At 49.8% G+C, this 68741-nt stretch overlaps 4 protein-coding genes across 6 annotated transcripts; 2 read left to right on the forward strand and 2 right to left on the reverse strand.

Moving 5' to 3' along the window:
* Positions 1-2690: 2690 nt before the first annotated feature.
* On the reverse strand, positions 2691-9677 carry GSTZ1 (glutathione S-transferase zeta 1). The gene is made up of 9 exons (XM_084287516.1): positions 9650-9677; positions 8594-8645; positions 7616-7683; positions 6964-7044; positions 6359-6484; positions 5790-5865; positions 4851-4903; positions 3585-3634; positions 2691-3069 (listed from the first exon to the last, which is right to left on the reverse strand). The coding sequence occupies exons 1-9, from the start codon at positions 9668-9670 to the stop codon at positions 2943-2945; spliced, it is 654 nt and encodes a 217-aa protein (XP_084143642.1). The 5' UTR covers positions 9671-9677; the 3' UTR covers positions 2691-2942.
* A 100-nt stretch (positions 9678-9777) lies between these two features.
* POMT2 (protein O-mannosyltransferase 2) lies at positions 9778-35207 on the forward strand (the record flags this gene model as incomplete). 3 transcript variants are annotated; one of them, XR_014618473.1, is made up of 22 exons in its annotated part: positions 9778-10004; positions 10167-10251; positions 11144-11248; positions 12381-12489; positions 12678-12786; positions 14482-14641; positions 17328-17434; positions 18400-18482; positions 19345-19454; positions 21157-21223; positions 22107-22176; positions 23679-23757; positions 24483-24634; positions 26178-26269; positions 27596-27672; positions 29265-29336; positions 29523-29582; positions 29798-29903; positions 31405-31545; positions 32144-32258; positions 32824-33318; positions 34747-35207. XR_014618473.1 is itself a non-coding variant. In XM_084287606.1 (21 exons), 21 exons carry the CDS (start codon positions 9778-9780, stop codon positions 32927-32929), a joined length of 2232 nt encoding a protein of 743 aa, XP_084143732.1. In that variant the 3' UTR covers positions 32930-35207. The 3 variants fall into 3 exon arrangements, 2 of the variants coding, with proteins under 2 accessions (XP_084143732.1, XP_084143733.1); XM_084287606.1 differs by having other exon boundaries at positions 32824-35207; XM_084287607.1 differs by having other exon boundaries at positions 9799-10004; positions 22104-22176; positions 32824-35207.
* Positions 35208-45478: 10271 nt separating this feature from the next.
* On the forward strand, positions 45479-48551 carry NGB (neuroglobin; the record flags this gene model as incomplete). The annotated part of the gene is made up of 4 exons (XM_084287251.1): positions 45479-45582; positions 46303-46414; positions 47518-47637; positions 48405-48551. The coding sequence occupies 4 exons, from the start codon at positions 45479-45481 to the stop codon at positions 48549-48551; spliced, it is 483 nt and encodes a 160-aa protein (XP_084143377.1).
* A 4502-nt stretch (positions 48552-53053) lies between these two features.
* TMEM63C (transmembrane protein 63C) lies at positions 53054-63242 on the reverse strand (the record flags this gene model as incomplete). Its single annotated transcript, XM_084288371.1, has 22 exons — positions 53054-53266; positions 53377-53448; positions 53788-53903; positions 54111-54278; positions 54398-54503; positions 54722-54884; positions 54980-55045; positions 55203-55289; positions 55975-56081; positions 56645-56798; positions 57231-57353; positions 57596-57729; positions 57834-57954; positions 58050-58130; positions 58268-58341; positions 58913-59021; positions 59272-59323; positions 59551-59693; positions 60074-60111; positions 61198-61285; positions 62585-62664; positions 63045-63242. 22 exons carry the CDS (start codon positions 63240-63242, stop codon positions 53054-53056), a joined length of 2493 nt encoding a protein of 830 aa, XP_084144497.1.
* Between the last annotated feature and the right edge of the window lie 5499 nt (positions 63243-68741).

The following is a 68741-nucleotide window of genomic DNA, read 5'->3' on the forward strand; positions in this document are numbered from 1 at the left end:
GCATTCAGCTACTCTGCTGAAGAACAAGCTGCTGATTTTTGGCGGTCAGAGGACTTCTCTCTACTTCAGTGACATGCACATCCTGGATCTGGGTAAGAAAGTCTGTTCCAGGTAGCCACATCTGGAGGGTCTGTTCTAAGGCAAGGACTGGGAAATGAGGCAAGCAGAATGGGAAGGCAGCATTAACATTGTAAAAATACTTCTTAATCAGTGGAGATAGAGAATTACAGGCTAAAGAAACCCTTTGTGGGATAAGAAGGGAGGGAATGGGGAAAACCAAGAAACTCCTTTTCTGGAAGACAGGTAACAGAAAAGGTAAGTTGCTGATGTGACAGACTTTTGAAGCTGTTGTCTAGTTGTGAGGCTGAGAAATGCTACTAAGAGTACTTATTGGACATTTTGTTTGCCTTTTCCCTGGCTTTCAGGTTTCATGGAGTACACACCAGTCCCTTTCATTGCAGGACAGCCTTCTGCACGTTGGTAAGATCCTGTTGCAGACCCAGGAGCTCTGTCCTTTCTCTGTGATGCCAGGCTTAAAAGGCATCTGTGATCAGACCCAGTTACGTATCTGTACCCCACTAGTCAAAATACAGTGGGTGGTTCCTCTGCAGTGGGACCAGAAATTCCTACTAGCTTGTAAGCCTGTGCTTGGTGCTTGTAAGGTGTTGGGGTGCAGATCATTTAGGATCCCTGGGAGTCTGCCTTTCATGCTAGGGGAAGTTTTCTTCTGTGTTCTAATGGGACTGTATTGCCTGCTGTTTGGTCTCCATGGTACCTGGAGTATAAGACATCCCGAGAGAGGAAGAAACTCTTGTAGCAGAAATGTGCTGGTCCTAAAGAGACTCTATCACCTGCTAAAATACTGACTTAAATCAGACCGTTTAGCCTGTTATTTCATTTTGTAGAGCAAAACACAGAAGTTCTGATGGATCCTTTTGTGGTAATGAGGTGTTTTTCAGGCCTGATAGATTCCTTGACTGGTGGAGGGAAACAGCTTTTTCAGGGTTACTCAGCAAGTCAGGGCAAAAGAGGACAAGAAGAAAACTTCCATTCTTTGGTTTAAGCCCCCAGCTTGCGGTTCGAGTCTACCCACCTCTGCCCGTTCCTGATTGAGGCAACCCCAGCAGGTTCTGTGATAGTCACCTTAAGGTTTTGCTCTGGTCCCAGTTTTCATGCAGCTCTGGCTGTGTCGGACTGCAAGGTTCTGATCAGCGGAGGCTGCAATGCCAGGGGAGCCCTGCAGGACGCCTTTGTTTTTTGCCTAGGTAAGTGAATCTCCCTCCCCGTTTCCACAGTTGACAGTGACTGCGGGGCTGCAGTGCCATTTCTAAACACCTAGTCCCATCTGTTTGTTTCACCCAATGCATTAGGAATATATTTTTGTTTGCTTGTTTTTCCTGTATTGATAGACCCTTTCTACTTCAGATACTCTTTCATGGAGTACAGTGAGCCACCATGACCTCTGCTCTGTGCCCCGAGCTGGCCACACGCTGCTTCATCTGACTTCCCCACACCTGATGGATGTAGGCAAGGAGAACAAAGATGAGCATAACCTGCACACAGTGTTGGTCTTTGGGGGCTCCAACTGTGCCGGGACCTTTTACAATAGCACAATCAAGATCCAGCTGGACCTAGGATAATCAGAATGAGTCTGGAACTGCAAGGACTCCTCACCAGCATAAAGACAAAGGTGGCAATAAATGAGTCCAAGCAATGTGGCAGTCCAAGTTTCTATATGCAGGTGAATGCTGCCTTGGCACAGGATTATCACTGTTTCGTAAAGTCTTTCTGAATGCTGTGGGTATTGCCCTCTTAGGGCAGCTGATACACAGCATTAGATTGGCAGAAATGCCCTCCTGTATCACTGGCTTGGCACCTGAGCTTGTTTGCTGAAATTTCGGTGGGAGCTGAGCTAAGCCTGCACAGAAACACAATCACAGGCTTCTGGTTTTCCTTCTTGACTTACAGGTTTCTGGGCTTGAATTTCTGGGGTGCTCTGAGCTCTGAAGGTCGCTCAAGTGTGTGGTTTCATTTGGGATGGGTGGAATGGGATTTACTGCTGCAGGCTGGAAATTCCTCATAGTCAGAGTACCAGCAAGTTTCTGGCTTGGTGGGAAAGAAAAGTTTGGATTCCCTTGGGAAACAGTTTGCAGATGAGGACTAGGAAAATGCCTAGAGCAGTGTCTAAGGATGGGAAAAGGAAAAGAATGCCATCATTTTCACCATCTGGGAGCGAGCTGTAGTCTTGCTGACTACAGCACACCTGCTTTGCTCTAGACAGACCTTTACTTCTTGTGGATATATGGAAGAGGTACAAATCAGTTGTGCCAGGCAGTAATTCTCTTGCAGGGAGTGACAGAGCTGCTGACTGTTGGCTGTCACACCTATAGGGACCCATCATGGGTTAGGAATAAACTCTCAGCTGTCAGGTATTAGCCCTTACTGCTCATATCCATGGCATTGAGGATTATGCCATAGCTCTAAGGCAGCTGCAAGGACAAGAGGTGTGCTGCATTAGCAGTGCACTGTGTATGCTGTTCCTTTATGTCCTTTCTAGAGACAGTGGAAAGGAGAAGCCCCTGTGTGGAATCTGGAATTGGTTTAACGCCCCTTAGATGTCTATGGCTACATACCACAGTCCAAAGCTATACAAAGAGGGCTTCTGATAATTCCATTCTGATGTTTCTGCTTTAATCTGTTTCATGGACATACAGAAGTTAGAAAAATATATTCAGAAGTAGCTGCAAGCTTTCTAGAACAGGCACAGCTTCTGTAATTCCTTGAGGCTACTTCTGCAGCAGTAAGGCTTTCCTCTGTCCTTCCCATCAAAGTGACAGTGAGACATGAGTACAGGGCTTCTGGCTGGCACCAAGTCCTACTCAAGCTGTGGCTGTTGTCCCCTTTGCCATTCCAGCTTACTTGATTTAATGGGTAGAAGGGCTTCAAGCTCGCAACTCTGCAGGAGTGTCTGGTTGCCGGGATGGGTGGCTTACTTTGAATGCCTCTAGCTCCAGGAGGGCTTTGTTTATTCTAGTTATTGTGGGATATGGACCCAGATCCACATTGAATCTGCAAAAGGAAGAGGATTTGTGAGGTACAATCAGCCAGCCAGTGCAGCGCTGAGCAGGATAGAGCAGTGTGCTGTGCCTGCCCAGTGTGGGTGAATCTCATAGGCTGGGGTGCATTTGCCTTAAGAAAAAAGATCAATTCCTGTAGGTTTAAAAATAAATGGTAGAGGAAAGTTAGGCTATTTATTTCCTCCAAGTTCAGTAGGTTTTTACATAGTGTTCAGCTTATGGGAAGAGGGCACTATGGCTTGCCAGGAAATCTCGCAGTCACTACTTGCATAGGTTTAGGCTTTTCAACAAATATAGCCAGATTACTCTCCCCCACCCCCTACCCCACATACAGAGTAAGCATAAGACAAAGAGGGAGAGAGGATGTGGGGTGCAAGCAGCCTTAGCTTTCCTAAGGACATAAATCAGGTTTCCTACAGGGACCCCTGAGAAGACAGCCCAGCTTATTATTTCCAAGATTAGGTGCCCTTAAAGAGTACCTAAGGCTAACAGTTGAGCATTAATTACCTTTCAGCATTGGCAACTTGAGGCACCAAGCACAGATCAGCCATGGAAACCTGCAAATGGAGCACAGAGAAAAGGGGTCAGTAATTACGCTATCAGCCAGTAGCATCTGATAAGATTTCATAAGTTGTTTTGTTGTGTAGAGCTCATTATTTAAATGAGCTTTAATACCACAAGGTACAAGGACAGGAAACTTACAGAAATTACTAATACAAGAAGTTATCAGCCTTTAGGGATCTTGGTATTTACCAGCTGATCATGATGACCTCAAGCACACACTGCTTCTATAGCAACCACCACTGAGCAAACAAGTCTGCTGGCAAGCTGCAGAGGGAGCAGACTAGGCTGTGTGTGTTGCATAGCTGGGAAAAGATGTGTAAATTTCACCTGTTTGCATTGCAGGAGCATCAAAAACCTCCCAACAAGAATCAAGACCAGCTGAATGATAGGGCTTTTGCACACAAGCTCAAGGATGCATTCTGAAAAGACTCAGGGATAATATATTTAGCTGCCTATCTGCACAAAAGATGCCCACACCATTCTCCAGGTCATGAAACTCTGGGCACCTTTTTGGGAACACATTTTTCAGCATAAGATCTCATTAACTAGTCTTTGCCCATCAAGAGCTCCACAATGCTCCTGCTGTACAATCCTCTGCATCACAGGATATTGCAGGAGCCTTCCTTTTCTGCCAGCCTTTTATAGGAAACATCTGATTGCCCACTAAACAGGGCAGTTAAATGGAAAAGACCTAAATGACCCTTGCTTGGAAAGGGTCAGAGCAGCTTGCATGCAATTTCTTTCTAAAATCTGCCCATGATAAAACTGAAGAGACAGAGCAGGAAAATTATACAACTTGGTTAAAGCTCACACAGGACCAAGTTACAAAATGAATCTGTTTCTTGAGCCAAGCTTTGTCCCTACAACAGGACACTTTGAACTCCAAATCTACTAAGGATGAAAGATATTTAAACTGTTCCCACATCATTTAGTGGCAGCCAGTTCCCAGATCCTAGATAGAGCTGCAAATCCGGCTATGAGTATGTTATAGGCAGGAACAAATAAACATCTTTGTAACTATTTGCAAGTCAGTAATGGCCGAAGTAGGCTCCATGCAGCTGTTTTTCCTGTGGTGTAGGCACAGTATGTGACTTCAGATACGGGATGTGGTTGTGCTGTCTCTCCACAACTAATTCCCTTTTCTAGCTTATGTAATATGCTGGGGCTTCCAGTTCTCCAGTGATACACAACACTTTCTCAGGTACTTACCTCATCGCCCACACAGTAGCGTCCAGCAGTCTGCTGCAGAACCTGTTCCAGTGCTGTCAAGAGAGGGTGCATTGGAGTAAGGCATTGAAAACTCATTTGGAAGGAACCCCACAGACCTTTTAGACTGGGATTGTGAACAAGAGCATTTCAGCTCTGAGTTGAGGATGAAAAAGGAGCAATCTGGGGCAGAATCTAGAAAGTAGAAAGAACAGAAATCCTACAACAGCATAGTTATGGGAGTCTTTAGTGTCCTTCAGCATTTTATTACCCAGGGTGATTTCAGCTGTTTTGGGCAATGCAGCTGAAATACTAAGAGCACAATGTGGAGATATGCGAGAGTGGGAAGGAGAAAAATTACAAAGATTCGGTCAGTTTGTATCTATCTAGAAGTGAAGATAGGCCTGTCATTCTAGCGTATGGGCGAAAGGGTTCTGAGGAAACAAAAAGCTCTGTGTTTCTCACTGGGAAGTACAGAAATACTTGCTGAATTCTACTTGCTGAATTCTGTGGGAGTTTGCCATCAGATGTCTTTTGTATACAGAAAAAAAATCATGCCAATATTGGTTGATAGAACTTCAAAGCGAAAGCCACTAGTTTGGGAGCAGCTGGGTGAGAAGCAGAAGTGCTGTCAGCCCTTGTGCTTCAGGGTGAATCAACTGCTGCAGTGTAGAGAACAGCCCGAGGCTTTCCCTCTTCTCTGTGTAGCACTGGAAGTACACTATGGACAGTATTTTCCCTCCAAGACCCTGGAGACCTAACAGTCTTCGACATGGGATTCTGGGTAAGAAGAGCATTTTGTCTCCCAGCAGGGTAGAACCCAGCACAAGAGCCTAAGGCAATCTGTTGTTCTGGTTGAGGACAAAATAGGGCCCCTGTGTGCTATACCACAGAGTTTTGAAGGGTACTCAAAGTGTGGATCATTTTGCAGACAGGATGTACCTTGGAAGCCAGACGCAATGCACTTCTGAGCCCATTCTGTTTTTTTCTCCCCCATTTGTTTCAGGACGCTCAAGTTCTGTGAAGGTAAGCGATCTCCAGGTTAGATTGACTGCAGTTGGCAGGGAGGAGGGATGAGGAGGTGCCAAACCTGAGTGCCCTGCCTGAGCTCAGCCTGCTGAGCCCTGACCTCACCCTCAGTGAACAATGCACCCTGCTCACTCTCTCTCCTGGGTCTGTTCTGTAATAGCAGCTGCCAGGGTATCCTTTTTGCCTGTGCCCTTAGGGTCACTCCTTCTTCCTAAAACACTGTAGACCCTGCAGTGAAACCATATGAATCACAGATATGGGTTCCTGGAAAGAACCCTGGGGTGCTGTGGGATTTTCTTTGTATGAAATCCTGTTGCCATTCACAGATTAGGCAGAGGCTAAGTACAGATTTCATTTCCTAACGCACAGACTTCAGGTCTGCCACTCTACTGGCCAGCAGCAGAGACTGAGCTTTGAACACACACAGACTCCTGGAAATCCATCCTGTTTTTCTCATTTGTATGGATATGAAAAAGCAATACCTGGAGTGGCTGAATGCCAGAGGCAATGTGATCCGAGATCATTCTGACTTGGGCTCTCTTCTTTGGATCTTGGGGCAGGAGTCTGGGGTTAGGACGCGTGTCTTCTAAATAATGAATTATAGCTAGCTGTAATGAACAAAGAGATAAGGGGAGGTTACTGGGGAGCAGAGGAAACGTATGCATCCTGAACACCTAGGAAAGGAGAATTTCTGGCTGGTCCAGCAGAACAAGACAGCTTTTGAATGGAGTTTGTTACTAATCCAAGCAACTGCATATCCCCTTGGATGTTTGGTTGGGATCTTCTGATTTGTCCCTGCTGTAATTTCACGCAAACCCTGGCACAGCCTTCTAAACCAGACTACACACTGTTCAGTACAAGGTGGGATTTTGAACCAAAGCCAAGTTGAGTTTAAATAGGAGTTTCCTAGTAGGGACTACATGCTTTTTCTACCCCCAAGTGGGATTCTTTTAGTTATCACAAATGCCGTAAGTTTTGTAATGCACAAAGGAAAGCTCTGGGGGAAGACACAAAGAAAAGCCTTCCCCTCCAGCCTGGGCAGCAGGCTAGGGGTGAATGACTAGCAAGAAAGTGGCTGTTAACTCACCGACTGAGAAAGGGTGATGCCATCAATTTTCAAGGCTGGGACTTGCTGCATTGGATTCACTGCTTTAAATTCAGCAGAAAGCTGTGGAAATGAACCTGAGATTACTGCAACCAGAAATTATTCTTCTTTTCTTCCCCTTGAACTCAGTTAGCAATTTTTTTTTCTTGTTTTAACCTGACTTTTCCCTCTACCTCAGTACTAATATTCATGGTACATTACACTATACTGTTAGCCTACAGCAAGTTCTTGCTGGGGCTCAGGGATCACTGCATCCATGGCCAGACTGCCTTACGTCTTTATAAACCATCAATACAAGCTCAGGATGGGTGGTACCACAGCAGTGTTACTATTACCATTCTAGCTCTCCAACTCCATCTCAGCCTATACTGGCACATCAAGCTTCCTCATCAAGATCCTCAGCCTTATGAAATTCAGTCACCGATGTTTAAGGCAGAGGAGAAAACCTGTGGTCTCCTGCAGTCATCTACTTCTGCCTTGCATGCCAGGGAACACTGTTTGAAAGCACCTATTACAGAGAAGCAGTGTGGAATGCAGTGACTTTCCCTGTGAACGTTCTAGTGCTGATCCCAATTCTCCTGATGATCCCCAAGTTCAGCACCCCTGGAGGGACCAACAGTAGCTGTATCCTTACCTGCTGCCCCCCATCCTTCAGGAGGTTCACTGGCACCTGGTCATAGGCAATCCCTTTCAGAGCCAGTGCTAGGGAGAACAGAGAACACAGCTTCAGACAGGCATGCTGAGGCAAGTTTCATTTCCTCAGGGAAATGTTACCATCTCCATTTGGGAAAAAAGAAGGCTTTAAAAGTAGAAAAGACCCTATCCCTTGAGAAAAGGCAGCTTGAATCCAATGAGAAGATAGTGATCTTTGAAAAATCAAGTGCAAACGAAGGACCAAAGCACAAAAGATCAGTCCTGGCAAAAACACTGACAAGCTTTGTCATTCTTTGCAACATAGCCCTTCCTGATGGGGGGCTTAGGCAGGGCAGGGGATCCAGTTTTCGCCTGCCAAATCATTTTCCAAGCTATCTCAGTCTAAGCAGGGTCCATTCTCAGCCCTGCTTAGCTCTCAGGATCAAGGCAGATCACAGTCTGATGCAGTACGGGTGTACAACAGAATGTAGGGTACCACTAAATAATGCGGCAGAAACAGCCATCTGCATCATGTTAGCTTTACAAAAGGAGTCATTCTCTCTAACTAGCTGCACAGACAAATCTCCAAAAAATACCAAGGGAAGGGAAAAATCTTCCAAAGCCCATCAAGCAGGGCTTGTCCACAGGCAAGGAACTGCTGCTGCTTCTGCCCTCTAGTTTGGAGTCTAGGTAGAAGTTTGCAGAAGCCATGTACTCCCCTCCCGCTTCCCACTGCCTCTTGAATGTCAGATGGCTACAGGAGATATTCTCAGATTCTGTGCTAAGTGGAAATCCTCCAGTCTGCTCCTACCCCTTCCCCCACCTCGAGGTACGCTGTGGTGTTCCCTCCCACTCTAGAGAAGGTGGAGAAAATGCAATGTCACTGTCCCAGGTTCATGTTTGCTGATCTCTCTCTTAATAAGTGACTGATTAATTCAGTTAGTGAAGGGGAGGATGCTGCTGTAAAACTGGAACTTACCAATTCTCACCCTCCATGAACAGGAGCTTCGGAAATAGCCATAAAGTATCGGCTGAGGAGAGAAAGATAAAGTAGTTATATGGTGGGAATAAAAGAATATTTTAAGGGGGCCAGTGCATTTCAGGAAGTTTAGGATAAAGCAGAGCAAGTTTTGCCAGAGGAGGGTGCCTTTCTGGAAGTGACTGTTCCTGTTCTGGGTGTACAGGTTGTGCCACTGCTTTTCAAGCTGGCTCTGTAATTAGTTTAATCTCTTTCTAAACACACACAAACAATCTTAAAATTATCCCCTACAACGTTTCCCTCTTTGCTCCTACCAGATGCTGCTGACTGCTGTGCTGTCACGGATTCTTGAAGCAAATTCCCCACTGATTTTGCCAAGCACCTGCACTGGGCACTTGAGTGGCATCAAATCGCTTTTCCAGCCACGGAGGGCAGGGCCAGACCTCCTTCGAAGTGAGAGGAGCTCCTGCTGCTCGGGGTGAATGCTAAGATTGCAGGCAGCTCACCTGCACCCGGACTGCAGCACCGAGGCAGCTCTCCCAGGTGCTTTCACCCACCCAAGCGCTTACCTTTTCTGACGCCATGGTCACTGCGTGCAGTGTGCTCCAGGAAATACAAATCGCCCCTCGCCTCTCCCTGTTACCTCAGCTGGGGGGGGAAGGCTTTATGCTAAAGCCAATGAGAAGAGGACCATGCCCCCACATCTGTGCCCAGGACACGCAAACGCAGCCAGGCAGGTTGAAAACTTTGAATTGTAGCCAGCTGCACGGGCTGTGGGTGTCAGAGCTCACCGACGTGCTGTGAGGTCGGGAAGACATCTGGGGACCTGGCTGCTGCCTCGAGGCGTTTGCTCTGAGTAAATAGGACAGCCGGAGCGACTGCCAGGCTCTCAGCAGCTGCCAGTGCAATAATAACACACCCCTGGGAATCAAACTGAGGAAACTGAAGCCACGTGCAGAATTTCTGCAGAAAAGAAGAGAAAAAGACGAGAAGCCCCAGCCGACCCCCTCCTCCCACAGCGCCGGGTCCGCTCCCCGCGGCCTCAGCCCCCGCTACCTTGGCTGCGGCCGAGCTCATGGCGGCGGCCCCGAGGACTACAACTCCCGGCGTGCCCCGCGCCCCTCCCCCGCCTCCATTTGCCGTGCGGCCGCCGCGTCCCGCCGGGCCCCCGCCGAGCCCCCGCCATGCCGCCGCCGGGGGGCGGCCGCGCCGGGCCGGGCCCGCTGCGCTCCCGGGGCTCCCGCCGGCAGCCGGAGCCCCCCCCGCCCCCGCGGGCCGCCTCCCCCCGTCCCGCCTCGCTCGCGGCTCGGCCGCCGGCCGGACCGGCGGGGTCGCGGTCGGTGCTGGCTCTCGTCACCCTGCTCAGCTTCGCCTCCCGCTTCCACCGCCTGCCGGAGCCGCCGCACGTCTGGTACGGGCACGGCGCGGGCTGCGGGCGCCCCGTCAGGTTGACGGGTTGTGCCGCGTGGGCTGCGTGGCAGTGGCCCCCTGTAAGATTAAAAAGTACGGGGAATAAAGGACCTCCCTGGGTGTTTTTGTCTTCAGGGTTGTGTGTTGTGTCTGTCTTTTCCAGTTGGGATGAAACCCACTTCGGGAAGATGGGGAGCTACTACATCAACCGGACCTTCTTCTTCGATGTCCACCCTCCGCTGGGGAAGGTAAACGGCCCCGCTGCGTTCAGGAGGCGGGGGGAGCCCACAGCAGCCTTCCCTTCCCTTCCCTTCCCTTCCCTTCCCTTCCCTTCCCTTCCCTTCCCTTCCCTTCCCTTCCCTTCCCTTCCCTTCCCTTCCCTTCCCTTCCCTTCCCTTCCCTCCCCCCTGGCCAAATGGCAGCGGCCCCCAAGCTGCTGGTGTCATGGTATTAGTGTTTTGTATGCAGAGTTTCAGCTTGCAGCCTTTCTTCTCTGGGAAAATGCTTTGAGGATGGGAAAGCAAAACTGTGTTGCCTGTTGGGTGTTGGAAAGGCTCAGGCAGATGGAAGTTAAAAGATGAATGTGAGACCTGTGTGGTCTGGAGGGGTGTCTAATCAGGGCGTGCAGATCAGAGGAGCCAGTTTCTGACAGCCTGTGTGCAAATCAGGTGCCTACCACAAAGGGCCTTGAGAGCCCTGAGCTGCTGTTCAGGAACAGAAGAACTTGTTCTAGCAGCAAAGGAAGTTTTGTGCAGTGTTGATGATGGTTCCTTCTACCTCAGGTCGTCTTTCTTTCAGTCTGAACCCCCTTAAACTGTGGGAATAGGGAGCTAGGGGATAATCAGTGGAGACAGAGTTCTCTCTGATAAATCCCACATGTGGTTACTTCTCCTGAGCCTGCAGTTGTACTTAGAGTCAGCCAAAGTCCTTATGAGCCCTTCTGATGTTGCTTTTAGACAAGGGCAATATGGATGCTATGGATTCTGTACAGAAACTGTTGTTTGGAGATGTGTCTGAATTCAGTTGTTATCACATGAATCAGACTTGGCTTGTATGCAAATCTTAACAACTGCTGGTTTGGATTCTCCCTCCAGTGTGATTCCCTGAACGTTTTTTTCACTTTTTTATTTGTTTCTGCAGATGCTGATTGGACTTGCTGGCTACCTTAGTGGATATGATGGCACATTTCCATTCCAAAAGCCAGGAGACAGATACGAACAGCACAACTACATGGGAATGAGAGGGGTAAGGCGTTACAGGCTAGTATCAAGCTTTTTAGCTCTCCTGTGCTTTTCAGTAAGAGTATTACGTCTTCAGAGCAGCTTTAGTGGATTAGGTCAGAGGTCTCTTTAGCCTTGTGCCTTGTCTCTAAGCTCCTTAGAAAAGTGTTGGTGGCTGTATTGTGAATAAGTCCTGGCGTCTAGCTGTGACAGGCCGGGTGAGAAAGAGAGGTGATTCTCGAGGGAATCTCTTGCTACTAATTAGAGGGACTAGACTCCTGAGTAGGAGGGATATATTGCCTCTCCTACAAGGGGATTGTTGCTGAGCTTGGGCTTCTCCTCACCCTGTTGTGCCTGGCTATTCTGCTGGAGTCCCTGCTGGCTAAGATACCAGGAAAGCCAGGATCATTTGCTGCCACCTCCAGTGACGCTGAGCTGAATGAGCTGATGGCAGGAATTACTGTTCAGTGGTATTCTACCTGAAACTATGGCTCTGCTGTTACCCAGGAAGACCTAGAGCCATAAACCTGGCAGCAGATAACACAGGTCAAAAGACGAAAGTTGCCAGTTGCTGGTGCCTAGAAAGAAGGATGAAAACAGGAAGGTCTGTTTTCTTGGTTTACTTTCCAAGTCTCCAGCAATTTGTAGCTCTGTTGCCCTGAGTCTGAAGTGGGAGAAGTGCTAAAGAGGGAGAATTTCATTGTGATGCTGCTTTCTTTTGTGTTGATCTGTTCTTCGTCCTCCAACTACTCTCGCTCTCATTTGAGAAGAGGAGGTGGTATTGGTCTGCTAAAGATGTAAGATACAATATATTCTGTTCTTAGATTTCATATGCTAATATCTTGTTAAAATGAATTGAGCCTGATGGATGTGTAATGTGTCTACTTGACATATGTTTTTATCGATACCTGGTGCAGTCTAGAAAGAGAATGACTAACTGTTGTTGCTGACACCTCTAGAGACAGAGCAGAGTAAGCAGCTGTTCTCTGCATGATATCTTTGAGCATTCAGCTTTTTCTGATGATCTGAGTCAATTCAGTAACTGCAGCACCCCCTGTAATTGGTGGGTATATAGCATGAAGGAAGGGAAAGGGGTTGCGTGTGTTTGTGTTCACCTTGGTGAAGGGTATAACTTCTCTCATAATCTTTTCCTGCAGTTCTGTGCGTTCCTTGGCTCCTGCCTGGTTCCCTTCGCCTACCTCACAGTGCTGGAACTGTCCAAGTCGCTGCCAGCAGCCTTACTCACAGCTTGCATCCTTATTTTTGGTAGGTGTTTGCTGCTACAGCAAAATCGAACAGGTTAATTGTTCAGAGGGCTTCATTTCTGGATCATCATGACTTACCTTGCAGGATACTGTGCTTAATGAGAGAGGCTTCCAGAAGCCAAGTTACTCTGTTTTATATGACGATTTTTAATTGGCAGTCCCATTTCTGACATCTGTGTCTCTCTGCAGATACGGGCTGTATTACTTTGTCCCAGTATATTCTGCTGGACCCCATTCTGATGTTCTTCCTGATGGGAGCTGTTCTGAGTATGGTGAAATGTAACGCCTGTGCAGATAGGTAAGATAAAGTGATTTTTTTGTTTGTTTTTTTTAAGCTATTGGTACTCAACTTTTACATGAATAAAGTCCTAGAACGTGTCTGACACTTGATAGTCTGGGTGAATGGCTGAGATCAGATTGTTTCAGGAAACTTGGAGGTGAAAATGGCTTGTGGTAGGGGAGATAAAACTGTGAAACAAGGGAGGAAAGTATCATGGCTACGGTAGGCAAGGACGGAAACTTAAATAGATCGTTTTTGCGGGGAAAGAAAACTTCAGCAGAAATAGTTCATGGAACTGCAAATCTTGAAAATGAACGCTAAAGCTCTTAAAAATCCTTGGCAGGAAAGAATGTGGTATAGGGCGTTGTAGGTTAGAAACATAGGAATGAAAGATGTTTATAGCCTGTTTAAAGCTTTGCTCCTTAATGGCAAAAATATTAATATGCCATTTTGACACAGTCGCTTTGTCTCCAGAACACAGAAACACAGCTTAACAGTGACTGTAATCCTGTGAGCATTTAGAAAATCCTGCTAGTCAAGGCAAAGACTGACGTTTGTTGTGTTTAAGGAAATTGGTACCAAAAATTTAAGGGAAATAGAGCCAGGATGTTTCTGAATAAAGCAGTTAAATTGCTCGAGATGTTTGCTGTAGACTTGCTGAGAGGGGAGTGATGATTTATAGGAGTCTGGGTATGTCAGAAAGCTTCTTTGTGCCTGTGTTGTAGAGAGAACTTACTGCATAATACATCCAGAATTCGAAGGCATAAAAGCTTAGAATATAGTGTTAGATATGAGCATTTTTTGTTTCATGCAATATTTAAGTACTGCTCATATAAATCTTAGCATGATTGCAGCACACATGGCTGAAACACAGCCTGCAGCACCAAGTAAGGCCATCTAGGGCTGTCCCCATCTACAACACATCCCCTAGGGAGTGCAGGCACTGAGGTGTAGGGCAGGGTTTGATCAGCTCACGATGTAGCTCTGTGTGCCTTGACCCGAACTTGTCTCTCATGTCTTGGAAAACAGGATTAGCTCCAACTAGTTCATCTTATGTCAATTAAAAGCCAGCTCTATTGTGTTGTTTAGCAGGGCACAGGGATTTTTTAGTCAAAATGCAACTATCAAGGCATCAGGAGTGAGCAGTGAAAAGCTTTTAAATTTCCTGTCATCTTCTCTCATCTTTTCTCTATGGTTCAGTTTTAGTTTAGTTTGTAATTTTATTGCTTTTTGCTGCAGCTTTTGTTTGTTTTTTTTTTTTTTTTTTTTGGATAGATGTTCTCCACTGTGGCCTTTCTGCTTTACCGAAAGTGGTAGCTCTATTTGTTCTGTCTTCCACTGTGTCCTTAGCGTTCTGAGTGATGTAAGCTTGCATCTTTATGCAGCAAAAGTCCTAATCTTCAGACTTTCCACATGTGGGATTTTCTTTAAACTAGTATTTCAGCTTATACCTGTGTCTGTGTTCCCTCTCTGAAAGGGGAGATAGAGGGCTGCCTAGGCTTAAGTGATGGGCTTGTGTGAAAGGTATATCAAGTGTATCCTTCCATTGTTCTAAAATTAAAGAAAAACATTTCTTCCTATTCCTCATGGGCTCCTGGGAAGAAGATGGAATGTAACTTTGCAGGGTGGTGATCTGGTGTGTGTTTTCCTGATCACAGCTTCCCATTCCTGTAGCCATCATTTACTCTCTGACCTGCTCTGTCTGTCCCGCAGGCCGTTTTCTGCCTCCTGGTGGTTCTGGCTGAGCCTGACTGGGGTGAACCTTGCTGGAGCAATGGGGGTAAAGTTTGTTGGCCTCTTTGTAGTCCTCTTGGTTGGTCTGAACACAATCTATGATCTGTGGGACTTGCTGGGGAACCTCAGCCTGTCACTGGTGAGTGTCAAAAACTTCTCTTTATGCTAAGGGTTTCTTTTGTTTTACTTTCTTTTGCCTTTGTAAGTCTCCTAGTTTTTGACAACCATGGAAGCAAACAGCGATGCTCTGTCTGCAGCAAACAGGCACCTGAGGTAGATGATGAAGATTAAAGGTGAAAGTTACAATGGAAAAATTATTGCTGTATGTTTTTAGGAAACATATTACAACAGGATATGTATCTCATAGGAGCACAAAAAAAGGTTGTGGCTTTTTCCTGAGAGAAACTATTGCCTTTCCAGTTGGATGGATTTTATTTCAGTTTAGGCTGAAAATGCTCATTGGCAATGGCTGTACAATGGCCCAAAGCAAGATTTCCTGTGCTGTTATGTGACCTTCTGAGGAGTACGTGCTACCTGGCAGACAGGCATGTCGTGCAGTGCCTGGTTTACATAAGCAGAGCAAGCTCAGGCTTCATGGGAGTGCAGCGGCCTCGGCTGCATGGCAGTAGCATGCTGTAGTCCATCAGGAGCCATAGGCAAGCTCTGTAACATGCAGTGTCTGTAGCCTGTCCTGAGGATGGAGGGAGCTGTAGGCTGCTTGATTTCACACCACTTAGTTCCTGTAAGCTCTAAGAAATCCCTAGTGTATTTGGGTGCCCTGTTCTAATCTATTGCATTTTGTGTCTGTGGGCTGTGAAATCTGAGAACTATCTTGATATCCCATTTGCTATCTGGCAACCAGCAGGAAAAAAATAGTAATTCTTCAAGCACGCTTTTTAAGAGATGTGCAGTTCTCCTCTTGTCTCAGCCTCTTCTGAAACTTAAAAATCCTGTTTCTTTCACTTACTGCTTTTGCCCTTATCATAAACAGTGGGGGACTTGGGGGACTTTTTCTATGCCTGCTGCGTGATCTGTTTTCTCTGATTAATGTGGATCAACATGGGCTGCAAAGATGCAATGTTCCGGCTCCGGAGAAGCGCTTCTTGAGCAGAGTCAGTTAATTGCATTTGAAATGGAACAAATCCATCATGTCTAAGCTTTCTGCCAGCAGACGGCTGCACAGTGATTTCATTTCTGCTGCTGGCAGCAAAGGCAGCAAGCCCCTGAGTGTTAGAATATGTAAAGAAATTTACTCCAGAAGGTAGATGCTTTCTGAATAACAAAATATTTGGCAGTTGTAGTGCTTGTGAAGAGAGAGGGGGGAAAAAAAAAGCGAGGATCAAACCCACAAAGCCTGAATAATTTCTCTCTGCATTTGTTAGGAAACTCTTCATGATTATTTACATGCAGGGTTTTGGGGACTAATTTGATTGCTAGAATTCTCAGCTTAACTTGGACCGCTCTTCTGTTTTGCTTGGTGTTGTCCTTCATGTGCATTTTCTTTTTGGCCTTTGCATTGACGTCTGTAGTTGTACAAATCTTTTTCACACAGATCAAAGCATATTTCAGTCATTTTGACTGGGGAACTGGAGGTTAGCTCATATGGTGCTGTGCTACAGAAATGTAGTTATGTGCCATCAGTCGGCGTTTTTCCAAGTGTCCAGTGGTTATCAAATGTTCTGCTCAAGAACCTGGGCTGAGCAACTGCCTCTTTTGTTGACTTCAGTAGGTTCTTTGTTTTGTAAAATGCTCAGCTCATAGAATCATAGAATATCCTGAGTTGGAAGGGACCCATAAGGATCATCAAGTCCAACTCCTGGCACCGCACAGGTCTACCCAAAATTTTAGACCATTTCTCTTTCCCCATTACTTCTGAAATCTTTGGATCTGGTATTAACGGATGGAAAACGATTAGCTTAATGATTGTGTGATAGAAAGAAAAAGGAAGATAGTGTGTTTGCCCTTATCAGCTTTGTAGTTAGATGTGGACATTTAGCAAACAATTTTTGCTGTTTAAGCTATTTTCTTCTCCCACAGCTATTTATTACCCATTGTGTGCTTTATATTATGTGCTCTGTTACCTGCAGTGTCAGGAAGATGTGAATGTGCAACCACATATTGGCCACCTGTGTACGAGCGACCTCTCCCAGTGTTTTAAATCAAGTGCTCTGCTTTTGTGTTGAGGCAGCTGAAACGCTCAGAGGATTTGCTGCTGACTTTTCTGTAACTGCTGTCTGAGGAGCATCAAAAGAAGTTGCAGTATTATACTATCTTTGCTAAGTGAGCTGGTTTCTGTGAATGAAGCATATCTAGCCCTTGCTGCATCCACATCTGCACTTGTTGGGAGTTGTGTATCTAGAAGCTTGTGCAATCATGTTTTCATTTTCCCTTTTGCTTACCTTTAAGGATTGCTATTCTAAAAGCCATTTCCTTGCTGTGATTGTATGTCAAGTTGTGTACCACTGGTAAACAGGTTAAGGTCCTTGGTAAACAGGTTAAGGTCCTTGTTTTCAAAGTCTTGTCAATGGGAGCTGCCCAGCCTCCTTCCCTAAAGTTAGGGATATTCAGTATTTGGGGAAATTAAAATGTTCCATTGTCTCTTTCATCTTCCCTCCAAGAGCCTGAAATTTCAAGGTTACCACAGTTTCTCATTTTTGAGATGCACAGCAAACTCTGCCCAAGCTTTTACCTGTCTCTAGGCCTCTGAGGTAATTCTGCAGCCTGCTGCGCATGTGTGCATGGCAGACTGCTACTCAGGGTCCTGCAGAGTATGTAGTGGAGTTGTCTGAAGCTACACTGTTTGATCCAGGTTGTGTTTATTACAGGTCATGTTTGGGAAGCATTTACTGGCTCGTGTACTCTGCCTCATCCTGCTCCCGCTTGCCCTCTACACGGCCATGTTTGCTGTTCATTTTACAGTGTTAAATAAAAGGTATTTTATTTTTTTTTTTCCAGTAAAAAAATCATTTGTCTGTGCTTTGATTTAAAGACCACTGATTATGGATTTCTCCATTTTCAGCGTCACAAGCACAGCCACAAGCTGTGTCTTTGTTTAATTCCCTTCCCAGACTCCTGCATTGTTCTTAGAGAAAGGCTCTGGCTGAGCTGGCAGGGAAACAGAGTGTGAGCTTGAGGCTTTGATGTGCCAAGGAAGGATCCTGACCAAACTCTCTATCTTTTTTTTCTTCCCTTTCTTTCCTGGACCTGAAAATGTCTCAACTCCATTCCTTTTTGTAACTATAAAAAAAAAAAAAAAAGGCATCGCATTCCTGAAAAAAGCTTTGACTGTGATTAAAAATGTCTAGTAAGTGTGCCCAAAGACTACTCTGAATGCCTACAACTAAGGAATGCTTTTTATGTGGAAGGAGCACAACAGCAATAAAATATGTAATGCTTTCCCACATGCTAATGTTAAGAGATGAGATTAATAAAACATTTCACCATTAAAGAGAATATAAAATTAAATTTATTATATTTTCAGTTAAGTCAGCTGATTTGACCTCTAACCTGTTAGTGGATATGAGACTTCAGGAGCCACAGGGACAGACTTTGTTATATCTGAGCTGACAGTGAGTCAATTTATTTGTTAGAAGAACACCTCCAAAGATGGTTAATGGTGCCAGAAGGCATACATCTTTGTGTTCTCAAGTCCTTCTGACTCTGGGCAATTTCTTGCAAGAGTGTGTGTATCGCCTATCTGTTGTGATTCACAGCATTAGAGGTGCATCTAAGGCAAATCCCGTCAGTCTTCTCCTGAGGCCATCTGGTTTTGTCTTTTTTCCTTTTTTTTTTTTTTTTTCATTTTCCTTCTGTAAAAACAAATTGGTAGTGCATGATAGTTTTGTATACTTGTTTTGCCAGATTTCAAATTGACGTGTTCTTTGCTCTATTTTGTAGTGGTCCCGGGGACGGTTTCTTCAGTTCTGCCTTTCAGTCCCAGCTGATCGGGAACAATCTTCACAACGTCTCCGTTCCAGAGCGTGAGTGCCCCAGGGAGTAAACTGCTCTGAGTATTGTCAATATACTTGGGGGTTTAAGTAAAAATAACATCACTTGTGAATCAGTGCAGATCATTCCTTTGTGGTCATGGTCAGGTCCATGCTGTTCCTCAGTATGGTTTTATTTATCAGCAGAAAAGAAAAAGGCTGAAAATCAGATTGTGCTTGGTGCACGGTCACTAGCTGTGTCCTCATATTACTTCTTGAGGGAAAGGCACCATTTTGAGGGATTTGACAGTGTTGTATGCATGCAGCTGCTCCCTGTTCTTTTGTTGGCCTTCAGCGTTGCTTTAGACAACAAAAAAGATTTGTCCTTGCTCCAGAGCTGCTACTGGGAGAGCATCAGGTCTATTCTCCCAGGTGATCCACTTGTGTTGGAGGTTGTGAAGGAAGAAAGTTGTATTAAGGCAGAGTACCAGCTGATAGCTGCTTGAGCTTGCCTCCCTTTCTTCTTGTGTTGCTGTAGGGGTTGGAGGATGGAGTGCTTCAAACTAGTCACGTGCTTTTCAAAATTGATTGTTTTAATTTGACCATCTATGCTTACGGAAAGGTTTCTCAATCCTTTCTCTATGGAAATTGCATACAGTTAACCTAGCACTTCTATTTATGCTATAACTGGCTGGGAGAATTTTAAAAGGTTCAAATATTGTGTAACAGTTTTACTGAATAGTGGATAGTGATGGACGATAAGCTTGCAATGAGCTGTTTGGACAGCTCAGGAAGCGAGCTTTCATCAAAACAAAGTAGGAACATACATGCCTAATCAGAGCACCACAGGCTGGCTCTGGGAGACATTTATAGGAGAGCTGCCTTATGCTTTTTTCTCTTGTTCCTTCCTGTTTAGATTTGGCATATGGATCTGTGGTCACGATGAAGAACCTTCGGATGGCAGGGGGATACCTTCACTCCCACTGGCACCTCTACCCAGAGGGCGTAGGGGCTCGCCAGCAGCAGGTTAGTGCCCTGCCTCTGTCTACAACCATCTACTCATTCCCGTTGCATTTAACATTATTTGTCACTGTGACAGGAGCTATGTATTTACTCAGCACCTGTTGTCCTCTCGGTGCCACAGCTGGGTACTTGGAATCTTGAGTAAAAAGGATGCTTGAGAGCCCACCAGCTTGCACCAAAGAGGTGACTTGCAGTAACAAAACTTTATTGCAGTAGCAAGACTCTGTAGACAGTGACCATAAGGATTTTAAAATAATGTTCTGTAATGAAAGTGCTGTTGTTACCTCAGGGAAGGCAGTAAAACTTAGTTTTAAAACAAATCTATTACTTTCCCGTATAGGTTTTGTTGCTGTATGTTAAAATCAACAGGAGATAGGAGTACTGGGTGTTTTCATTCCTGCCATGGGCTCTGTGACCTTAATGTGAATTACTTCCTCTTGTGCCTTGCTTTCCTCATCTGTCAGCAGGGAATTTGTAAGGCTTTGTTCATTAAATTGGTTATCTGTATATTTGTAAGCCATTCATTAGCCATAATGAAAAGTGCTTAGCTGAGCTCTCTAAGGGCTTATATTTAAGTGATAAACCAGTAAATTGAAGTATAAATCAGAAACCATATTACTATTGCTAATTAAGTTTTAGAGAAATTAAGTGCATTTCTTATTTTTGTTTATCATCATTAAGCTTCACAAATCTTTGCAGCTTCTGCAGCCTTCCCAAGATAATCTCTGCAGTTTGCTTGTTAGTGTCTAAAAATTGTTCTGAACTCCTTGAAAGTTTCCAAAGAAAAACAAGTGTTTGTTCTTAACTCCATGAAGCCTCTGCTATGAGGAGGAGGTTTTCAAAAACATTTTTTTAATTAATCATCTTCTCCTGCTGTTCTTGTCAACTAAAAATTCTAATACTGTCATGCAACATTGATGTTTATTACTGAATGTGGAGATATAATACCAAAACTTGTTCAAGGATAGGCCAAATTAAAGTGCAGAGCATGCTTCCTGAGAGTGAAAGCAAGCAAGGGGGGTTTGGAGGATCCTGATGAGAGTTTCCTTGAGAGTAAATGGGACAAGGTAGAGACTTCCCTGCCACCCTGTGATCCCTACCCAGAAGGTGGGACAAGTTAAGGGACTGGGTGAGTTTTTGGAGTATGGAGAGGGGAAGGGAGTGCAGAGCTTGGAGGAGATTTGAGGGAGGAAAAGATGAAGATTATGATCTCTTTGCTTCCTCCATCACCTCCTCTGATGATGATATGACCTCAAAGTAAGAGATTTTATCTCCAACACCCCGTTTTTCCCACACAAAAATACTCCGTTGTCATAAATCTCTACCAGCAATACCAGTGCTGTTTCCTTCTCATACTGGTCAGTGGCTATTCAAAAAGTCCAGATTTCAATACCCTGTTGTTGTAGAAGGAACCTCTAAAGTCAAGCTGTGTGGTTGGAAGCAGTTAATCATGATGCATGTGCACTGCCATTAAGTGTAGTGCTCTAGTGCTCCAGGGTGGATGTGCTGGACCTTGAGTAAAGGGTGGGATCTTGGTTAAGCAGCGGTCAGTAACTAGCTTTGTAGAGTGAAATGCTGTAAAAGTCTTCCCAGGTTTTCTCTGTTAGTAGTGCATTAATTTGGGACTTTGATTTGCTGGCAAATGCATCTTTGCTATCACCAGCTTTATTCTCGTTTGGTAAAATAATTTATCCTGTGCTTTTAGGTCACTGCCTACTTACATAAAGATTTGAATAACCTGTGGATTATAAAGAAACATGACTCAGATACAGGTAACAAATACCAGTAAAGAGCCTTTTATAATTGCTGCTTCAGTTGTTAACATAAATATGTTGAGTTCCCTCCAGGGCAAAGTGTCCTTCATAGATAAGAGGAGGGGAGGAGGTAGAACAAAGGGAATCTGACTCCATCTTCATCAACCCTATTTGTATCTACCATTTTTTTAATTTTTTTTCTCCAGGATGTACAGTAAAAGTAAATTAAGCTTTTTTTGGCTGAAGGTTGCACTGACAACTTTTCAGTCAGGTCGGGTTGCCAATAACGGAGAGGAAATTAATCTGAGCTCAGTTAATATTTTGTGGAGTCTGTTATTATGGCTGTGACTCCTGGAGAAGCTGGTTCCTGGTATGTTCCGATACATGGTGTTCAAGTGATTTGCATGGATGCTTCCTTGGACAACGTGGATTATTGAAGGTGATATTCTCTTGATTTAGAATATCAATTAGTGTAGCTGAGGCATGTTTGGTCTAGGGTAGTTTCCTTTCTGCACCTGCAGCACATATATATATAAATTGACAAGGAACACTCTAAACAACAAAAAAATGCAAGCAACCTGTATATTACAAAACTATAAACAGTCTTACAAGTGTCATTTTATAGTCCATGAAATTAAAACGTAGATATCTACTTATGAAGTTCAGTTAGCCTAGCCAGGCATCCTCTTTATTTAAGGGTTCTATGTGCTGCTTTGGGTCATGTTACTCTATAGAGTAACCCTCAGGGCTGTTCTTTAAACTAGAGTAGTGATTTACACCAAGCTTACACAAACTATTTTGCCTTGTATTGTCTGCTTGAGGCATGAATGTTCACAAAAAACCTTGAGACCCTGATTTGTTTGTCAGTGCTTTGGTGTGATTAGTTTTCTTCCTCCAGCAGATCTGTCAGACCCCTCCAGCCCCGTGGAGTTTGTGAGGCATGGAGATATTATTCGCCTGGAACATAAAGAGTAAGGATGATTTCTGGGATGTGAAGAGACTGAGTGATTGAGTAGAACTGGAGGGCGATTTGGCCTGCCAAAGACTACAATGTTAGGCCAGCACAAGCCGGTTCTGTGGCAGAGGTGTCTGTACATCTGCATTGCCAATGTGGGCTTTGTGAAGGTTTTCTTCTTTGGTTTGTTTTGAAGTGTGTCTGTAAAATGGGAAACCTTTAACAGAACCATACAGCTTCATTATCAGTACCTACCTAAGTGGCACAGGGATTTGTTCAACTATGTGAGGTGCAATAGCAAAGGCAACTCCTGCAAAGAAGCCATTCAAAACCCATGTTCTGTCATTTTGTGCACAAAAATGACATAAATCACAGCTCTGAGACATTTTCAATGAAAATGTTGGCTTTTGCCTTTGTGATGAATAAATGAGGGTGACGTAGGGGAGCCCTAGTGACTTGATATTTAATCTTCATCTCATCTAATGTCACAGTGCCATAATGCTCTGTGCTATCATGGCTTTTATTTCTTAACAGAAGTTCTATATTTGTGAGCCTGAAAATCATGTCTAATTGCGTTCAGTATTGCATATTCACAAGTCATTGTGTAAGTCTTTCAAAAAGATTTGAAGACCTTAAAAAATGATACGTTGAACTTTGGGGTTTACTGCTAAGTATACAAAAATGAAAGTGGTAAAATCTTGGTTTGGCAATACTGGGCTTGCTTAACTTACACGTTGGAAGGGAATTCTGCAGAATGGGCGGTAAAACTGCAGCATTAGGGAAAAGATCCAGCAGGTGGCTCTCCTCTCTTTGCAGACAGATTTCATCAAGTGTGGGCAGAGGCTTTGTGTGCAGATAAGGCAGAGAGGGGAAGATGCAGCTGTGTTGTTGGCGAGGGAGATTCATAATATGAGTAAGAACGGACCAGGATATGGCCCTGCTTTTCTGGTTGCCTCATCTACCAGTCTCTGCTGGAGTGAGAGGCTCCGTGTGTGGCTGGTCTAATGGGGGCCACGATCCCCCACCTCAGTAAATCTGACCAAAAGGTACAGTCTTTTACCTCAGAAATAAAAGTGATAATGTAGAGAGGTCAGGATCTTGTTTTGCTTCTTGCAAGAGCAGGACTGTCAGTACCACCTTTCTCCTTTCATAAGAAGGAAAAAAGCGCGTGTGTGTACGTGTGTGTGGACCTCGGGGCAGTTTCACCTAAATGTTTTTGATTTACAAGGTGTGGTAAATTACCACGTGGAGGTGGTGGTTTATGGCCTGAGGGCTGGATTTATTCATGGTGTCCTTCTTCGCTAAAAGTGCCCAGTGTGGCGTAAACTCAGAGTTGCGTGGTGGGAAGCGGCTCTTTCGCTCTGTGGCCCCATTGCTATCGGAGCTGTATCTTGCTCTGCCATTCGGTGGTCGAAGTGCTGGTGGCTGTCTCTGAATGCCTTAACCCAAAGATCTTATCACAAATTGATTGAGACATTTTAAAAAACAAACGAGGTTTGACTTTTAATTTCATTCCAGAACTTCAAGAAATCTTCACAGTCACCAGCACGAGGCTCCCCTGACGAGGAAGCATTTTCAGGTCACTGGCTATGGAATAGTAAGTGAATAGCAAGATGAAGCAAAAGCTGTTTGGGTCGGGGGGAGTTCATACTGTGCCAGGGGGATTTATTTCTGCTCTTAGTTTGTTTGCCAGGGTGGTAGATGTAGCTGTAAATCTACAGGATTAGAGGAGAAGTTGGTCTAGTATAAAATAGCTTATCTTATTTAAGGTCTATTTAATATGAACACAGACAAGAAAATAACGTAAGCTTTAATGTCAGTCTAGCTTTGGCAGCCTTCAACTCCATAAATGCCAAACTGAGCAACCCTGAAGTTGCTCTGACAAGTATTATTCCGTGTATTTGGCCTTGTCACATAGACAACTGGCTTTTGTTGACAGAATGATGACAGAATTTTGAATCACGAAAATGAAATCTGCTTTGAGGGCTGAATTTCCAAAGGCTGTTGCCTAAACCCCTTCTGTGAAGCAGCCAAGTTACCCCTGTTTTGAAATGTAACTCTGAGCCACAGTCAAGAATGAATTTGAAGGGAAAAAAAAAAAGGCTGGCAAGATAAAAATGTCTGTGGTAGTTGCTCATGTGTAGAATCCTCTGTTTCTAATGGGGAATCTCTTCTGTGAAGTCTGAGCAATGATAGTGTGGGCTCTTTTGTTTAGCTTTGTCATCACTGGAGTTTCAGAAGTTCGTATTTGCAGTGTTTCAGTTGCATATGTCTTTTGGTTAGGTTTGCTTCTTTCTCTCCTATGGTGTTTTTCCATGATAGAATGGAACAGGAGACTCCAATGACTTCTGGCGGATTGAAGTGGTGGGCAGAAAGCCCGGGAAGCTTATCAAAGTCCTGCGGAGTCAGGTCCGGCTAACCCATGTGGCCACAGGGTGTTTACTGGGCTCTTCTGGAAAGACTCTGCCAAAATGGTAAGTAGCTTGTATTCCTTCCCTGCCCCACCCCACATGGCCTGGAGTTACCATGTTTGTTTGCTTATTGGCTCTTTTAAATTTAAACTCAGCAGTAACCACGTTTCCTCCATTTCTTTATCCTTAAAAAAAAATAAAAAAATAAAGAAGTATCTAGGAGGTACTACAAGTACAACCAGAAAATCAGAGTTAGGGTTATGCAGTTTGTTACAGTGAAAGTGCCTGCTGGGCTGTGGCTCTGAAAAATCATATCCCTAACCAAGAGATCCAAGATTAGCACAGGTATTGATTTTGTCATGCAGTAAGTCCAGGAGGGGATGATAGCTGTGTTCTTCAAGGCCTGTTTTAGCCTTAAGGTTCACCAAAATTGCTAGAAACTGGGGCAGTTCGTGCCATTCCGTACCATAATCCTCCAAACCTATTGTTACTGGTATTAACTTCTTTTGTTGTTGGAATTCCGTCCTGCTATTTTCACATGAGGCGTTTGTAGCGTGAGGGCAACAGTAACAATCTGGCAAAACGGTTAACAGGGCAAACAGTTAACAGGGGATGGGATTTAATACGTTTACGGATTATATATCTTCATCACAAAACGAGGTGCATGCAGAGACATCCAGACTAATGCCAAACAAGCTGCTGTATCTGCACAGCTCCACTGTGTGGGATGCTAACATGGATCCTGAAGCAGCAGGCTTCTGCTTCCAGAGCTGCTTCTGTCACTGCTCGCTTAGGTTTCCCTTCACTGTTTTATGGTTTAAAAAAAAAAAAAAAAAAACTACTAAGAAATCTGGTGAATGCTGAATCATGGTGAGTGCAGGCAGATACTTCTGCCTGGTCAGGAATGCAAATGGCATTTATATCTTTTTCAGCGAGGCTGGGTTCATGAGTAAATAATGTGTTTGGTTTAAAATAATAAATCACTGTCTCTGACAACAGCATTCAGGAAGGGAGGTATATATTTTTTTGTACTAACACAAACTTACCCCGTGAGTGAAAGTCACTGCTGCAAAATATTTATGGCATTAAGAGCTGAGGGGGAAGAAAACCCAGGTAACTGCAAATAAAGATTTTTTTAAGACTTTGAAGGGGAATAATCACTGTCCTTCAGAAAGTTAAGTGATGGTTGATTAATGTAATTAATGAATTAGTGGAAGTAAGCTTGGTAAGTGGCAGTTGATAGAAAATTCCTTATTAATCTGTCAGACTACTGCAGGGTCTGATGCACTTTCTACACAAGTATTTAATGTGACTTGCTAGAGATAGGGCGACAGAGCAAGTGGTGGGATCCTCTGAAGTTGATCCTTTGTTTCTATAAGCATGGATTGACTTAAGGATGGTGATTTCGTTTTTTTCTGGAGAGACTGTAAGGGTTGACTTGAAGTTGTCAACGTGCAGCTTCTTTGCGCTAAGTGTTTTGATGTTAGGCACCCAAATTTAGAAATGTGGCCCATATATTTAGTGGAATTTGTATGTAGGCTTTCTTTTAAATCTGTTTTGGTTTCTGCGTGGTGGGATAGTGTCTGACTGTTCTGTTGTTCCTCAGGGGTTGGGAACAAGTGGAAGTCACCTGCACACCATACCTGAAGGACACTCCCAACTCCCTCTGGAACTTTGAAGATCATATCAACCCCAAGTGTGAGTCATTTATTTTCCTTTTCTTTGAGGGTCTGTTTTGGCTCCCTGTGAAGGGAAAGGATGAGCTATCAGATGGCAAGAACTTGCAGTCAGTGATTTGGATTTGTCTGTTGTTCCACAGCTCAGGTGCAAACTCGCTAAGCTTGGGCCAGTTGTTCAGAGATGTGTAGCCAAGGGGAGTTTCACATCGGATAGCAGGAAAAGGCTCTTCACTGAGAGGGTGGTCAGGCACTGGAACAGGCTTCCTAGGGAAGTGGTCACAGCACCAAGCCTGCTGGAGTTCCAGAAGCATTTGGGCAAATGCTCTCAGACACGTGGTTTAATTTTTAGGTAGTGCTGTGTGGAGCTAGGACTTGGATGCGACAGTCCCTTCCAGCTCAGTTTATTTTATGATTCCATGACTTCACTGTTTGGACATTGAACTGGTGATAATGCTTCAAGTATAGTGGAAAATATAAAGACATTTTAAGGATTTTGAGATTGTCCTGGGTAACAAAAGTATGAAGTTTTATAGGTACTGCAGTGCAAGCTGTTATTGTTAACATCATTGGTTCAATTGGGAATCGTTGCTCTTAATATGAGTATGTTGTGTATATTTGAATGATTTTTTTTTTAAGTTAAGATCTACCCTGCTCTGCTATATTTGCTTCCTTCTCTTACGGGTTATGCTAAGTAATGACTTTGCAGTGCCATCAAGTAATAGATAGTAGAAGTATGACAAAGACTGGGAAGAGAACAGTGTGCCAGTAATGACAGATGGGCCTTGCAGCCTCATCCAGGAGTTAGATATGTGTCACAGCCTCATTTGGCCTGAATTGTTTGGTGTGGTTTTCCTCCCATGAATTGCAGCTGACTTGGGCTGAGTTCTGAGTTACCAAAAACATGCTGCTCCTCACCTTTTCAGAGCAACTGTGCAGATTGGAGGAAAGCAATCCTGGGCTTGTTGACTTGGTAGAGTTTCCTCTTCTGTTGTACTGCATTTTGTATTCCCACACGCGTGGCTCATTTACAGATAAACAGAAGCATATGAGCAATATGTCTCTAATTTCATCTAGAAATAGAGATCTGTTTATTTCAGAGACACACACATTTCTCTTGCTCCTGGAAATAAAGGAGGAAATCTAGGAGTACATCAGATGTGAAATTCACTGGGGGTTACTTAGACTTCAAGCCTCTGCATTTAGAATATGAATGAATTGCATAGGGAATTAAAAGAGGTGCTAGAAGCAGATTTGTCACAGGAGGAGAGAGTTTAGTTTTATTATGCAACAGGCAAATAAAAGTAAAACATACAGATTTCTAATCTACTTTCCTCTCTTTCTGTAGTGCCCAATATCAGCCTGGATGTTTTGAAGCCTTCTTTTGCAGAAATTCTGCTAGAATCCCACATGGTTATGATCCGGGTAAGATACCATTAATTCCAGATGATCATTTTCTCTTCCTTTATCTTTCATTTAAAAAAGAAAAAAAAAAAAAAAAAAGCATTTTCTGAGATATCTGGGTGATGGCTGTAAGCTAGGGCAGAATTTATGTGCCCCAGCAACCTACTTGCCTTTTTGCTTAGAAAAAGAGGTGCTCTTGAGGCTAATTTTTCCAAAAGTTTAGAAGCCTTGGGCTTGATGCCTAGCTCTACTGTTAAGGTGATTTAGCTACAGTCTAGTTCTGTAATCTCTTTGCTGCTGAAATCCTGTTCTGTAAAGGAGAGCTTAGGATTTTTTCCTAACTTAGCAGAAGGTTTTGAAGTTAAATTAGTATTTGTGGGGCAGGAGGATACTACTATGGTCACACTCAGGAAAATTAGGTAAACAGACACTTAAAAACACAATAAATGTTTGAACTGAAAATGGAAAACTCCTGTTACTTTTTTTTAAAGCTTATTGAGATGCTGCATTTTCAGTTTCATCTTTATGCCTGAAGATACATGCAAAAGAGATGGATTTAATATTTTCAGGGTGGATTGGTCTTGTGGTCTTTTCCTGTGTTTGTTCTTTGATCTTAGCCACAGCCCTTCTGCTTCTAGCTTCTCACTCCACCTGAAAATAATAGAAGGAGTTCAGCTGGAAGGGACCTTCAAAATCATCTAATCCAACTGCCTGACTGCTTCAGGGCTAACCAAAAGTTAAGCACATTAATGAGGGCATTATCCAAATGCCTCTTTAAGACTGACAGGCATGGGACATAAACCACTTCTCTAGGAAGTCTGTTACAGTGTTTAACCACACTCACAGTAAAGAAATTTTTCCTGATGTCCAGTCTGAATCTTCCCTAGCACAGCTTTGTGCTGTTTCCACGTGTCCTGACATCAGTTACCAGGGGATAGAGACCAGCATCTCCCTCTCCACTTCCCTTCCTCAGGAAATTGTAGAGAGCAATGAGCCTTTTATCCTGTCTGTACAACACAAGTACCCTCAGCCTCTCATAGGACGTGCCTTCCTAACCCTTTTACCAGCTCTGTTGCCCTGAAGAATGGGAATGTACCACTTTGATACGGGAGTCTAAGGTTTAATTTGTTTGTTTGCAAAGGTGTTCTCAAAGTTGCTAAAGAAGGTAGTCAAACAACTTGTTAGTAATGTTAAGTATTTCCATGGCAACCAGTGATAACGTTGTCTCAGGTAAGAAAGCACCTGCAGGAGTTTCCATGGAAATAATCTTTTCTGAGGTTTTTATTTCAGAGTGAAAGGAAGCCTGTTGAAGTAGTCTCTTACTGAACAGACATCTTTCTTATGCAACGTGTATCCTTAGTGACAGAAAACCTGGAGAAGAGAAATGAGAGAATACTGCCTTTAATCATATCCAAAGAATGTTTTCACTTGCTCAGTAGTATTAAAACATTCTTTGTCCTCATTGTAACTCTCTCCAGAAGATGATGTGTGCATGTGGTCAGAAAATTGTCTTTATTCAGGAAAAGTGTTCATGTATGTTTGTAAACTCAGATGTTTATGAGCAGACTTTGCAGCACAACTGCCCACTCACTTCATTTTTTTCTTATCTGTAGGGGAACAGCGGCCTGAAACCAAAGGACAATGAAGTTACATCCAAACCCTGGCACTGGCCTATCAACTACCAGGTGTGTTGATCGGTCCCCCTTCCTTTCTGCTCTCAGGTACTTCACAATGCTTCTGGAAGCACAGGACCTCTTAATCACATTGAAGCTGCCTTGAAGGGAAGTGGTCTCACCTTTGACACTGTAGAAACTAAGAATAAGCTGCAAGGATTCAAACCCTTTTTGCTTACTTCTGGTTTGTTTCTTCAGGGTCTGCGTTTTTCTGGTGTCAACGAGACAGATTATCGGGTTTATTTGCTGGGAAACCCGGTAAGTTGGAACAGGAGGTTCCAAGATAATGTCTTTAGCAAATTTTAGCTTACTCATGCTTTTTCCAGTGACAATGTTTCTCTTACTCTTCTTTCTTTTGGACTGTCTCTCTCATTTTATTCTTAAATGTTTGCATGTAGCTTTTCATTTCCTTTCACATGTTCATTCCTGTTTACAGCCTTAAGTCCTAAAAGTCTTTCTCTTTTCCTACATAGGTGGTTTGGTGGCTAAATCTGTTCACTATTGGGTTGTATCTTCTGACAGCAATTTCCACTGCTGTGGCACTGAAGAGAGGTGTCCAATTGTCATCTGAACTCAAAGGTGAGGTCAATTCTCCTATGCATCCTACATTATAGAATCTGTTATAACACCCTCGTTTCCTGGCATGGAAAAGCTGATGTTAGGATTTCTGTGTTAAAAACTTACTCATAAATCATATTAAAGCCTCTGGAAGTTGAACACGGTGCTGGGGGTGAGCATCAGAAAGGTAGGAGTGTGAAAATTCATGGGCTGAGGTAAAGACAGCTTATTAGGTGAAGCAAAAGCTGCATGTGCAAGCGAAGCAAATCAAGGAATTCATTTGCTGCTTCTCATTGGCAGGCAATTTCAGGACAGCAGGGCTCATCACACATAATGGTTTCTTGGGAAGACAAATGCCATCGCTCTGAATGTCCCCTTCTCCTCCTTCTTTTCCCCCAGCCTTTGTTACTGACAATGACATCAATGGCATGGGATGTCCCTTTGGTCAATCTGGGTCAGTCATTCTGGCTTTGTCCCTTCCTAGATCTTTGTGCACCCCCAGCCTCCCCACTGGCAGGGCGGCAGAACGAGAAGCAGAAAAGTCCTTGAGTCTAAGCACTGCTCAGCACAATCGGTGTGTTATCACCACTATTTTCATCAAAAATACGAAACACAGCATTGTAAAAGCCTCTATAAAGAAAATTAACTCTATCCCAGCCAAAACCATGGCATTACTGCTGCTCAGAAATGACCAGCTGCATATTTGTTGGAGCGGTTTTTGATCTGGACATACCACTATGAGAAGGTGATAAAATCTGATGTTTTTTCTAACAGAGCTACTGACCCCAGCCTGGGTAATACAGCTTTTTGCAAATCCTAAGAAGTCATGCATTGCAGTTTACATCGATGGCTACTTACTTTTGTAGATCTCTACATTGAAAGGGAAATAACAAACATGATGTGACACTATTAAGTCAAACAATAAGTGATTAGCTAATCTGCATGCAGACATCAGAGCTCTCAGTCCTTTCCCCATGCTGTGAAAGCTAAGCAACATTTCTTTCCAGGAGAGGCTGGCAAAGTGATCATCTAGATGGCTTGTAGTCTCATTGCAGAGAACATAAAACATCGGAAACTGGAATGACCTAATTAGTCTAATGTGCATCCTGAGAAACTGCAAATTTGGTCTTAACATAGAGCCTCTAGGGCAACCTCCTGCCAATCCACTGAGACTTATCAAAAAAGATATATTAAGACATATTTCTTATGTAAAATGTAATAACATACAAAATGCTATATAATAATAAAATGCAATAATAAACATAGATGCAGTTATATAATACCTAATGCTCATTTTTCTCCTGGAAAGTGTTTGTGTATATATAGAGAGAATGTAGCTAGGATAGTGCAGAGGCTTGGACCAATTTCAGACCAATGCATGACTTACTCCAAAGATCATTCCTGTTTATTTTGCTGTGATTCACATGCTACTTACTGTGACAAGGCTTGTAAACAGGATCTGGTGTTTTGTTTTTTTGTGTGTTTTTTTTTTTCTGCTGAAGCCTGTTTGTTTGTGTTCCAGAACTGTCCCGGGTTGTGCTTCATGGTGGAGGACAGATTGCTCTGGGCTGGTTCCTTCATTACCTCCCCTTCTTTATGATGGGCCGAGTTCTCTACTTCCACCACTACTTTCCTGCCATGCTTTTTTCCAGCATGTTGACAGGTAAATACAGAAGACTGAGAGAAGATGAGGCAGGGAAACAGGTGAAATTCTGTTAAATGGAGATTTTTCAGACTAAACAGTATATTCTCATATTTTTTTCTGCCTGTGTAAAGTGCCTGAAAGCACTGAATAAATGAAAATGTTTTTCACAAAGCAGCTTGCAGTGCCTACCTGTCTCTTTTTCATTGCCACACTGAAGAGGCAGTCATGTCTAGTGGTTAGGGTATTTGAATTGAGATGTGATTCCTATCCTCTGCTGTATCATTGTTACTTTGTGCTTTTATATGTGTTACTTCCTTTTTTTTTTTTGCTGTCCTTACGTTTCTGTCATGTCCAGTTGTAATTCAATCTTGGTAGTTTTTATTGTGATTTTTGTGCCACCTTAGTTAACAGGCTGAGGTCCAGATCTCAAGTGGGAAAGAAAGAAAAAATAACTCTGCTGATAGAAAACAATCTGTATAATTCTAGCAAGGTAAATAGATTTAAAAACTGACAAGGTTTTTTGGTGTTAATAGAGCTTGGTCAGCCCAGTCTGACTGAATGTAGCAACTCTTGTTTGGCTCCTGCATTGCTCCTGATTTCTGCCTCATCCTTCTAGGAATCACCTGGGACACACTACTGAAGTTCTTTGCTGGGTTCTTGTCCCCCAGCACTGCAGCTAGAAGAGTATATGGAGGAGGGATCCTGGCACTGGTTCTACTCATCGTGTACAGGTGAGTGCTGAAAGCTCAACTTCTGAATGTGTAACAACCACAGTCTCAGTGGAACCTTTGTGCCTGGTAACTACCCTTAGCATTTGTCTCTGCCTCTCATCTCTGCTGAACATCAAGCCCAAATCTCAACTCTCAAATTTGATTAGATTCAGCATCTGTGTCCCAGCAACATGTTTTAAAACATCTTTCCATTGCAGGGAATCTTTCTTTCATTCTACCACTCAGTATGAATGCTCCATTCTCTGCTGAACTCGGAGTTCAGTGATTTCTGATTCTAGTCCCCATGCCAGATGGTGCCAGATCCCTCAAACACAGGCAAATTCTTCATTGCTGCAAGCTTTCTCAGTTGCTGTTCTTCAAAGCTATTGTTTCCTAAAAGAAAATGATACCTGTGAAGAAACTGTATTATGTGTATATTGTACTCAGCAGAGATTAGAATGTCACCAGCGAAGTTCAAGAGCATCCAAAAAACAAAGGTCCTATAGGATATCTGTATGGACTAACACGCTGCATTGTTGTTGAGACAAAAAACTGTGTGGTCTCTGATTTTGGGTTCTTTCCACAGCTTCTACCTCTTCCATCCTCTGTCCTACGGGATGATAGGACCCATGGCCTCCGACCCCAGCAGCCCCATGGCAGGGCTCCGATGGATGGACTCCTGGGAGTTCTAGAGCCAGCAAAGGGAGCCTGGGAACAGAGAGTAAAAAGCACAAGGACTGCTGCATGTTGAACCGATTCTGGCACTTTGGAGATGTGACTGTAAAATGCCCTCTCTCTGGCGTACTCTGGGTCTAGCAGCCCTGTTATTTTGGCATTTGTTTGCACTGCCTGCATTGGAGGATGCAAAAGCTGACCATGAGAAGATTCTCTTAGAAAGACTCATGTTGTGAACCCTTAAGTTATATTCCTGGACAGCGGGCTGCTTAACTCTCAGTTCTGAGCAGTGTATCAGAACTCTTGACAGGCAAACAGCAGTGGCATTGCAGCAGTCAGAGCAGGACAAGCTGGACTGTGTGCAGTTGCATGTTTACGTGTGTGTGTCTGTCTTCCTACATGCAATGTAAGTACCGTTGCAGTTTGAGAGCCAGATAGTTTCCAAGGCATTGGGATTTAAACCGTATTTAATGACCTTTCTGACGGCAAGGTTTTTCTCCCTAAAGTTTCAAATAAGCCTGTGGGGATCCCCATACTGCTCAGCCCTGGCTGTCAGAATTTTTTTGTTCTGACCCTGAATTTTTATAATGGGACTGGAAGGGGTCTGCTTGAAATCTCCTGAGCCACTGTGCCTTGTCTGTCTCCCAGGCCCTCTGCTGACAGGGGAGATGGAGATTGTTTATCCTTTTATACTGCCTTGCTTTCTGGTCACCTTTAATCATTTAGAGCAATCACCTAGCAGGCCTGCACTCAGAGCCAGACTGTTCCAGCTCAGCACTTTGTAGCTGCTTTGCAGTTCTTTCTGAAACTGCTAAGGAAATTATAGTGGAAACAGCAGGTGATTTATTTTCTGCCCCAGTACACTGTGAAGATGGGCCTTTTGGGTGTGTGATTGTGACTGAAATGATAGCTTGAAAATTTTAGACAGCTATCATTTGTCTTCTGATCCAAGCTATTCCAGTGCCAGTACCTATGGCATTTAGGAAAAAGGATTCATCTTAATGAATGTGGCAGCTACAGAACTGGCCATTGGTATCTGCACTCCATATTCCAATACTGAGCAAGTTCCCTCTCATAGATGGCTGTCCAGCTAATTAATTACTGCATTGAAGGAAATGTGAGGCCAGGCAAAAATTCTTTAAATGTCAACAGCTCTTGAATGTTGAATCCACCCCTTCCAAGAAAGTGGAATATGAGGTGCCTTTCTCCTCTATTAGGTCTGCTTTTGTGAATTATTCCTTTTAGTCCATCTGTGCTTTGCTCAGTTTCAATTTCTTGTCACATTTCATGGTCGCTACTTAGACCCCAGCTGTGTTGGTGTCTCAAGAACTAATATTTGCAAAACTCTTGTGTTTGTTTCAAGGAACTCAAGCCTAACATTTCAGATTTCTTGCTCTGCTTTTCAGCCATGCATCAAAATTGTGGGTACTGGAAGAGCAGCGTGTGTGTGTCTGTGTTTAAATGTACATTCATTTCTCTTACGAAACCTTGAGTTCTGATCTAACTCCTACAGCACAGAAGGGCTGCATTAACATCCCCAAGATAGTTGTTCTCCATGGGGGACTGTCTCCATCAGACTGGCTTTCATTCCTTTTTAATAGAGGAGTTGTAGGATTGTTCAGTAAGGCAGCTGCTCGCTATTGTAAGGTTCTGGTGTGGAATGTCACTTCTCTCCCCAGAAGCTGACTCTTATAGAAACTAACTCCGATAGTAGAGGTCTGTGCTTTTGATTCTAAAGGTTTTGAGTTAATTACCTGCTGATAATTCTTAGTGGGAAGTCATTGCACTAATTAGCTACTGGGTTTGATGATTCTCTTCCACTTGGCTGTTGCAGGAAGTGCCCCCACCTGCATGAGCCAGGGGTTCACAAAGGTGATATCTACGAAAGAAGGACGGGGGAGAAGGCTGCAAAGTTCTTCAGATCCAGCTCTGTGACAGGAGCTGCGAATCGTTAACTGTTGGCAGCATGGCAGACAGACTGCAGTGCTGCCTCTGTGGCAATGTGATTCAGCATCTGCTTTGGTGAGATGATCAGCCCAATGCCTTGCTATCCTGATCCAGAGTTTTCTTACAATAGTCCCATTGCCATGGAGAGGAATTTCCACAAAAACTGACAAAAGCTGTGATTTGAAGTGTATTTTTTTTCCAGCCTTTAACTTGTCTTTAACACTAATGGCAAAAAAATAAAAATAAAAAACAAGAAACTTGTGTTATGCAGTAACACAATGCTTCCGAGTCTGGGGGTTAGCTGGCTGAAGGCGGTAGTTATCTTACTCCCATCCCCCCTGCTTCTGTTTCTGTATAGACAAAGGTGTTTATTTTTTCCTCTAGGATTGCCAATTCAGAAATCCTCTGAGAGCATTTGATTGGCATTGAGACTACCCTATTTCTCAGGTCTTGTGTGCTGGTAATTGGATGGTGTCATACAGTGGGAAAAAATAATCCAAATATTCCACAAGAGGGAGCAACCTCCAGCTGAATCTTTTTTTTTAATCTGTACTTAATAGTATTAAAAGGTCTACATTTGAAGACTAGACATTAAAAAAATGCACGCATTTCATCTGCAACCACTGGACTCCAAGGATTGGGTTTTCAAGTCAGTGTAAATGGATATTGCTGCTTGCTTACAGTAGAAGAGCAATGGAAAAAAATGGTATTTGATTCTCAATATTTGCTTCTCAAAAGCAAACATACAAACAAAACCAACTTGTCAGGCCGTATCTGGAACAGAATAGTAACCAGTATCTTGCTAGGTCATTAAAATGGAATGGGATTCCCTTAACTGACTGATATAGAAGGTCTCAGTGGTGGAGGTGTGAGGTAATGGGTACAGGGCACTCTTTGCATTCTGAATGGAAGTTGGGCTGCTTTAGTTCACCTTTTCCATGCGTGTTTGTGGGATGAGTTCAGGTTCATCCTGAGGCTTGCTTATTAGTCCTCTTCCCAAGCCACGTGGAAAATAGCTAGTGGTGCTTTTCAGAAGGTGCCAGAAGGTGCTGCTCCCTCGAGCAGCTGCTTGCTTTGAAGTTTGTTTGACAGGGCTCCTTTTATCACTAGTGAAGTGTTTCATCAAACTGTGTGTATAGATTCAGAACACAAAAAGCTGCAGGCCTCCAGGTTCGCTGTTTGTTTTGTTTTTTTTTTTTTTTTGGTCTGTGTGTGCAAATATTTTCTCCTCTTCAGTCTTCGGAGGATGGATAGATGGTTTCTAGGCTCATCTGGCTTCTCCTAGACAAGCCATTCATCTTAAAAAGGTTGTGTTAACAGCTGCATCAGAACACCTCTGTGCACACGTATTCCAGCAGCAGGGACCAGTCTGCCTCCAGGAGGAGGACTACACACACTCAAGAGTTGTGACCGCAAGGAGGATTTGAGTGGAGATTCCTTTATCGGTATTACCCTTGGTCCAGGTGGAGGATTGTGTGCCATGCATGGCTTACCAGCCTCCTTTGCAGTCCTGCCAATAGGACAGCCAGCACCACTCCTCTGCAGAGTTTTCTTTTTGCATCTGTTGGGTGGCCTCGGTGGTGCACAGAGAGCATCGATAGGTTCTACCTCTTTATATCTCTCTCCTCCCTTCTGCTTTTTCAAGTGCTTCCCACCATACAGGATGTGTCATTGGTTTTCCTCCAAGTTTTTAGGCTGTGTGCCCATTTCGTAGGGGAGTCAGAACAAGGGGTAGGACAGGACACCACACAGTATCCTGAGTGAACCTATCACTTGCAGGGAGAGTAAAACCAGAACCAAATTATGGAAAGGTAAAGAAATGTTTCATAGGGTAGGATTTTTCTGCCAACTGTCCCTCTGTATACATCTGAGAATCTTTATCAAGGCACTTGAGAGTGAACCAGCTGTCAACATGGAAACACAGGCATTTGCCTGAAATTCCCCATTGTTGCACTTAGACATTTCCCTTCCAGGGGCCGTGTCTGTGTGATTTAGTCTGAGTTGGCACTCTGCACAAGTGCCCCTGTAACACCCTTTCCTCCTCTGAAGATACTGCAGCAATGTGAAAATCTCCTTGGCTCTGGCCCTGCATCTCCACCAGCTGAGGAATGTAGGTAAGATTTTTTTTCCCCTTTACAGCAAGTGACCACTCCTTGGGTGGTGAAGTGACCTTCCCCCTCACCTAACTGCTGTGTGACTGCTATGAAGGCAGAAATGTGTGGACTGTTAGAATATTATAAGGCTCTTTCCATCTGGAAAAGGGAAGATGAGGATAAGACCACCTCCATTGCATATTTGCTGTCTTCATGGTGCTGTGGGCTGCAAGCAGCCAGGACTGAAAGGACTGAAAATTGTCTGTTTTAAGGCACTAAGACCTGAGTTGCATGGTTGGTTGTGAGTTGCTTAACTTCTTTAATTCACTTGTGCTCTTTTCTTTGAATGTCAAGGGCTATGATAGTCACAGGTGACAGCTGCGGTATGGGAGGTACTAGCTCAGAAACCACTCCCGCTGTATTTGTGTTTGGTCCTAAAACCTCAGTGAATGGGTTTATTGTTTTACAAGAGGAACTGTTTAGAGCCATCCTGGAGAACTTGCCCCTGACGGACCAAGAGCTTGGAGCAGCGGCGAGAGGGGCTCATTTGTAGCTGTCCTATAATCTGAGCCTGTCTTACTAATGCTGCTGGTGTGTGCGTGTGTGTGCATGTGTCCATCTGTCCACGAACCATGTTGTAGAAGTGGGATTACTGCACTGTACCATGTGGAAGGGAAAATGGTCCCTTGAGCTATAAATGTATTTTGTACAGGGAATCATGGAGAATGTGGTAGAATTTTGAATTCAAATTTGTAATAAATACCTCTAAATACCTATTCTTTCTAGCATTCTCTTTGGGGCTATATCTTGTTCCAGCTCCCCCATCCCAGTCTTTTCCTCGCATGCACAACTGAAGTTCTCCAATGGTGAATCTGACTAAGGGCAGCAGTGATCTACAAACCAGAACTCATTGCCAGCATCAGCTTTTAGCATGCAAATGTTGCTGGACTGCAGTTCCCGGAGGTCGGGCCTTGCTGCAGTCCAAGCGATGCGCTGATGAGCACAGTAGGAAGCGAAACTGGTACATTTGGCTGAGGATGAAGTGCTGTCTGTTGACGTGGATTTATTTCTCTATGGTAAAACTGTTAAATTGTAAGTATGTGTAATGCGTCCTGTTTAATGGGTGTATTCATCAGACTTCTGGTAGGTTGCCTTTAGACATTTAACTTGACAGATCGAGTAATTTTTTCAAGGAACCAACATTTTTCTATGAGTCATTCTTAGAGTGTGTAGTGTCCGTAACATCAGACTGATGACAGTTTTGTACAAATGAGGCCCTTGCTGTGAACTAAATGCAGAAATCTAATAAAACAATGTAAGAACATAATAAAACTGGAACGTTGTAAGTCTGAGCCAGGCTGTACGCCAGGCTGTAGTGACAGGGAAGTGTTTACTTTTAAGTACAGGATAGCAAGGGGTTGCCATTACCAACATAAAAGCAGAAGGTAGAAAAAATACAGCCGCCTTATTTGTGGCTACACACTGATGCCTAAATCATTGCTGGAGGAGAGCCAGCCAGTCTGTTTAGACATGGTCCAAGGGCTGTTGAAGTAAAGTCAGGACAGCTGGAAACTGGAGTATGACCTGCACAAGGTGATAAAATAGGCTGACAGATGGCTACTGGAAAGCCCTTGGATATTTTGTACTGTTTCAGAAAGTGTAAGTTGGTCTCTGGGTATTGCCTGATTTGGGCTGTTATCCTGGAAGGAAGGACTGCTAGTGCAGAAGCTGTTCTAGAGTGTAGGGAGATGACTGGAAGGAAGAGGAATGAAATGCTGTTCAGAGTATGCTGATTACAGCTGAAATAAAACTTACCACTGCCCTCTAAAACAATGGTTTCTTTCTTCAGGTGACTGAGCTCATGGAGGTGATGATTGATGCCATTTGCATAATGCCCCATACGTGGTTCTCATTACATCTTGTTCTGAATCTGCCAGGTTTCTGTGTCTCTAAATTACAGCCATTTTCCATTTCACGTTACTCAACAGGAATGAGGGTTTTCTTATATAACTTGGTATTTTCTCTTCATACAGATTTTTGTGCTCTGTCTTCAAGCTGCTGCTTAATCTTTTTGCTAACCAAATATAGAAACTTTTACTGCAGATTTTGAACTTGCATTCTCTGTCCCTCTGATTTCTGTGCCTATTTTCTCATTTTCTTCAGTTTACCCCCATGGTTTCCCAAACAGCATGCTGTCTTCAAACATCAGTCTCCCCAGTTCCATATGCTGAAATGAATTTTCATTGCTCCTACCACTATTTCCCGGTTTACATGTGGTTGTCTTAGACTTCAGAGTTGTCTTCTAATCTACCATCTCCAAACTGTAGTTCTGTCCCATGTAATGCATGATCTGGAAACAGAAAGTTTGTGCTCTATGAATGTGCATAGCCTACCAAGCATTACGATTACTGGAAAATGCTTTTTCCGTATTTACCATTCCTGCAGTCATTCTTTTATCTCCAGATTTCATCCAAAGCTTGTCATCCTGTTGTCTTGCAGCTGACGTCCTTGCAGCTGATAAAACTTGAGTTTCATTCATCCAACTCTTATTCACCATTGAGTTTTGGACGAGGTAGTTCTGGAGTACCCTTATTTCTCCACTGACCAGAAAGGGAGATTGTTCCTTGCCTAGGTGAACATGTCTGTGTTGGGCCAGCTGAGTCCTACCCTGGCTGTGTGCTCATCCCTTAAAATACTTTAGGGACAATAATTGTTTGGTTACAAGGTAGAGAAGGACACTAGCTGACAAATAGGTAGGAGATGGTTGAGATAGAACATGAAGGTACATGAAATGGTCCCTTAGTAAAACTTGAACTATGTGGTAACAATCCAAAAAAGCCAGTGCAGCTGAAGAAAGTGAATTTAAACAATTTGATAACTTCCAGGCAAAATCCCATGGGAAGCAAGTCTGATGAGAGATTTAGAATAAGGATAACAAGAGCACAAGCACAGACTGTCCACTTGCAAAACAAGGTCAGGAAGAGCCAAAGAAGCCAAAGATCAAAAGTTAAGTAGCAAGTTCTTAATTGACTTCAAATGCAAGAGAGAAGCAGATGAAGTGAAAACTGTTGGGTTACTAAGGGCTGCTGTGAAAGAGCTCTGTGGAGGAGGAAATAAAATAGGCTGCTTCACAAAAGGAGGACACAGTGAGGAATATCAAAGACAGCAAAGAACTGTCAGGAGGACATCAGTGGTATGAGATGGATAAAGAATTAGACCACTACTTGGCAAAGAGGGAAAGGTACGGATTAACAGATCACTGAGAAGTTGCACACCCATCTTCAAATGCTTTTATTACAAACGTCCTCCCGACTTTCTTATTATTTTGTCTGCGATGTTTTTTTGTCAGGCTTGTTGGTTTCTTCCTTACTTAATCATCCTGTTTGGCCTTTTTAAGCATGAGTGCATTTTTATACTCGGTCTCCTGAAGTTTCTGTTTATTCCAAGGATTATTAAAAAAAAAAAAAAAAAAAAAAAGAAAAACCACAACAACAATGTAAGTAGGTTGGAGATATCCTCAGGCAGCTCTTGTGGGACTCATGGGTGCAAGCTATCTGTGCCTGCTGATTTCAAGTCCTTATTGCTAATGGTTGCTGTTTAATATCCTACTTAGTTACTAATGGATTGGAAAGTGCTTTATCATGTGGCATAAGTATGTCAATCTCTTCAAGACAGAGCCAAAATGTTTATTCAACACAACACATTCTGACTGGGGATCAACAAAACTGTTCAGCAGAATTTCTTGCTGAACTGGGGGAATATTTTTGAGAGGGACACGAAACTGGGATGGCTCAGATAGGTGAAGGGACGGCCTGAAGCCGCCTCAAGAAAAGGATTGTACATGTAGCAGGAATAACACACGGAGTTTGCTTTGAAAGCAGATGGCAGAGTGCAGAGCTGAAAGGTGGTGATGCTAGCACAGCCTTGCTGTGAAAGAAGGGATGCAATTAAAGGCAAAATGTCTGTTTTAATAAATCACAGCAAAGGCACTGCTCTCAGAGAAAACTGCTGTAGGGCAAATGATTGAAGGAGAGACCCTGGTCAATAGTATCCATTTGGATTGCAAGAAGGAAGGAAAGAATGGAGTTGAGATCAGAGGAAAGGCAATCAATGAGCATTTCAGAGACTGGTACCAACAGCGCTTCTGATACGAGGCAAGACCAGTGGGGGAACTTCAGAGGAAGCCTCTTGGGAGGATAAAACATCCTCCCACCAGGCTTTTGCCATGACATGTCAGCAGCTGAAGATGATCCAAGCCAGTGTAAGGACAGCTTGGGGAAGCTCCAAGCCTGCAGGAGCCACGTAACCATGCTGACACTGCTTGCTAAGGGGCCGGGCGTGCTGGCAGAGGCTGCTTCTGGCCTGGTGGTGGGGGTAGCAACTGTGCTAAAGAGAGCACAAGGTGAATAACAACCAAGGTAAGGTCCATGCATCTGTAGCTGCCAGACCTGGTCTGGCATCCTCTTTCCTCTACAGGCAGGAATACTCAGGCTGGCAGCAATGTGTGGTCTCCTTTGGATTCTCTCCCAGCTTCTTGCCTTGTCAGCCTGTGGTTTGTTTTCACCTGTCTGCACAAAATTTTCCCCATCTGGGCCCTGGCAGGCCTAGGATGAACCTGTGGATGCTTACCACCAAAGGGACATCAAAAAAAAACACGTTTTCATTTTGTTCTGCTGTTGAATTCTCTCCCATACACTGTGCCTCCTCCCCCCTTAGCGCAAATCTTCAAGGTCGGTGGTGCTGCCCTGCTCTCCGTGCAGGCACCGTGGCAGTCAGCGAGCTCTGCAACTGTTGCCTTAATCATTTTATGGGTAAGATTATTCCCTCCTGCATCTCTTTTGCTTCTTGTTATGCAACAGCATTTTGTGATTTGCTTTGCCACTGAGCTGTGCTGCGTCGTGGCCTGAGGGGGTAGCTTCAGAAGCCTGCTGGAAACGTGGCATGGCTCCTGCTCCCACCTGAGGGTGGGGACGGGGGGCTGGGGCAAGGAAGAGACATCGTGGCCTGTGCTTTTGTGGCGGAGGAGAAGGGTGGAAAGGGGGCATTAGTCAAGCCCAGGAATCTGGCTCCAAGGCGAGCAGGAAGCCCGAAGCAACTAGATCAGAGGGGCATTATTCATGAGGACTCACGGATGTAGAATTGGAAATGAGCAGGAGTCCAAAGGGGGGATTTGGTTGTGTTCAAACAGCAGCTGAACAAAATCTGACCGTGTCACGGCAGCACACGCACAGCCATAACCCTAGGCCAGGCCCAGGTGGCCTCCCTGGGCAGGGAGATTTGTTCTCCAGGTGCCCTGGGCCCTGAGGGCAGGGCTGGGGGCTGGTGCTTGGAGCTTATTCCATGTCCTGTTGAACCATTTTATGAGACTTGGAAATTTCTTTCCCTATGGGTAAACTGAGGCACTGAACAAGTAAAGCACTTGGCAAGGGAAGTTGTGACTGTGTAGATTAGATTAATGAGATCCACCACAAATTTAAAACATAAGCATGTGGTTTCTGAAGCACACCAGGGCTTTATTGGAGGCCTGAGTGTTTCACTGGAAATCTGCCTCCACTTTCTTCAGTAGGCCTAGTGATGATTTCGGAGCAGCCTGTGCTGCTGACCTGGTGGCTCTTCACTCATGACAGCTTCGAGGAAAGTCTTGCAGAAATCCAAGGACATTTCAGAAAAGAGCTGAGCTGCCTGTCGAGGTGTATGGAGCCAAGGGAGCTGGGGACCAGCCGTGGCAGGAAACCCACAGGCTGTGGAAATGTTTGCAGTGCTCAACCTCCTGATGCATCCCTGGGCTTCTGTATGCCTGAAGGCTCACTAAATACTTGAACTTGAGGGAAGTTTGTTGTTTGCTCTTCCTTGTACCTCAGGGTCTCCCTGGACTCCACTCGTCCTGTCAGCAGCTCAGTGCTGTGGCAGCAGAAGGAGCTCCCCCCACAGCCACATGGCTCCTCTGCACACAAGGAGAAGCACCGTGCCTCCCCAGTCCTGGGTCCTCGCTTTTAAGCCATGCAAATGGCTTCTGGGTGTTTCTCACCCTTGAATTCTTCCTGTCTCCCACCTCAGATCCCTCCTTACAGCTCCCTCCTCCTGTGCTGGAAGACATAGGCTGTTTTAGGGGGAAAAAATGCTCTTGAGAGCCCCCTTAGCAGTGGGATAGGCAGCAGGGGAATGGCTTCTCTGTGGCATTTCCCTGCCCCTGGACGTGCCCGCATCCCGCCCAGAAGGAGCTGGTGTGGTGGTGGGAAGGAAAGAATTCCTTTTGGTTCTCAGCCTCTGCTGGGTTTAGTACTGGAGTGTGCTTTGGGTGCCCACAGGCGGGCAGGGTATCACCACCTCCCTGCCTGTGCCCCACATCTTCCACAGGAGAAGACTCAGTGGGTGTTGCTGCTGCTGTGGTCCCGTCTGCGCCCACAGCGAGGGCTCAGCCTGCAGCCACCATCTGTGGCACGGAGGGGAAGCTGGAGGCGAGCCACCATTTTCTATTGCCATCGTGGCTTCAGTGCTGCTGCCTGAAATGTCCTTTCCACTAGGACGAGCAGCTCGGCCTGCATTTCCTTGTTACTTTTGGCATGGCAGCTGGTGTGGTGCCTGCACAGAGCCGAGGAAAGGTGTCCTGTATCCCAGCCAGACTGCAGGGAGCCTCACTGCACTGTCTCCTTGTTCAGCCATCTTCCCCTCCTGCCCTTGCACCCTCTGTATCCATGCTGCTTGCATTCAGGAGCTGGTCACTCTTAACTACAACAGCCTGTTTTTTGGGTGCTTCTCTTCCTCTCTTGTCACCCAGCTCCGACTATACCCAAAATGGTGCTAGGCAGATACTCAGCCTAGGCTGTGCTCTGACTGCACACACATCCTTCCAGATGGGATGACGCTTCGTGCTTCTTGCTGGTGTGCTCCATCAGCAGCAAGATAGCTAAAGGTTCATGTTTGCATTGCCACTGCTGGGCTCGTGTTCGCTGCTCTGCTCAGATTAACCTGGTATTCCTGCTTCTGTCCTAGCTGCTCTTTCAGGATCCTTGCTGCTCCAGCAGTTGCAGTGATTTATTACTGGGCCGTGTTCCCTTTGCAACCAGATGGCCAAGACTCGGCTCTAAACATTAACTTGGAGACCAGAAGATGGTGCCAGCAGTGGGAAGCACTGAGGGTTGTCGCTTTGTGTGCTCCAGAAGCCCAGCTGTGATAAGTTGTGGCTTTTCCTCAGTGTTGCGTGGTCCTTATTTAGTCTTCATTTTACAGAAATTTAGAGGTGTAGAGATCATGTTTTTCAGGCATTTCTTAATGATTGTGAAAGATAAAATGCTGCAGTTTTAACAAAGAAAACGATGCTTGCATGTGTGTCTTACTGGGACCTGAGACTTTTGGCATCAATGAAGTCTTTTCTAGCAATGACATTCAAAGCACAGAAAACCTGGAACCACATTTTCCTCTGGCTCAGTATCCAGAGATCTGGAAGTATTTGTGGGACTCCATAGTTCCATCTAATGGCTCAATGTCTTTGAGTCTGTGGGACTCTTCAAGAGCCTGAATTTAGGTAGAGAGTTCTAGCTTCCTCTAACATACATGGACCTTTTCACATATAGCATCTTCTGGTCTACAGTGAGAACGTGGGGCCTGAGAAAACAGGTAATTTGTGCTGGCACTTCCAGAGATGCCTCCTGAGGCTTCTTGCTGCTGCTGCAGTCGGTGCTGTCAGGCTGGGTCTTTTGGAGAAAGACCCCTGGGAGGGGAGATGTGGCTGGGGCTGAGGATGTTGTATTGTGCCATTGAACCTGCCTCCTTCTGGGGCTGGATTTCAGTACTCTTGAGTGGAAGAGCCTCCTTTCTACACCCACTGAGCCAACGTGCTCCTGTTCTGGTCCCAGGCTGCCGTCTTCTCTCCTAATGACAAGAACTAAGCCTGATGGGTAGAAGCAGAACTTGTAATGCGATCAGCACCATCGTTACTCCAGAGCTGACTGCTGGTTTCGGTGCCATTTGCACTTTCATCTTGCTTTCATCCTTCTGCTACCCCCAGCTTGCGTGACTGCTCTGGCTGTCTGCTTTCTGCTGTGCCGCTTCAGCCCCTGGCTGCTCGCTCTTAAGTTTCCTTTGCGCTGCCTCCAGCCCTGGGCCAAATTAAACACCACATTTCCCTCTGAGCATCAGAGGGAAGAAGTTGGGTGTCCAGGAGCTGTGTGACAGAGCTGAGTTGCCTCCTCTCCTTAGCAGCATTGCCTGTCCGGCTGCCTCAGTCCCCCCTCCTTCAGAGGAGGCAGGGGGCGAGGGGGTCCCCGAGGGCGGGAGCAGCGCCCCCAGCCCCAATTCTCCTCAGGGCGGGCCGGGGTCGCTCCTTTTATCCTCCCCTTGCCCTGCCCGTGAGGTGCGAGCCGGGGGGCTCCCGGGGGGCTCCGTGGGGACGGTGCCGGGGCGGGGGGGACAGGGGCGGGGGGACCCGAGGTGAAGGGGGCCGTGGGGGCGGTGGGGAGGTGGCGGCGGAGCGAGGGGCGGGCGGAAAGGGGCAGCCCCCCCGGCGGGCCCTTCCCCGCCCCCGCCATGGCGAGCGGGATGCTGTCAGGAGCGCAGCGGGCGCTGATCCGGGAGAGCTGGCGGCGGCTGAGCGGCAGCCCGGTGCAGCACGGCCTCGTCCTCTTCTCCAGGTGAGCGATTAAGAGTGGAGGGCGGCCAAGAGACGGGACAGGGTCCCCCCGTCACCCCCGGGCAGGTGGCGGTGGCGGTGGTCGTGGTGGTGGTCGCCCCGGTGGCCCCCCCTCAGTCAGAGGACACGCTGTGTGGGTGAGCCCCGCACCCGAGGAGATCAGTGCCTCGGCTGTGGGGAAAGAAAAAGGGAAAAACCTGTAAGAAGTCGCCCCGAAAGCCCGGCGGAGAGTTGGTGGAAGGAAAGGGGAGCGGGGGCCAGGGCAAAACCTGGTGGATGGGGAGCCCCGCGGTGCGGTGTGCGGGGTCCCCTCGTGGAGAGGGTCCCCAGGCAGAGGGGAGGCTGCTGGAGTACCTGGGCTCCCCTCAGCGCCGGGGCTTCCCCTGGTTTGGGTAGCTTTGGGGCTTAACGGGATCGCGGAGTGGGAAGGGGAAGGCACCGAGCAGGATTTGGGGGAGCGGTGCCGGGCTGGGATGGATCCACAGGTGCCAGAGCCACAGGTCTGAGAGCTGGGACCTAGGGAAAGGGAAAGGGGAACCTCTTTTGCCAGCAGCTAACCTGCATTTCCCCAGGCTAAGTCTTTGGGACTTCCACGTCCTTCACAGGTGGGGAGGGAGCAGCAGGAGGAAAGGGGGCATCGGGGCGCTGCTGGTTGGGCAAGCGGGGCTCTGCACCACGTTAAGGACGTGAGGAGATGGGGGCTTCTCTCTCGCTGTTGCAGGTTGTTTGATCTGGACCCTGACCTGTTGCCCCTTTTCCAGTACAACTGCAAGCAGTTTGCCAGCCCCCAGGAGTGCCTGTCTGCCCCCGAGTTCCTGGATCACGTTAGGAAGGTGAGAGCAGGGCAGGAGGAAGCCTCCGGGCAGGGTTTTGGGGTTTGGGATGGGCTGGGAGCACACAGCAGTCTCCTCTCCCCCCAGAACCGGGAGAGGAGCGATGCCGATGTCGCCTTGCGGGAGCTCATGCACAGAGGGAGCCAGACCCAGCACAGCAGGAGCCCTCCGAGCCCTGAGGAGCAGCCAGGCAGAGAAAGAGCGCAGCTGTGGCTTGCAGATGCCTTCGTAACCCCGTAACCTCCATCTTCAGGCTGGTTTTCATAGCCTCCATCTTTAAACCAGCGCAGTGCCTCGCGTGCCTGCCTTGCTCCTTGTGAGAGGCTGCTTCAGGACTGCTCTCCTCTGATAGCTGCAAGCTTTTTGCTATTTTCCAGCCCCTGCTTACTGGACAAGTTGTGTCCATTTTTACTTCTGCTATTACTGCCTTAAGCTGAAATAGCTCTTTGCTCTTGTTGGAGATAATTTCCCTGTTGAAATTGTGGAGCACAATTCTATCACTCCTTGGCTTTGCCAAGCCAACCGTGCCCTGGCTTTAATCTCTTCTTCCAATTTGGTCTGTCTGCTCCTTCATCCCTCATTAACCCTTCTCTGTCCTGTCTCCATTTGGCTCTTCTTGCACCTCACAGACCACCGTGGTACGTGCTCTGCCAGACCAGGTCTCTTGGCTGTGCTAGCCATCCCCTCACCTCAAAATACCTTGGCTAACCTTAGATCTTGGTAACTTCTAGCAGGCAACTCTAGTCCTGGCAATTCCAGGGCTCCCCTGCAGCTGTCCTGGGCTCCTAAGACCACAACAGTGTTAGATCTTGGCCCATAACTGCTCCGCTGTGGGGCTCTCCTCCCTCCTCTGGGGCAGGGAGGCCAGCAGTGCTGCTTGCTGTAGCACCTCTGGCAGTGTCCTGCAGAAGGATGTGGGGCGTGCTGCCATCAGTGGTGGCACACAGGTCGCAGCAGAGTAAAGGAAAGCTCAGAGGGCACCTGCTGTGCTGGGAGGTGGTGGTGGCCGTCGGGCTCAGAAGGGTGAAGCTGAGGGGTCAGCCCCTTCCTCCAGAAGGGCAGCAGAGCCTTGTTAGTGCCCTTCTGCCTCTGTGCTCCTGTAGGTGATGCTGGTGATTGATGCGGCCGTGAGCCACCTGGAGAACTTGCCCTGCCTGGAAGAATATCTCTGCAACCTCGGCAAGAAGCACCAGGCAATCGGCGTGAAGGTCGAGTCTTTTTCGGTGAGGCATTCCCTTCCATCCCTCTGTGGCTGTGTTTGTGCAGCGCTGCCTGCAGCCCTCGGCTGTCCCCACCCTCCCGTGCCCACCTGCTGGGTTCAGCCGGCTGGAGAGAAAGCTGGAGGCTCAGTGCAGCCCCAAGCTATGCGGTGATGTTGGCTTGGTCAGGAAAGCCCTCGAGCTCCCCTCGTTTCCTGCCCAGGGAGTGAGGACAGAGGGGAGCAAGGCATTTCCCTAGGGAAATGCTTAGGGAATGCTGAACCTCAGCCCCTCCATGTTTCCAGACATAAACCCACCTTGCTTGGGGTGGTGACACTGGCCAGCCCAGGCAAGGCAGGACACCACGCAGCCCAGGATGAGGAGCAGGGAGGCCCTGAACCTCCCTCTGGGGCTCCCACCCTGTCTCCTGGCATGGCTCAGCTCTGCTGGTCCACTGCTGTGCCAGGGGACCGGGCTGGCTGCTGGTGTTGGGAAGGCACGGAGGATGGTGTGCAGCTCTCACTGGTGTCACCCACCCTGCATCAGCCCTTGCTCCCCACTGAGCTGGTGGGGAGGTGAGGGCCAGCAAGGGGCAGGGCATGGGATGGTGTGGGTCAACTCCTGACAGGATCCGGGCTGCCTCTGGGGCTCCTCTGAACAGCCAGGGATGGGGCTGGCTGCCTCCGCAGGTGCCCCACAATGGGAGAAGCCCTAAGTGTGGTGGAGCAAGAGAAGGGGCTGCCTGTTATTCCCCCACTGCTAAGCTTGATGCCTCCCCGTTTGGTTTGCAGACCGTCGGCGAGTCCTTGCTGTACATGCTGGAGAAATGCCTCGGCGCTGCCTTCAGCCCGGACGTGCGGGAGGCTTGGACCAAACTCTACGGTGCTGTGGTGAAAGCCATGCGGCGCGGCTGGGAGCCCCTCGCGGAGGGGGACTAGCCCAGCCAGCCCTCCCCGCCGCTGGCCTCGCAGCAGCCCTGCGTGGGGCAGGCGCTCACCCTCTCTCTGCCTCTCTCCGTCTGTCTCTGTGCACCAGCCCGTCTCCATCTCCTCCAGCTACGCGTGCTTCAGGTCTCTCTCGGTAATCCTGCCTTGCTTTGACACGACCACATCTCTGCCTTTGCCGGCGGCCCGTGGGCTGTTTCTCCGCAGTGAAGTGGGGAAGCAGCGCGGCACAGCTCCTCTGCCCTGCCCCAGGCTCCTCGGGGCCAGCTGGAGCACCAGTGCTGGTGTCTGTGCTCTGGTCTTCAGCTGGCTCCCCTCCCTTCCTCTCCCCTCGCTGCCCACCCTAGTTAGATGACAGCGGGAGGTGTCCTCGGATGCTCACTTGCCTGAAATCCTCTTTGCTGTGCTCGAGACCTGCTGAGGCTGTCACCGCTCGCTTCTCGTGCACGGCTGTGCCCGGTTCAGCTCTGCAGGTAGCGGCTGGCTCGGCTCGCTCCAGGGGCAGGGGTGGCTGTGGCCATGTTGGGCAGCAGAGGCAGGAGCTGGCCGTGCAGTGCTGCCATCCTCCCCAGTCCCTGCGGCGAGCTTTTACCCGCTCTCCTCACCCAGGTGTTGCTCCTGGGTCCATCCTGGTGCTCTCCCCCCTGCGTGGCACCCAGGGTCTTTCCCTGTGTAAGGTTGGTCACGGCTTACTGTGTGTCCTGGGGCTGTTTCGAGCAGTGGGGTCACGTTAATGCCAAGGTAGGGCTGCTCTTAGTGGCTGTGGGCTGCTGCCTGGAAGGATTTCTGTCTGCTTGGCTGGTTGGTTTTAACCTGAGAGCCCGCTGAATTGCAGCAGCAGTGGTGGCTAGTTAATGCTTTGTATTGAGGAGAATAAAGTAAATACAAGAAACGATGCCTTAGAATAAAAATGAAGGTTGCAATCATGTCATGGCAACGGCTTCCAGAAATGATTCTGGCTCTCGGCCAGAGGAAGCATAGCTGGAATTTCTCTGCTGATGCTGTCGGGACCTGGAGTGCTTCCCAGCTGCACACAATGCCCATCCGCAGAGCTTCCTTGCCCTTCAGAAATAACTCCGCCGTACTTGAGACGTGGCCACTTCGGGGTGGAGCAGGTGCCCCGTTAGCTGTGTGCGGCGGAGCTGCGTTAGGGCAGGAGCAGGAAGAAAGCACCTGCTGGAAGAAAGCCGAGGAAGCGGCTGAGAGGCAGCGCCTGACGGCTCTGCTGGGAGCTGAACCTGAGTGCTTGGAGAAGAGGCCACCTCTATGGGCAAGCTGCTGTGGGACTGGCCGAGCGCTGTTTCCAGCTGGCACTACCCCCAGGGCAAGGACCGGCCACAGCCCCTGGCTTCTTCCCCGCTCTGGTCCAGGAGCCAGGGATGGAGGAGCTGCGGGGGAAGCCCTGGTATAGGGCAGCAGGGACAGGGGCTGGGGATGGGGACGTCCCCTGTGTAGCCCTCAGCATCGCAGGGAGGATCCTTCTGGCCCCCATTAGGCAGGCGGGTGAGGGATGGGGTGCGTGCCGCTGCACCCAGCCATCCCCTCCTCCTTTAGCTTTCCCAGCTCCTTGACTTCTCCTCCTCTGTACCACGTTTTGTGTAAGGCCTAGGGGAAATAAACTAGTCCGTGTGCCTCTTACACCCAGCTGTACTGTTTAATAAAGAACAACAGTGAGCCTCTGCCCTTTTGGCTGCCTGATGTTTATTTTAATATAAGAGGCCTGAGCAAGCAAAAAAAATATAATAAAGGATGACGGGGGGAGCTTGCTGCTTTCTTGTCAGCAATAGCCTTGGCGATGCTGGAAGTGCCAAGAGCAGCCACCCAGCGTTGGAAGTCTTTTGGTGCTTTTGTGCACGGTGGGTGGAGGGCTGAGCTGCGCCGTGACCCGCAGGATGGGCAGCATAGGCGGCCTGCTGCTGCCCGCTGTCTGCCTGCCAGCCAGGTCTGACAGTCCCAGATGGAATTACACCTTTAGGCCACCAACCAGCCTCAGACCCCTTCTGTGCTGTGCTGCTTTTGTTCTGGGGGGCGGCAGCTGCGCTCTGCCTCAGCCCCGAGGGTGATGGGCGGCCTGCAGGGCTGCGGAGGCCTGGGCACAAAGTCCTGTCCTGCCCCCTCCTCCCATGGCTCACATCAAGTCTCCGGGGCCTGAGCAGTGAAGGCAGAGGATAACGGGGCTTGGAGGGCCTCGTTTGGCTGGGATGAGCCTCCCCAGCATGAGGGCCTTGCTCACAGCAAGGGCTCCTCCTGCCAGGTGCAGCCCAGTCTGCCGCTGATTCCAGGCTGACTGCCCTCTGGGTGGCTGTGTGGTGGGGGCAACTTGTTGTTTTCCAGTTTTCACCCAAATGGATGTCTCCCTCCCCATGAGGGGTATGGTTCCAGGGGAATTTGGGTACGGAATGTTTTGGGAGGGAGGAGGGCAGCAGATTAGCGCTGTCTGCTGAAACCTAGAGAAAGGTGCCCAAAATGGCTTTTGTCACTTCCCCAGGGCTCACTGGCAGACAGGTCATACATAGGATCATAGAAGTGCAGAGTGCTTTGGGTTGGAAGGGACCTTAAAACCCATCCAGCTCCACCCCCCTGCCATGGGCAGGGACACCTCCCACCAGGCCAGGTTGCCCAAAGCCCCATCCAGCCTGGCCTTGAGCACCTCCAGGGATGGGGCAGCTGCAGCTCCTCTGGGCAGCCTGTGCCAGGTCAGCTTTGGGGCTCTCTGGTGGTGCCCTGGGCTGCCCCTCACTGTGGGGGAATGATGAAAGATGGGCAGGGGACCAGTGCCAAGGGCTGTGCCCTTCTGAGGTGACACTGCGGGGTGCTCCTCTGCTCCTGTGCCTTTACTGCTTCTGTGCCTTCCCCTTTACCTCCAAAAATCCCTCCCAGCCCATTCACCAGGCAGGACGCACGGGGTGACGACACCAGGCAGCGGCTGGGTGAAGTCATTTTATTCAAGGCACGGTCATAGCAATAAATAACGAGAAGGTACAGACCTCTGGCACATTCCTACAGCGTGGCAGCCAAGGGCAGCCGGAGCCCGAGCTCCCCGGGACACGGTGCTGCTCACGGTACCTGCTGCCCCTTGGAGAGAGGCCACCGAGCCGCCAGACGGGGCCACCAGCATCTTGCCATCCGGGGCAGCCCCAGGACGAGCAGTGGCGAGGATGTCTGGGATCCAGGAGCCTGCCAGGTGGTTTTTTGGGTGCCACGGCCACTGCCTGGGCATGCAGGGGCAAGGGGTCGGTGGGGCTGCCAGTCCAGGGAGCTCAGACTCACGGCTCACTGCTGGGCTGCCTGTGACCCCCCCAAGGATTTACACACCTTGCCCCCACACCTGACAGCCTCTGTAATGCTGGGCAGGGGAAGTGGCACGGGGTGTCCCCACAGTGCCCTGCACACGTGTCCCCTGTGCCACCCCGGGGATGGGCAGGGGTGGGGGACAGGGCACCCACCGTGTTGCGATGCAAACATGAGTCCCCCTTGCAGGAGGAAGACCCAGATCAGCTCTCCCACATCCCAGGCGAGGTCCTGGGCATCACCCACAGGCACACACCAGCTTTTCTCCCCCACCTCTGCCCCATATCACAGCGGCAGAGTGGGGAGAAACTGCCCCTGGGTGCTGCCAGCACCCCTGTCTGTGTTGCAATGGGATGGAGCCGTGCAGATCCCCGTGGCCTGTCCCAGGGGGAGCACGGGCAGCAGGAGCAGGAGGATGGGAGCCACCGTCAAAAGGCAGCTGCTGTCATGGCCACGAAACACACTCATCCCTGAAGACCCGAGGGCACAAGCACGTTGCAGCAGCAGAGGGAGGGCGTAGGGCAGGGCGAACCCTGCCAGGATGGGGGGCTCGGCGCCGCGGGAGAGCGGGGTGTGCGTTTGGAGGCTGCCCCCAGGAAGGGCAGACGGTGCTCAGGCAGGCGTGGGAGCAGGAGGAGCTGCTCCAGCCCCATGCACTCACGCAGGCCAAAGCACGAGCATCTCAGCAGCCCCCGCTTGGATCGGTGAAGCCCTGGGGGTGGTTTTGGGGGCTGGAGCCAGCACCCAGGGCCACGGGAAGGAGCAAAACAGCCGTCATGGGTAGCAGCAGCAGCGGGTGGGCAAGCAAAGGTTTGGCGTGGCCGAGAGGACATGCGGCTGACAGGCAGGGCCGCCCTCCTTTCCTTGCAGTAAGGTCTGTCGGGAGACCTCACCCCACGGGGCTGCACCTCCTCTCCCCCACCCAGGGCTGGCAGAGGCAGACAGGGCCAGGGGGGTACAGGGCGGCCGAGCTGCTCTGGGACTGCAGGGCCACGCCGCCTCGCAACGAACGGGCTGGGGACCCCCCTGCCATCAGTCCTGCTGCCCCCCTGTCCGGCATCACCCGTGCGTGGGGCCGTCAGCCAAGTGGGCACCCGTCGGTGCTGGCGGCAGGGGCGGTGCGAGGAGCTGGGGGCTGCGGGCGGGCTCGCTCCTGCCCCCTGCACGTCCTCTGCTCTCGGCTCTCAGCCCGGCAGCGGGGCTGCTCACTGGTAGCGGGGCTGGCTCTCCAGCACGGGGCCCGTCCTGTACTCGCCCTCCACCGTCTCCAGCTCCGTCTCGAAGCTCTGCAGGCCCCCGTCCTCTCCGTCCTCGGCCGGCTCCAGGTGGTTGCCCATGGTGCCGTAGGACTGGTGTGCCGGGGAGGCCGCCGGCGTCAGGCTCAGCTCAGGCTCCTGCAGGACCGTGGCCACGAAGAGCTGCCCCGGGGGACAGCGGGGGTCAGGGACCAGGGGCTGGGCCCAAGGGGGCGCATCCCCCGGGCTGGGAGTGAGCCGGGGGCTGCGTCGGGCTGGGTGGGGGTACTCACGTTGGAGTTGGGGGTGGAGGAGACGCTGCTGCGCTCGGCATCGTTGAAGGCGCCCTCGGACTGATCGGACATCTGGGGAGGGGAGGCAGGGAGGAAGCCGCAGCACGGGGCCAGGGGAAAGCCGGGGGCAGCTCCAGCTTGGGGACACCGTGCAGGGGCCCCTCCGCAGCAGGACCTGGCTCAATCTCAGCCAAACCAGGATTTAACCAAGCAGGCCAGGAATGCTGCCTACGTCCCTAACCACGGCACCACCCAGCGCTGGTGCATCCAGGGATGGGGAGCTGCCATGTGGGTGCCTGAGCCCTTGGTCTGATCCGGGTGCAGCCAAACCCCTAGATCCCTCACTGCAAACACACCCCAGGGGACTGAGGGGGCACAGGGCGGGAGAAGGGAAGGGCTGCCCACGCTCACCTGGTAGCTGGATGGTTTCCGTGGCTGCAGCTTCTTCAGGCAGAGCCCAAAGAAGGAGAAGATGATGCAGGAGAGGAGGACCACAAAGGTGAAGAGGGTGACAGGGCGGGTGGGACCTAGGGCAGAGAGACACAGGGTGAGGACGTGAGCCTCCAAAGACATGCTGAGCCCCAAGCTGGAGCGTGCTGGGGGTGTTGTGAGCTCTGACAGCCCCAAACAATAGCTGATACCCCTGCGCTTAACTCAGGGGTGAAGCTCATCCCCCAGAGCTTCAGTCTGGTGACCCTGAGAAGTGGAAGGGAACAGCCCCGAGCTCTCCCTACCAAGGCGCAGGACGGAGAAGAAGAGCAGCCAGAACATGCAGAGGATGGGGGCCACCACGACCTGGCTGATGGCGGCGACGTGGAGGCGCTGGTTGAGCTTGGTGGGGATGTACACGTAGTAGATGTTGTACCGGTCAACCATGTGCTTGAGCAGCATGTAGAGCAAACCTGGCAGGAGGACAGGGGGTGTTTGGCGGCCGTGCCTCCCATGGGAAGCCCCCACATCGCTCCTGCAGGCTGGGACAAGCCATTCTCAGCACGGATGGGGACAGCAGGGCCATACTCACCAAAGGGGACAATGATGGGGCAGGTAATGCTGTAGGTCATGACGACGGAGAAGATGCAGCAGGTCCAGGCGTACTCCAACCCGAACTGGAACTGGTAGGCTTGGCTCTGAGGCACAACCAGCAGCGCCGTTACTGCCTTTGCCTCATCGGGAGCACAGGGTTGTCTCACCCCGCTTAGCCCCGCAGGGCCAGGGCCAGCAGCACACCTCGTGTGGTGGCTCACCACACAAACCTCCCACGGGACCGGGACAACCTGAGCTTCCCCAGAGCATCCCTGCCGTGCCCGGGAGCTGTGTGTGTATGGAGGTGCCCGTGGCCACGCACCCGCTTGATGTGGAGCCGCTCGGGCTCGGACTTGGCGAGGCAGAGGCGGGCGGTGTAGACGAGGAGGCCGGGGATACGCAGCAGCTCCATGGCCGTCCCGATCAGGCTGGAGGTGACGACGTAGTTGACGAAGAAAGCGCCGTTGTCTGGGAGGAAAACGCACCTGCCCCGGGGACAAGGAGGGTGAGAGGACAGTGGGGATGGCGCCAGGCTCTGCCCCGCAGGTCCCCGTGTCTTGGGGAGCAGCCCGGTACTCACTGGAACTTGATGTCAGCCTCATCCAAAAAGTGGGTGTCGAAGAGCCAGCGGAAGAAGAGGTCCAAGCTGGGGGGAGCAGAGGAGAAGCTCAGAAAGAAGGGGGGGCGCAGAGCAACGTGGAGAGCATCCAGCCTCCATGTGTCATCGGTGGCTGAAGCAGCTCCTGTCCCTCAACCGGAGGAGAGGAGCCCAGCGTGACCCCAGGCTGCCCACTGGCCCCTACCTGGTCAGCCCCAGCGAGGGCAGGATGATGACCATGAACACCAGGAAGAAGAAACACTTGTGCATGGTGAGCTGATTCTCACTTGACCTGGGGAAAGGGGGGAAAAGAGAACTTTGCACTCCTCAGCAGCAAGGCAGCAAGCAGGGTGAGAGGAGGCTGGGCTGGATCGAGGTCTTCAGCAGGGAGCTGCCACCAGCTCAAGGATGCCACGTGCCCTTGAGCTGTGCAGCTACTGGGGTGCTGCAGAACTTCTCCCAGACTGTGTGGAGTCAGGGGTGGACCTCCTGCCCCTCAGAGAAGGGTGGCAGGTGGTGGCAATGCTCCTGCAAGAGGTCAGCAGAGCAGGCACAGGGGTTTGGGCTGGCAGAGGGTCAAGACAGAGAGCAAACTGTAGGAACTGGGCAATGCTTCCTCTGCTATGAGACCCTGAGCATCCCAAACCTGCATGCCCACCATGGAGAGCTGGGATGTGCCTCCCAGGTCAGGACCAGGGCCCTGCTGCTGCCAGCCTACCATCATGTCATCCTTTCTGCAAACTTCTTCAGACCCAGCTTAAAGCCAGCTCCACCTGTACTTGTTTGAAAGTGTTCAGCAAAGAAATGGCTCCTTTGAGTACAAACTGGATCTTTGTCCAGGGGAACGTCCATGGGGCTCTGTGGAGTCTCCCACACCACAGCCTGCCTCCCTGCAGGTTGGGTCTGATGGGTCCTACTGAAATTCCTCCCGTTCAACACGACCCTGAGCAGCCCTGGGCAGTGCAGGGCCCCGTTACCTTGTCCAGTGCGACTCGAAGAAGGCCGAGTAGTAGACAAGGAATGGCAGGAAGACAGAGAAGGCCCAGAGCAGCAGCGTGGGGAAGAACTGGGTGATGATGGGGTTCTGCAGGAGGAAAGATGGGGAACACTCTCTTAGGACCCTGACAGCTCCAGGGAGCAACAAGCTGAGCCTGCCCATGCTGCCACTGCTTCGCCGTGCTGGAGGCAGCTCCCTGGGCAGATGCACGTGGAGCATCCCCTCCCTGAGCAGGGACGCTGGTTCCAGGAGACAAGAGCTCAAGAACAGCCAAGTGCACCATGGGCACGCACCAAGCGCCAGAGCCCTCCCAGCAGGAAGGGTCCGTGAGCAGGAAGGCAATGTGCTGCTGGCAGCATCTGACAGCTCCTGAGCTCTTCCCACCCCTCTCCTGCATGAACCAAGCTGCCCTTCCCCATGGACACAGGCACCGACGCTCAGGTATGCCCAGGGGGCAGGACTCTGCCACTAGAACCACACACAAGAACAGGACAGCCAGGGGCGGGAGCTCTCCTTGCCCCTCATCAACACACATCCCACTGATGGCTCATCTACAGGGGCCAGCACCGAGCTGGGGCTCTGTCCCTGCCATGGACAAGTGCTGAAATGCAGACCCTTCAGGAAGGCTGGTGCAGGGCCCCGGGAAGTACCTTGAGGCTCTCCACAGGCCGTGTGACATTGAACATGTCCATGGTATTGACGATGATGGCCGGTGTGGTGAGGAAGAAGAGGAGGATGAAGAGGCAGATATTAAGGAGGATGAATCGCAGCCACCAGGACGTGCCACGGACCGACAGGTTCTCCCTGGGAGAAGAAAGGATGACTTGGACGTGGTGTGGAGGAAAAAAACATGTGTCCAGGGTCTCCCAGCCCAGCCCTCCAGCTCTGTGTCCTGCTCCCCATGCTGACCACCCCGCAGCCCTTGCTCTGAGCTCACCCTCTCCCTTCTCCCCGCACTGCTGCATCACCACTGCAGAGCCCCCAGGGCTGCGTGTGACCACAGTGGGGTCTGTGCCATCCTCTGAGGAGGCTTTGGAGTCAGGCCAGGAAAATCAAAGCCTGGCACTCACCCCGAACCTTGTCTGGCTGAGCCCTGCCACCCGTGGGGTGATCACCCCGGTCACAACTGGTGACTTCTGCCAGCTCTGGGCATGGGTGCAGTCCTATAGCTACCGGCGTGGGTTCCCCTTCCCAGCTGCTCGCCCTCCCTCTGTCCCTCCCACCACGGGGGTTCACCAGATGATATCGTTGGGTGCGGGGGCGTAGCGCACGCCCCAGTGGTGCGACTTGACCACGGTGGTGACGGAGGACTGCTGGGGGTGCTTGCGGCAGTGGATGTGGCTGTAGTCCTTCAAAATCCTGCAGGAGGGAGCCCGGGGTCAGGTCTGAACTGACAGCTCAGGACCCCCCTGCTTCTCACGAGCCCTGCAGCCCCTGGCAGGCAGCAGAGGCACAGCGGAGACAGACCCGTCAGCTGGATTTGGCCAGGGGAGCCAGCAAGGTGCCCCATGTCCCCTTCATTCCCCAGTGGTGGTGGCCCCATCCCACAGCACCGCCAGGCCGGGGACCGTGCTGGCAGCAGCAGGCCCAAGGGCACTCACACGGCCGTCATCCGCTCGTCCTGGAAGGTGACGAAGGCCATGTCGAGCCGCTTCAGCGTGATGCGGTTGCGCTCGGCGTTGAACTCGTCCGTGAGCTTCTCCTCCAGCTCCCCGTAGTACTGCTCGGCGTCCACCTGCAGGAGCAGCCAGGGCTGGGGCACGGGCCAGCCACCGCGCTGCCCGCAGCCCTGCCCGCGCTGGGGACACGCTGCCCGCAGCCCTGCCCGTGCCACCCGACCTGCTCAAAGCCACAGAAGCGGCAGCAGAAGATGCGGGCGCAAGGGTGGGTTTTGATCATGATCTTCCCCTCCTTCTGTGCCTTGGTGGTGAAGTACAGCCTCCCCTTCATTGCCTTGCGCCTGCCGGGAAGCAGAGTGAGAGGAGGGTTGTTCAGCAAGCTGCCTGCATCACGCAGACAGACTGACGGACAGCTGCGGGGTCCCCACGCGCTCACCTCTCCACATCCAGCTTCATCAGCTTGCGTACGTCGAAGCAGAACTGGACGTTGGTGACGGTGCAGCTGGGATACGCCTCGCTGTGGGCACACGGACACAGTGGCACTGGGGGACAAGGCTGGGGACAGCCTCTCCTCCCGGGCCTGGGGCAGCTCGTGGCCAGCCTCCAGGCAGCCCAGGTAGGACAGGGACGTCCTGCCGAGACACAGCTACTCACTGGAAATGCTTGATGATAAGGGACGGGTCTGTGATCTCCTTGGGGATGTGGGTAACCATCAATGTCCGGGCGACCTGGGGGAGGAGAAGGGGCAGAGGATGGGGCTGGGGCCCACAGGAATCTTGCAGCTGTCCTGCTCACACCAGATCATGCTTCATGGCCACATCTGCTGCGGTACAGATGGGGAAGGGATGTGCGCAGAGGGAACGGGCTCAGGAACCATCCTGCACTCAGGTGGGGGCAGAGGGAGGTGCAGGACCCACAGCCTTGGTCCCCTGGTGGATGTCCCACCCGCCAGGAGGCACAGGAGAGCCTGAGGGCACTGACTGCCAGCCATGCAGCCTGGGTCACTGCAGAGCTCCTCAGCTGCGGGGACGCAGCCGGACACAGCCACCCCACAGACAGCCAGATGCAGCCGAGCTTGCGTCTCGGTGACAAGGCAACAGTGGAAATTTGCCTGCAGGCTGCCAGGCTTTTTCCAGAAGCAGGAGAAAAACAACCTTGTCTTTCCCTGTCTGCCCAGGCCCTGGCTGTTTCTAAAGCTCTCCGTACGTGCTTGGACCATCCTTTCCTCAAAGCACACTCCAAGGTGTCCGTTTGAGCTGAGAAAGGCGGGGTGGTGGCTGTGGGGAGAATATCGCTCACCTTCTCGTTCTCTCTGTATTCCAGATGGATGGAGTGGTGAGCCATGCAGAGGATGGTGAGGATGAAATAGATGAGGGCGAAGATGCTGTGCAGCCACAGGAGACGGTCCCTGGAGGAGGAGAGGCCGAGATCAGCTCACGCTGCTGCACAGGGACCAGCCTGGTACTCAGCACCTCACCCGTGGCCACCCCAGCCACCCAGCCAGGCCTCCCTGAGCCAGCAGCCAGGGCTGCAGACCAGGCAGCACACCCAGGCTGCGGGCAGTGCCCACAGACACACGGTCTCCCAGGCATGCCCTGCTGCTCACACAGCCCATTGCCCGTCACGGGTCGGTGCTCCCTGAGGCGGGAGCCACGTACTGTGTCGGGATGTTGGCGATGGTTGTCCGGCCGAAGTGTGTGGGGTTGTGTCCTGCAGGGGAAGAGGACATGCAGGTTATGGGAAGCCAGTGCACAACGCATCTCAGTGCTTGCAGGGCAAACAGTGCCTGTGGCCCCTCTTCGCTCCTCTCCTCCCACCTCCCAGGACCCCAGCAAGCTTGCTGCCTTCTCCTCTGCTCCACAACTGATGGAGGGGTCCTTCTGCTCCCTGTCCTTGTGCCACACTCCTGAGCCACCCCAAGACTTGGGTGCACCTACCCAGGAGGTCCCCCGAGAAGTTGACGGGCAGGATGACGGCCACGGACAGCACGCAGACCAGCATCAGCAGGACCAGGAGGTGCCGCTGGAAGGAGAGGTAGGTGGTGGCGTCGATCCCACACTTGCTCTGAATCTCCTCATCCCTAGGGGAGAGGGGAGGGGGTGAGTGTTGGTGGTGCCTCCCCACCGCTGTCAGCATCACCTCCTCCTCTCGCCCCCGGGACCCTGGGGCTCACCATGGGGCTGCTCCAGCCCCACAGCACCCACACAAACTCGTGGCATCCTGCCTGTGGTATGTGGGATTCAGGCACAGAGGGAATGGGGGAAGCAAACAGCCCTCAGGCTGCCATCTCTCCTACCAGGAGAGGCTGAAGCCCTTTCCTTTGGGGCAGGAGCCACGGGGGGCAGGCAGAGGGGAGCCCCTGCCCTCTTCCTCAGGGGATGTTTTAGCAGGGCTGTTGGGCCACCACCCGCAGGCACCAGCTCCCTGGGCACAGCCCTAACACCGACGGCACACACTTACTTCATCTGGTAGATGGAAATGAGCCAGGAGCAGAAGCCCTGGAAGGGAAGAGAGTCGGGATGAGCAGGACATGGAGACGGACCTCAGGTGTGGGTCTGAGAGGGCTCCACTCTGGGCTGAGCAGAGGCAGCACCCAGAGCTGCCCCGCGGCCTGGCTGCAGCACTGGCCGGAGGCAGGTGCCCAGGGAGTACCCTGTGGGGTGCCCTCACCCTCCTGGGAGAGCTGACACCTCGTTCCTCCTCCTCTTTCCCCAGCTTTACCCGGGGGTGAAGCTGCTCCTCACTGCATGCAGACACAGAGGCTTTATGCAGAGCTCCTGCCACACTCTGCTTCTCAAGCAATCCTTTTCTGTCTTCAACATCTGTTAGCCCCACAAGCCCTCTGGCACGTTTCCTGTTCCTGATGTGTCTGAAGAATTTAAGTACTTGTTTTTAAGCTTTCTACAAATGTCTCCTCAAACTCTTCTGCCGCTCCTCTGAGTGCATTTTACACCTAACTTGGCAGAGTTCAGATTTTTCTCATTTGGGAACAGCTTAACTTTTAAAAGGGTGCCTTCTTACATCTATTAATCTCCCTTAATCTGCTCTTTAGCCATGCTGGCTTTTTTGGTCTTTCTCAGTTATTTTTGATGAGCAATATACATTTGCCCAGAGCACCCAGTACCACGCCTTTAATTAGTCCTCTAGCCACCCGTAAGGATTTTGCTTCTTTGAATTTCCTGCTTTTTATTTTTTTAATAAATTCTGTCTTTTTTTTTTTTTTCCACAGCCACAACAGTGACTGATTCCTGAACTTTTGTTGACAAAGAAAAAAAGAAAGAAACAAACAGCAGAATGCGTCGGTCCCTGCTTGTTTCTAGCAACACCTGTTTTATGCCTGATGCTGCAGAGAGGAAAAAGAGACACCAGCACAGTGATGCACTTGTGTGGAGAGAGGGGAGACGCAGGATGCAGGGGGCTCTTGGTGCTTGTGGCATTGGCAGGGAGGTGCTGGGGGGCAGCTTGGGGCTGCGTGTGTGGTGTCACCGGCAGCGAGTACCCTGGGAACACCCCAGACTGTGATGAAGTGACCCAGGAAAGCCAAGAGCAGCTCCAGGCTGTCCCTGCCACGGCTGTGAGCTCACCACGTCCTTGTTGTCGGCATCCAGGGGGCTGCTCTCCGACGGGGACTTCTCCTTCTCACTCTGCTCCCCATAGAAAAGCGACGTCAAGCTTTGGAGGGAGGAGAGGAGAGGAGGGAGTGAGGCAGGGGAGAGGCAGCAGAAAGGAGAGGGAGGGCACCCACGGGAAGCCCCGCACTGAGCTTTTCCTCGGGGAGCAGCCTGGCCGCTGTGGGGCCGTGCAGACCCAAACGCAAGGTGAGTTTAGATCAAGTGACAGAGGAGGGGAGGCAGGATGCTACAACGGCACCCGCACTCCAGGAACTGCCCCTCACCACGCATCCTGCACTGGGGCTGCAGATGTGATACCCCAGTGAACAGAAGCACCCCCGTTCACCTCCACGCTTGGCTCCAGAGCCCAAGCCCAGGAGAAGCTGGCAGGGGGATACAGGAGTGGGGCTTTTGCCAGGCTTGCTCCCAGCCTCGCAGAGCCCCTGCGTGCACCTGCCTGCCAAAAGGAAGCTGTGCTGTTGCCTGGGGCGAGCCCTGCTCGAGCAGCACATCCTACTCAGAAACCTCGTCCAGGTGCTGCTTTCACCATGGCAACAGGATTATTTTTTTTTGTGGGATTCTGCACATAGCCTGATGGATGGGCCAGGGGAGGGCCACCTCAGTGACACGAACACGTGTTACTGCTGCTGATCTCCCCTGTCCCCTCCTCTGGCCAGCTCTGCACAATCCTGAGGGGGCAAGGAGGGGGGGATGCATCTTGGTGCTATCCAAAAGCAGCTCTCAGGCCACTTTCTCTCCCAGAACAGGGCACTTGCTGGCACCAAGAGCCCCGTCACCAGACTCCCTGTGTCATTACTCACAGGAGCTCTGTGTGCTGGGAGTGATTTGGCTGCTGTGGACATGGGGGGAAAAGGAGAGGATTAGAGGTGCTGCTGGCCACCACTGCTGCCTGGATTAGGACAAACCACTGATGGGGTTAGGATGATGTCCAGGACCCAGGTCAGGACTTTTGATCAAAGAAGGATGCTCATATTGAGCAGCTGCTCCTGGAGAAGTAGACAGTGGGGCTGTGCAGCCACGGCTTTAATTCAGTCCTTGTCTGGCTGTACTGCTTAACTTGTTTGGGTAACAGTTCCTATTTCCTTTTCTCTTCCCTTAAAATTCTGTCCCTAAGCAAAGTCTCAGCTCTGAACCTGCAGGAGGGGTTCAAAGCTGGCCTGGGCATTCCCTCGCCTGCAGCACACAGTGCCCTTGCCCCCTGGCTGGGAAGGCTGGTCCCTCTGGGCACGGGCGGCCAGGCCATCGCCCCTAGCCCATGGGGACAGCAGCACCCTTGGGGCTCCTCCAGGGGCCGCCCCGTCACTTGGTCTCACCCACAGTGGCCTCGTGTCCTCCTCACCTATCGTTGTCCATCAGCAGCGCCAGGCGCCCATAGTCCCAAGCCGCTTTCCGAAGGCAGGAGAAGATCAGGAGGAGAAGCTGCAGGAGGAGGGAAGAAGGTGAAGGGTTTTGGGGTTTTGTCATGGGGTCTGGCCACCTCCCTCCTTCCCATTTTCATGCTCGTACACAACTCTTGCCTCAGGACAAACTGCTCCTGCTCCACGATCTCACCACTGCTGCTGGGGGCTGACAGCACACACCACACGGCACAGGTGAACCCCCGTGGCCCCACACACCTCAGGTGTACCTCCACCACCTGCTATTCCTGGTCTCCCAGGGGTGCCTCCTCTGAGAGGCTGGGACATGGGGAACTGGGTTTACTGGCCAGGGAGGCCGTTCCAGCCCTGACCCCACGTTCTCCAGGAGGTCCATGGGCTGTGTTGCCCACAAACACAGCACCCTGTTCACGGCCTGCTCACCAGCCAGAGGATGAAGTTGATGGCGAGCACGGTGGGCACGCCACCGAAGGGCAGCCCTTGCAGGACGGTGCTGCGGGAGCGGGCGCTGAAGCATTGCTCCTCCGTGCTGTTCACCAGGGTGTCCAGGAAGCTGAGCACGTCCAGCGAGGTGGGGCCGGCACCGTCCGGCGCTGGGTCCACCGAGTACACGCTCTCCATTGGTGCCGTCACGGGGCCTCGGCCTGCAACACGGGGGCATGGGTGAGGATGGGGCAGCTTTTGCTTGAAAAGGGCTGGCAGGTGACCTTGGTGCTTCCCTAATCCCAGTCCCTCCCAGGGAAGGGCTGTGGGACAGAAGGCAGAGGGTGTCGCTGCACAAATCTCACAGCCGCCTCGTGTCCTTTCCCCACGCTCATTAAACCCCGCGCTCTTTGGATGCCTCCATCATACCTGAGACAGGTCTCTCTCCACCTCTCCCCCTCACTCCTGGAAGCTGGGTTGAGCCATGGCTACCCTGGCGTGGTCAGCAGGCAGGAATGAGGAGCCAGAGCATTTGCTTGAGTTTCTGAGAACGAGAGAAACGACGACGTTAAGCAACAGGCAGCTGGGGCTGCGCTTGCCTTGCTGCCCTCAGCCAGAGCTCCTCTTTGTAGGATGTCCTCCAGGCCTCAGCATCACGGTCTGTGTGATTCAAGAGTCGTGGGGCCTCCCTTCTGCCTTACCACCAGAGCAGGATTGCTCCCTCCAAGATATCCTGAAGTCTTTAGACTTCCCCCCTTTCCTCTGGGAGCTGATAGCACAGGCTACAGCCATCGGCACTGGTAGGAAATGCTTGAAGTGGCTTGCTTCCAAAACATCTCCAACCACCACGTGGTGGGGGAAAGGATCCTCTCCAAACCGACAGTACCTGGGCCCCTGGGAACAGACACCCTACAGCAGCCAGTTAGGTCCCTAATGCCTCTTCCAAAAAGGATGCCTAGTGCTTTATAGGTAGATAAAGCCAGAGGGCTGAAGGCCCTGATTAGGGGAAGAACCAAACGTAATTTTGAAGTTGACCCTGTCCTGAGCAGGGGCTTTCAGAGCTGACCTCCAAGGTTGGATCCCTTCCAACCTCAGCTATTTTGTGTCTCTGTTCCTGGGGACCTGTGCTGCTGACAACACCTCCTGGCCTGTCTGGAGTGTGTAAGGAGTTATAGGGGTGCCCTGCCCTGTAGATGTGCTGAGCTGTGATGTTGTGATCCCAGCCTGTGCAAAGGCCAGATGAAACCCCACTTGTGCCCGTTAGCATGGACTCCTGTGAGCTTTGCATTTTTATCTAAATTCCAGACAACAGAGACTCTGCTGCAGGATGCTCATCGTCCACATGGACAGGACAGATGAAGAGCAAGAGGCACGGTCTGTTTAAGCAGTGACGGAGGATGCAAACACAGCCAGCCAGCACCTCAAGGGACCTGGATATGCGAAGTGTTTATGGTGTTTTTTCCCATCAAAACCGAACAGGATCAACTCTGCTTCAACACCAAAGGAAACCTGATTGAGCGGTCCCTGGGGAGCACAGAAAGAGCACGCACAGAGTGCCTCAGCCCAGAAAGGGGATATTCCTGAGCTCTACATGGCTTTGCTTTTGTTGGGAAACATTTACTTCCGATGTGTCAGTGTAACAGATGGGAGACTACAATAGCACATGGCTTTATGTGCGCTGCTGTAGCCTCAGCCTCTCTCTCTTAGACCACGCAGCTTCCTAGCCGAGGAGATTACAGTCCTCTCCTAGAGCTCTCCAGGGGACCAAAGACCCCGTCCCACTGCTGAGCACAGCGGGTAGGAAGGGGTGCTGGGCAGGAGCTGATGGAGGTACAGGCCCGACACACTGACTGTCTCTGACCTTCTCATCCAGGGAAACGAAAGACTGAGGAAGAGAGGTTTTCAAACGCAGTTGACAAAAAAAGGCTCTGACAGCCTGACAAATGCAAGCAGGTGGACACCAAGAATTCCCAAGGGATTCTCAACCCAAGCTCTTGAGAGCTCAGGGTTCTCTTCATGAGCTTAAGAACCGGTCTCGGTGCTGGCAGTTTCTGAATTAAACAGAGACGTCAGCTGGCTCTGAAACCACGGGGGCCACTGGGGCCTGTGGCCAGGGTCGTCCCTTTCCTACAGGGTGCTCTCAATCTGTTCTGCCCATGTGCACATCTCCCTCCCTCCCCTCCTCGTGTAAACAGCAGAGCCATCACCATCTGGCATTTTCAGCTGCTAAATAATTCATTGCCTTTTTGTTAACACCAACAGCGTGTCTCTGACCGAGGGAGCTGCTGGACCTTCAGCAAATAATCAAGGAGACTCCTAGCAACCCCTGGGTCCCTCCTCTATCATCACCACTCCATGACCCAGCGGTAGGATCCTGCAGCTTGTTTCTTGGCACCGTGTTCCCTCTCCCAGGAGGAACATCCTGCCACAGGATGGCAGGTGAGGGGAATTGACGTGGAAATTGGCCCACGTTGGCTTTCCCTCTGAAGCTCTTGTTGCTGCCCTCTTTCCCCAGTAGCTGATTATATTTTGCTCCTGGTGGCCAAAAGCAATGGGTTTCTCCTGGAGATGCTGCTGGTCAATCCACTCCAAGTTCTCTTGCCCACAAGCCTGTTAAATGCAAACCTTCATCCACCCAGCCCAGCTGGTCCCTGTCTCCCCACCATTGTTTTTTCAATGCCAGAGTCTAACTGCAGAGAAATTTCAGGAGCAGGAGAGGCCTGAAGCCCCCAGGCTCCTCTCTTGGGCACCTCCATCCACACTGCCCAAAGGAGCCATCACATTGTGCTCAGTCCTGTAAAACAGCCCTTGTGGCAACTCACAGCTCCTCTGAAGCTGCTCTCAAGCTCATTTCCCTGCCTTTTCCCTGTTCCCTTCTCCCTCAGGTACCCAAACCGGTACCTTTCTGGACCATTTGTTCCAGCTAATCTCACCTTTTATGGTGCTGTTTGTCGACAAGCTTAGGCAAGTTGCATAGCTGCAGCACTACCATTAAAATAACCATTGGGAACAACCAGATAAATAAATCACTTAAATATCTTAGGAACAGCGCATGCAGCAAAAATGGCAAGAGGATATCGCTGCTCCTGTGCACCAGTGACAGCCTGAGCTCAGACCTGTAGGATGTGGTCAACCCCCCTCCAACTGAAGGTGACACCTTACAAAGCAGAGGTCCACACAGTGAGAGGTCACCTGGGTGCTGTAGGTCAGATTAAAGCTGCTGTTAACACACCTGAGCTAAATTTATGAGACAATTCAGCATTTTGCAGCACTCGGTAACAGCACGGAGAGGTCCAGCCAAGCCCTGAATCAGCAGAGCAGCCCCTAGTCCCAGCTACGCCGCTGGCAGGGCACCTTCCTGCCATTGGGATTTTCCTGACCTTTACAGGGCAGTGAAGGAGATATGGTTGTGAATGACAGAGCAGGGTGAGTGTATTCACATCTGGTGCTGTGAGGGGTCCCCATTGGCTGTGCATGGGCCAGTGCCTCCGTGTGCCAGCTGTAGGCAGGCATCCCCCCGGGCAGGCACTGTCCCCAGGCAGTGACAGTGACAGCCACGTGAGGAAACATAGGAGCAGGCAGGGCTGCAGCTGGAAAAATGAAGCAGTAACAGAGAGGCAGAAAGCAGAATATGTGGCCTAACCCATCAAGGTCTGAGTTAGAGGAGAAATAGGGTCAGGAAACATGCAGAATAACAGGAAAGGCAATCATTGCTTTTCCTCTTTGCGATGGCTGTGAATGGGCAGCGGATTTATCAGATTGGCCATTCAGAGTGATTTGCTGGATGATTTCTGGGAACCATTTGCAGCGCACAAGGTTTGCCTTGAATATTCGCTGCCCTGATTGCTTTGTTTACACACCAGCATCTGCTTCTCCTCTCCGGTTGGGTGGGCACTGATCCAGAGAATCAGATTTCCAATTAAATATAAAGGCTTTCTTTCATGTGGATGCAATTTTTTTAAAATGTGTCTTTCCCTTTAAGCACCCTGCCAGCAAATTCATTTGCTAGGGTATTCATGGAAAGCTGGAGTCGCAAAACACCAAAACAAAGCCTTGGGATTGCCCAGCTGATTAAGCCAGGTTTCTCCGTATGCCTGTGCTCATTCAGCCTCTGTGTCCTGCTTGGGGAGGACGGGGACCACTCACATCTGCTGGTGGCAGGAAACCCAACTCAGCACGACTCGGGACCTCGGGCTGGGAAGTCCCATCCAGACCCTGTGCTGAGCTCAGCACAGCCTGGCAGAGGCAGCTTTGGCACCGAAGGGCACGGTGACCTCCCCGTCCCTGTAGCTCAGTGTACACGCTGTGGGCCACCTCCATGGCCCTTTCTCTAGGCCTCAGTGGGGCCTCGCTCTCCTGCCACCACTGCCACACACACTGAGGCTCCTCCAAGCCGAGGATGCTGCTGGCTTGGCACAGCTCACCCCGTCACATCTTGTCCCTTGCCTTTGGAAACCCACTGAGCATGGCTGCTGGGATGGTGTTGGCTGGCACCAGCCCTCTGGCAATGCTCCTGTCGAGGCAGGATCCTACACAGGTGCTGCTGCCTCTGCCACCAGCAGCATCCGTCTGCACTGCACTAGCCAGCACCCTGCGAGCTGTTCCTTTCCCTGGCCCCTCCATGTGTCCCTCTATCAGCCAGTCTCACACTGCCTGCTGTCCTTCCTGAAACCACTTTGGGAAGCCCCAAGAAAAGATCTTTTCACTTCCCTCCCAACGTTTGTAGCAGCCTCTAGCCCCTCCAGCCCCTGGGGAGGTTCAGGAAGGCCGCCCCTATGTCCTGTGTGGGGCAGGCGAAGCTCAGCCAGGTGACACGTCTCACCGCCTGGGAACAGAGAGCCCTCTGGCTCGGAGGACATCAACCATGTGAAAACACGATGGGAAGAGCAACAAGGAGAGTCCTCAAACCCCTTGGAGAGAGCACAGAGAAATGGTAGATTGAGATCGTAGCTGGGCAAGCAGGAGAAGCTGGTGTGTGACACCACCACAGGGGCTTGGGGCCAGTGTTAAGGACATTGCCCCCAGGGCACTGCAATTTTACTTCTCAGATGTAAAATTGAGTGAGATTTCTTTATGCCAAGCCTCAAAGCACTGCCCTCTGCTGAGGCCACGGCACAGACGATCTTTCAGCAGAAGACTCTGTCCCTTCAGCAGCAGGATGGCCGCTGTGTCACAGAGAACAGGCACAGGCCCCATCCCAAGGATGTCCCTTGTCCCCGTATCTCCCCTGGGTGGTGGTCACCTCCTCACCCACTGCTCCCAAACTGTTCCACCAACACCCCGCATCTCAGCGCCGTGACCCGCCAGAGTGGGAGGATCGCTGCTCTGTTCTGGGGAGCCGGTTGAGGCCCTGCTCTCAGGAGCGGCGGGTTGCCACCACATTCGGGAACCCTGTGCAGGGACACGTCACCCCAGGGGCAGAGCAGCTCTTCTCCCATTCCTCCTCCACGTGTGTGTGATCAGGAAGGAGACATAACCTGTGTGTGCTTTACACCCCAATGCCCTGCTGTGCACATTGGGTTTCCCCAGTAACGATGCTCAGCCCCACGCGCCATGCCTGGGATGTGCGAAGCACCAAGTGAACCTAAGGCCATGTTGACAGAGCTGCCACAGGAAAGGGTCCTCCTTGGGTCTTTATCACCTGTAAACCCAGTAACCAGTGGGTTTACACAACCACTTGTGTTTGGGCAGAGCCAA

Source organism: Netta rufina, assembly GCF_964035555.1.
Source record: "Netta rufina genome assembly, chromosome: 5".
NCBI classification, from domain to species: domain Eukaryota; kingdom Metazoa; phylum Chordata; class Aves; order Anseriformes; family Anatidae; genus Netta; species Netta rufina.

Bases quoted from the DNA above. Each gene is read 5' to 3' on its own strand.
- GSTZ1 (XM_084287516.1), bottom strand. From the start codon at position 9,670: ATGAGCTCGGCCGCAGCCAAG. The intron at 5,866-6,358 runs GTATTGCTTTTT...TTACCTTCACAG, and splicing joins CTGGCATTCAGCCACTCCAG to AACTTGAGCGTCCTGAAACA. The intron at 3,070-3,584 runs GTAATTAATGCT...TTCCTTTTGCAG, and splicing joins CAAGTTGCCAATGCTGAAAG to ATTCAATGTGGATCTGGGTC.